Here is a 72,089-nt window from a genome sequence, read left to right on the forward strand (position 1 = left end):
CCACAAAACAGGTTTCTACAAATACAAGAAAAGAGGTCATACTTTGCTACTTTTCTGACCACAATGCTATGAAACTAGAAATCAACTATAATAAAACATCTGGAAAGACCACAAATACATAGAGGTTAAATAGCATTCTACTAAACGAATGAATGAGTCAACCAGAAAACAAATGGAAATAAAAACACAACAGCAGAAGAACGTTAAGATGCAACAAGAGCAGTCCTAAGAGGGAAATATATAGCAATTCAGGCCTCCTTCAGGGAGTAGGAAAAATCTCAAATAAGCCACCTAACCTTACACCCAAAGGAGATAGAAAGAACAACAAACAAAGCCTAAATACTCAGAAGGAAAAAATCGTTATTAGCACAGAAATAAATGATGTATAAACTAAAAAGTCAATAGAAGCTATCAATGAAATGAGGAGCTGATTCTTTGAAAAAAAAAAAGTTGATAACTCACTCACCAGACTTTTCAAAAAGAAAAGGGAAAGATCCAAATAAATAAAATTACAAAGGAGGAGAAATAACAACCAACACCACAAAAGTACAAACACTTAGAAGATATTATGAAAAAATATATGTCAACAAATTGAGTAACCTGGAAGTAAGAGATCAATTCCTAGAAACAAACTACCAAAACTGAAACAGGAAGAAATAGAAACAATTAACAGACCAATAACCAGCAAAGAAATTGAATCAATATTCAAAAAGTTCCCCCCAAAAGAAGTCCAGGACCAGATGGCTTCATCAGCAAATTCTACCAAAGATTTAAAGAATTATACCTATTCTTTTCATACTATTCCAAAAATTAGAAAAGGAAGGAATGGTTCTAAATGAATTCTAAGGGGAAACATTACCCTGATGCAAAAACCAGATAAAGGCTCCACTAAAAAAAGGGAACTACACAGATTAAAAAATTCTCAACTAAATAGTAGCAAACTGAATCCAAAAATCCATTAAATGATTCATTCACCATGATTAAGTGGGATTTATTCTTAGGTTGCAAGGGTGGTTCAATATTTGCAAATCAATCAATGTGGCATATCACATTAACAAAAGAATGATCATTTCAATAGATGAAGAAAAAAAAACATTTGACAAAGTACAACGTCCATTCATGATAAAAACCCTCAACAAAGTAGGGTTAGAAGGAAAACATCTCAACATATTAAAGGCCATCTATCAGAAACCCATTGCTAATATCATCCTAAATGGGGGAAAGCTTAGAGCATTTCCTCAGTGGTTGGGAATAAGACAGGGAGGTCCACTCTCACCTCCTCAATTCAACATAGTACTGGAGGTCCTAGCCACATCAATCAGACAACAATAAGAAAGACATCCAAATAAACAAAGAAAAAGTAAAACTTTTACTACTTGCAGATGTCACAATACTTTTTTTAATATAAATAACCCTGAAGACTACACAAAGACTACACACACACACACACACACAAACACACACACACACACACACACACTAAAATCCTGCTAGAACTGATACACAAATTCAGTAAAGTCTCAGGATACAAAAGCAATGTACCAAAATCTGTTGCATTTTGATATATTAATAATGATGGAGCAGAAATAAATGTTAAAGAATCAATCCCATTTACAACTGTGCCAAAAACACTAAGATACCTAGGAATAGACCTAACCAAAGAGGTGAAAGACCTGTACTCTGAAAGCTACAAAATACTGATGGAAGAAATTGAGTATGACACAAAGAAATGGAAAGACATCCCATGGTCATGGATTGGAAGAACAAATATTATTAATATGTCCATACTACACAAACCAGTATACAAATTTAATGAAATCCTGTTCAAAATGCCAACAACATTTTCGACAGGGATAAAACAAACAACTCTAAAATTTGTATGGAACCACAAAAACACCAAATAGCCAAAGCAATCTTGAGAAAGCAAAGCAAAGCTGGAGCATTACATTCCAGACTTTATGTTATATTACAAAGCTGTAGTAATCCAAACAATATGGTACCAGCTCAAAAATAGACACATACATCAGTAGAACAGAATAGAAAGCCCATAAATTAACCCACAACTATACCATTACTTAATTTTCGACAAAGCTTGAAAGAATATCTAATGGGAAAAAGACAGTGTCTTCCTTCAACAAATGGTGTTGGGAAAACTGGTGAGCAACATGTGAAAGAATGAAACTGGACCACTTTCTTACAACATATACAAAGGATTAAAGACCTAAATGTGAGGCAGGAAACCATTAAAGTCCTAGAAGAGAACATAGCCAGTAACCTCTTTGACATCAGCTTTAGCAACTTCTTTCTCAGTATGTTCCCTGAGGCAAGGGAAACAAAAGCAAAAATAAAATATTGGGTTTTCATCAGAACAAAACAAAATGGACAAACAAATAAACTTCTGCACAATGAAGGAAACTATAAAAAAAACAACTAAAAGGCAACCTATGTAATGGGAGAAGATATTTGCAAATGACATATCTGATAAAGGGTTACTATCCAAAATATATACAAATCTTGTAAACCTCAACACCCAAAAAACAAATAATCCAATCAAAAATGGGCAGAAAACATGAAAAGATAATTTTTCATAGAAGACATCCTGATGGACAACAGACACATGAAAAGATGCTCAACATCATAGATCATCAGGAAAATGGAAATCTAAACAACAATGAGATTTCACCTCACACCTGTCAGAATGCCTAAAATCAACAACACAAAAAATGACTGGTGTTGGCAAGGATGTGGAGAAAGGGGAATCTCTTGCACTGTTGGTAGGATTGTAAATTGGTGCAGCCAGTGTCAAAAACAGTATGGAGTTTCCTTAAATATTTAAAAATAGAACTACCCTGTGATCCAGCAATCACACTACTAGGTAATCACTCAAGAATACAAAAATATTAATTTGAACTAATTCATGCACCCCTATTTTTATAACAGCATTATCTACAGTAGCCAAATTATGGAAACATCCCAAGTGACCATTGACTGATGAAAGGATAAAGAAGATAGATTTACATATACAACAAATACTACTCAGCCATAAGAAAGAAGGAAATCTTACCTTTGCAAGGACATGGCTGGAGCTAGAGTATATTATGCTAAGTGAAATAAGTCAGTCAGAGAAAGGCAACTAAAATATGGTTTCACTCATACGTAAAATTTAAGAAACAAAAGAAACAAGCAAAGGGGAAAAAAAGAGAGAGAGAAGCAAACCAAGAAACAGACTCTTATATAGAGAAGAAACTGATGGTTATCAGGTGGGAAGTGAGTAGGGAGAATGGATTAAATAGGTAATGGGTTTAAGGAGTGCACTTTTTGTAATGAGCACCAGGTGATGTATGGAAGTGTTGAGTCACTATATTGTACACCTGAGTCTAATACTACACTGTATGCTAACTGGAATTTAAATAAAAACTTCTGAAACAAACAAAAAAGATAGCAAGATTTCACACCAAGGAAGCCTTAGTTCAAAACCCAGCTCTTCCTCTTTCATTTAGTAACTTGACAATTTTAAGTTACATGAACTTCTGTGAGATTCAGTTTCCCAGGGCATAAAATGAAGATATTGTTCTACTATTTTAGAGGATTGTTATCAGTGGTTTAATTAAATGAATTGACTTGAACATCAAGTTACCCCTTCCACAAGGTCATATCACTAAGTGATGTTGTTAGGATGTAAATCCATCTTGTGTGCCCACCCCATGATTCTAAAATGGCACTGGATTCCAGAATCTCAGGAATTAACAGGCAGGTCCAGTAGATTAAAAGTACTAGCTCCACTGAATTGTTGATTCACTTATCCTGCAGATATTTTTGGAGCATCTAAATCTATATGCTTTTCTGGGGTGTTTTTCTCTTTGCAACATCAGGAACATATAATTTTACAGGAAGAGTTTAGGAATGAGGAGAGACCCAGGAACTGATGAGGTTATTTCTTATTCATTCTGGACTAGTTTGTTCTTATCATTAACTTATCTAGGTCACAGCCTTCTGCCTCACTCCAAGCTTCCTGCTCAGTGCCTTGTTTCTGGGAGGTATGTATTCATACCTCTGTATACCTTAGGGCCAGCTTTAAGAACAACTCATTGCCTCATTTAATGTGGTTCGTTGATGAAAATTTTAATGCCTCTTGGTTAGTGAGAGCCTAGCAGATCTAAAGTATCTGAGCTGAGTACCACCCATTCCAATAAAATGCCTTAGCCAAACAGAGTCTGGCCTACAGGGACACCTGTACCCAGAATTATGAGGAGGCAGCCCAGGTGCTCAGCAACATCTGAGATGAAAACAGAGAGCATCACAAGCATAAATTCATGTCTAAAGTAGAAGTGCTCTTGGTATTAGGGGTTGGGGGAGATCTTTTATCTTTTTTATATGTCTCCCAATCTACTAGAAGTGGCTGTTATCAATTAGGAAGGGAGTGAGTATAGACATATGCAATTCAGTAATGAAATGGCATTTGAATTATTTCTCCCATATCCCATCCCTGAGCAGTTGCTCTATGCATCTGCCACTCTGTATTCTACATCTGTACTTCCCGTGTCCAGGCAACTTAGTCTTGGAAAAATCTCATTACATCAAATAGCATGCAAAGGGAAGATTCAGTGGTGGCAACTCCTTTAACTACAAAGGGTGAAAGAGCACATAACTCAAAGACTGACCAAGGGTGGGAGGGGATGGACTGCATGCATGTGTGAAAGCATGTGTGTGTGTGCATGTTGGAGGAGGGAAGGGACAGGAGGAAAGAACACTCAGCCCAGAATCCTAGGGTATCTGTTGAGTTCCCCACATTAGCAGATACTGGAATTAGCCTATCACCCATCACCCATCATAAGTGGTGAAAACTGTCTCTCTGCCCTGCATTGTTCCTTAAATAATGTAGTGACCAGAGCAAAGAGTATATCGGGGCTGACCAAGAAATAAAAGGGATCCACAAAACAGGGCCAACTGTAGTTGCAGAGAGTGCATTTTTTTTAGTTATTGTGTAAGAACCTGGGGACACAGAAGTAAAGGGCCAGTTTCAGCGCAGGGGATCCCTTAGATCAGGCAGAGGAGACAGACCAGCAAACTATTCCCAATCATGCCATCTGGTGATCTTCTGTTCATGAACAAGAGTGAGAAACAGGTCATTAAACACAGGGTAGGGAGGAGATCAGGAAGGTGCAGAGAGGAGAGGATGTTTAATCTGAGTCCCTGGGTTAGAGAGATGAAAAGAGCAGTCTGGACAAAGGGACAGGACTGTGGGAGTCCATGCTATGTTTTGGGGAAGGAAAGCTTTCAGTACAGTCAGAGGTCCTGAATGGTTCAAGATAAATCTAGACATATTTGTTGGACCCAAAACACAATGAGAATAGATACCTCATTTAAAAGTGTTCAGGCCATGAGGTTACCTGAAGTGGCCTCAGTTCTGGGAAGTAGGGGTTTGCTTACCAACATGAGTAGCTAGCTGAGTGTTTTCCAGAACACTGTGGGCTCAACCCCAAGGAGAACTACTCTCAGTTGTCCTGAGGGCCAGGGTGGGACACCATGCTCTAAAGCCCTAACCTGGCTCATAAGACAGCTTTCTTGATGGAGATTGCCCCTTTTCAGGGTAGTCTGTAACTGCAGGGTAATGGCAAGGGTTGTAGGCCTCTACCCTGGGAGGGGGTATTCAGTACAGCTTATGCACCCCAGTCCCTAAGGGAGTGAAGTTGCACCAGAGAACCCCGTGGTTTGGCCAGGTAGTGAAAAGACTTTTCTGCAAAGCTGATGAACATAATTTCAGGGTAAATTTCCTCTCATGATTATATTTTATTTCAGAGCCATTAGGATAATATTGCTATTCTTTCCATGTCAGTGCCATCTCTGCCTCATTTGCATTGTTCTGTGAGTGCCTCCACTTTTGTGTTGAGAAATTGCTGTCAGTAAAGGGCATTTTGAAAGGAATCAGCACAAAGCCATTTGCCAAAGTCAGACATGGAACTGCCTGGCTCTTTTCCATTCATCAGTGCCCTCCCTACAGGCAGGAGGCTCTTTTCAAAGCAGACCTGCCACATTGCTCATCCAGACTAAACCTCAGATTGATGTATTATGTACGTGTGGTCAATTTCAAATAAAAAAAAAACCCCACAATTATCTCAGTCAGGCAAAGAGATACAAAGAGACCAATGGCTAGTGGCGGGTGAGAGGGTGGTGTTGCTGTCCTGGCCTAGAAGAAAAGGCTCAGGTTTGGTGTCAGGTGTCAGAAGTTAAAAAAAAAATGAAATCTCACTTCTACTAACTAAAGATATGAAACTCTCTGATCCTCAATTTTCTCACCTATAGAGTACAGATGTTAATTTCTGTCATCTATGTGTTGCAGAAATGTTTTAAGGATCAATTGAAACAATGAAGAGAGAATAATTTCAAAGTCTAAAATGCTGATTATCCACGGGTGGAATTTGGGTTTGAATTCTGGGTCTACCACTGGTTAGCTGTATAATGTTGGTTGAGTTGTTTAACGTCTCTGTGCTTTGTTTTTCTAACTTTTAAAATGCAGGTAAATAGTACTAACACAAAAGATTTTATAAGAATAAATGCATAATATGTTTAATGACTGACTCATACTAAGTGATTTGTACTTATTTGCTATTACCATCATCACTCTATTGTTTTTCTCATCACAGTCCATAGAACAATTCCCAATAGTTTATAGTCCCAAAGTCATCATGTATATAGGCTCCTGCTGCTTTCCTTCCTAGTATTTTGGTGGTACTCTAAGATGCTAGAATTAGAAGAGGCAGTAGCTAGCACCTATTGTATGCCAAGCTCTGTATTAGGTCTTATATATATGGTTGTTAAGTTCAATAACATCCCTTTGAGGTCAAGTATTATCAACTCAATTTTATAGATTAAGAAACTGTAGCCAGAAATTTAAAATGACTTTCCCAGTTGCTAGTAGATAGCAGAGCTGGCTCTTTATCAGCCAGGATCCAGTCAAGTGAATAAAAAAAAAACCCATGAGTTATTTTACCAAAGATAATTTAAAATGAGAAATTGGCTAAACAGATGATGGCTGCCTTGAAAATGAAGAAGGAAGGGAAGAGAGAGTGAAAGAAGAAAGGAGAGAAGGAAGGAAGAAAAGAAGGATGGAAAGAAAGAAGAGAGGAAGGAAGGAATAACATATACAGAGAGAAATTGCCAGAAGCAGTTTCTATCTCTAGATATGGGAGTACAAAGAGAAGTTGGGGTAATGGAGCTTAGAAGCTTCCATCAGAATCATACCAGGTCTCAAAACTGCATTCATTGTCTGCAACACTTTTATGACACAAGTTCAATTGTTAAATTTCCCCAAAAGCTCCCTGGCCTCAATGTATACTGCAGGACATATTCTTAGATAGAGGGCACTGCACCTTCTCAAGGCGAGTTTATCTGAGCCCTTCCTCTGGTCCAGGACCCTCCAGATGATGTAAGCTCCTAAAGCTCAGTGTTATAGCTTAACAGATGTTAAAGTGATATTGGTTCATTTAAAGAAGTTTCAAAGGAAGAATAATGAGAATTATACATTAATAAATGATCCTGGACGGATCTGTAAGTTCTGCAAGGAGGCCTAAGGCAGCATGGAAGACAGGGTGCTGAAGACAGAACCTTCCAACACACTAAGCACTTAATGTTGTGACTCTTGTTGGAAGAGAGGGTCAAGACCTAGCAGAGACACCAACCAAGAATCCATCTGTTACTATCCTGAAAGGTTGAAATCTGGAAGTACCTACTGATAAAGGGAGAAGTCTTCAGGATTTAATGTGCTATTAGAGGACCCCTTTGGAAAGCAGAGGTTGGCAGACAGATGCAACCAGTAGGGTAAATTACTCGCAGCTTCTTTTTGCTGGTCCCTTCCAGAAGTAGGTGTAAGGATGGAAGGTCTATATTTACTCCCATCCCTGCACACCTCCTCTAGCCTACAGAAATGCTAAGGACCTATTTCACTGGGGTCTCTGGGCAAACAAAAAGACTAATTTTTCTTGTTTGTGAGTAGTGGAGGCCAGGGATAGGTTACTTCTTAAGTGCTTTTGCTTGGTTTCAGCCTTGAGCAAAGGTTTCAATCCTAGCACCTTCCGGAAGCCAGATACTTAAGTTGAGAGATGCTTCCTCTTATTCTTCCTGGCAAGGTGCAAGAAACAGTTAGTCACACTGCATATAATGGTCCTGATCTTGGCCATGAAAGATAGCCTTTGACAATTTAAACATCTGTCCAAATTACATTTCTGTGATCTAGACTCAGCTGTGTAGAGCTGAAGCATCTTTTCAAATATGGTTGCCTCACTATCTTTTGGAAGTAATCCTGTTTCCTTTCCTGAGTTTCTTTATATAGCCCTTGTCATACCTCATCCCCTGAGTTTATTGTTGAATGAAGGTTATGGATCCATAAGGTTTTCTTTATCAACAGTGGAACAGAAGAAAGCCATGCACCACTGGTTCCCAATGTGTGGATAGACAGGGAACCAGATGAGTCTGTCACTGGCTAGAGTGGGACCCTTTATTATGACATTCTTACCATTCCTTCTTCCTGCCCCATTTTTCTCCCACAGTGCAGTACCAAATGTACACCTATACACTCTCAGAAAACCCCAGAAGAAACAAGATCCTGTGAAAAATACCTGGAGATGAAAGGATAGGAGGGAAGGGATTCATGAGGACTTGTGTTAAAGACACTATGTTTGGATTTCTACAAGAGATTTACAAGTCCAAGGAAACTGTCATCAAGTTCAGTGTATCAAAGGGTAGTAATAAGGGTTGAACACAAAGAGTAGGTTTTTAAAGTCCGATGAAACTGTTACTACTAACAGGATATTTGCCACTTTAAAGAAGCAGTGTGCCCCAGCTTCCAAAGGGTCAACTTAGCTTGGCAGCACAGAAAATGTCACTATGGGGAAATATATATATATCAGAAATTTTATGTAAAAATAATCATTATAATTATCAACTAAATTTCATCAGTCTAGGCTTTAGACTGCAAGCAAAATGGGCACTGAATACTTACAATGAGAGCTATACAACAAAAAGAAGCCAGAGACAAATCCTTTGAGACAAGTACAGCCATAGATACCGGTAAGAGTATTAATAAATTTCTATAACCTTGCCAAGAAGCAATTAGTCATGTACATCAAGAACCATGAAAATATTTGTGTTTTGGTCCACAATTATCATATTCTTCAAAAATTATTAGAAATGTTCTTTATGATATATTTAAATGGGATTACATAGAAGCAGCCTTAAGGAAAAGCCTAAAGGGAAGTGGTAACAAACATTATGGCGAGGCCACAAACTATTTAAAATGATGATTTGCTAATAGCACACTGTACACACTGTATGTTGGCCAATTGACAATAAATTATATTAAAAATGAATAAATAAACACCATCCACAGAAAAAAAATAATAAATAAAATGATGATTTGTATACATGTTTAATGAGATGGAAAAATTCACTATATAGTGTTAAGTCAAAATAACAGGATATACCAAACTATAAAGCCAGAGTTCTCACAACTGCCAAAGTATATGCTACATAGGAAGTAAAGGCCTCATACATATGCAACTAGATATTAAGCATAGTTCTCTCTTGGTTGTGAGATTACTTGGGGTTTATTTCCTTTGTTATCCTTTTGGTAATTTTATAACATATGCATGCATTACTGAAAAGGAAATTTACCATAAAGCATTTCTTTGAAGCATGAATGATTTCAGGACTTAAAACGTGGCTTCATCTTGTTTGGACACTTGTGATATTCACATGATTAGCTTTGGTGGATGGAAGTCTGGGTTCTGTACTATGTCATTCTTAGCCTGAACATTTATTTTAGAAGCATGTGACCAATTTTGGATGTTTGCCAAGTCTTTAGGTAGAGAAAACTGTCTCTGACTCCTTAACCCCACCCCACATTTAGCCTCATTTCTGTTGTGTCCTCTTCCTCACACAAGTCTGCATTAGAGGAGTGGCTCTTTCCTTCTATAATTCTGTCTCATTTGCTTTATCTTCTTGACCAGGCATTCCTTTTTTGAAGGAAATAGAGGAAAAACTTAGTTCTAGTTTAAATTATGTAGATATCTTTTGGCAAATAATATTTTCTCTGAATTAGTCATATATATTCTTTCTGCCACCAGATTGCTCCTCCCCTATAAGTATGTGTATATAAACATACCTATATAAACCACTTGCTTGCCATAGGAATTGTAAATAATAAAATTTGTGAGCCATGTAAAATACCAAACTATATTACTGCAAATAAATTTATGCCAATAAATATACACATATATACCACTTAAATATTCAAATATATATTCATATATCCACAAACAAATACATTTACAAGTGTGGATATACATGTTCACTTACATACCCAATTCCTATGTCATACATTCATAACAACTTTGGGACTAAGAAGACGTTTGGAGGGAAAGTGTTCATTTACATAGCAAAAGTCAGTATAGTGTAGTGGCAAAGAGTTTAAGCTCTAAAATTAGACTATAAGGATTCAAATTTTAACTTTGCCATTTGTTACCTTGGAAATAACATTTAAACTCTTTGTACTTTTAACAAGAAACTCTTTATAATATTATACCATAAGCTTTTATGAGGTTGAATTGAATTAATATATATATACAAATCACTTAGAACAGTCTCTGGCACATGGTAAGTGTTTAATAAATGTTTTCCATATGCAGGAGTCATAAGAATTGAGTTTAACATGTGACCCAGGATGACATGCTTATTTATGGCTCTATTAATGAATGAATCAACTTGCTTCCAATTCATACACAAGGCCATACCCTAACTGAACTCTTTTTATGAAGCATTATGTCTATGAGGTAAAATAAAGATTGCAGATACCAGAAGATGGAAAAGTGATTTCTTCTTTCTCTAAAGACCAAATCATTTACAATTTGGAGGAGTAGAAAAGCCATGCTTACTAAAAGGTCATTAATGTTGGGACACAGAAACTCAACAAGAAGCCAAGATATTGTGGAAACAAATAATCCTATTAAGTAGACCAGAACACATCAGACATGCCATGTAAATTTTATACTAGAAACTCATCTTATTGTTACTTATTCTAAAGAAAAGATCTAAAACCTCAGCTTACCAGTACACCTTCATTGATAGGACATAAATCCATAGGCACAGTCATGAAGCTTAGGGAAGACTCTGTCATCTGAGCATACTCTCTTAAACATTTTGTTTACTTTTGTCTCTAAATATTATACTACTCATTCAACAAATTAGCATTTTAAATTGCCCCAAACAGATTTAGAGACTTCTGCACTTAAGGGATGCCTTGCTCTATTATTGAAGAAAAAGCTCTATTATTAATGAAAACTAACTATAACTTAAGAGCTCTTTATGAGTCTGTTAGCAATGGGCTCAAAGGGCAATTAACATGTGGAGTTACCTATGTCATTTATACGATTTGGATGAATTTTGATTAGGTTGGGAGTGACCTTGAAGGTTTAGTTCTATTTCTCATATTCATAAAAGGTAGACTAAGCTAGTTACCTTGTAAAGAGCATTAATGAAGCCTGGGGTATAATGGCAAAATCTACTTCTATTTTTTGCTAGGTACACATCCAATGGCCTTCTACTGAAGTTTAAACTTTTTCTGTCAGGCTAAAATTATAGAAGGGATAAATCTGTATTTGTTATTTAAAATTAGTATAATTATAAATATTTGCAGTGAGAATATATTACTGAGCATAAGTTGAGGGTATCCTTTCAAATTACTGCTTTCAAATAATTCCTTTCAAAGCATGTATCCTTGCAAATTATTGCTTCTTGACCTTTTGGCTAAGTGTATCCTTTCAAATTATTGTTTTCATTTTCTTTGGGTAAAGAGTACTGAAATGACTAAGAAAAAGAAAAATACCATATGATTTCAGTTATTTGTGGAATATATGAAATAAAACAAACTCAGTTACAGAGAACAAACTGGTGGTTGTCAGGTGGGAGGTGGGAGAAAGAATGGATGAAATAGATAAAAAGGGTTAAGAGGTACAAATTTCCAGCTATAAAGTAAGTCATGAAGATGAAAACTACAGCACAAGAAATATAGTCAATAATATAATAATGTTGTATGGTGACAAATGGTAACTATACTTATCCTAGTGAGCACTGAGTATAGAATTGTCAAATCACTATGTTGTATACTTGAAACTAACATGAAACTGTATGCCAATTATTATTCAATAATAAATTAAAAAAGAATATATCACTGGGGTTTTCATATAACACATTTCAAAACATACCAGCTACACTTTCAAAGTATACATGCTATTATATGGTAAATATATTAAAAAGATTAGAATCAGAGAGACATATCAAATTTTGCTCTGGATCCCACTTCTAGACACAATGGAATAAGATGGACTTGACTTCCCCTCCTTTAAAAAACTAAAACTGGAGATGCCTGGGCAGAACAGTTGGTTGAGGGTCTGACACTTGATTTTGGCTCAGGTCATGATCTCATGGTTCATGGGTTTGAGCCCTCCATTGGGCTCTGGTACTGACAGTGTGGAACCTACTTGGGATTCTCTCTCTCTCTCTGCTCCTCCCCTGCTCATGTGTGCTCTCTAAATAAATAAATAAATAAATAAATAAATAAATAAATAAAACCACTTAAAAATGAAATAAAATAATAAAAAACTAACACAGCAGATGCAATACATAAAAGGATGATTTAAGGCATTGATGGATAATCAGTTAAACAGTGATATCAGAGACAAGGAAAATCAATGAGTAAGCCCTATTATTAATTCAGAATTCAAAAGACAATTGCTATGAAGATGTGGGTCCAATTAACTCTAGATTACAAAGCAGTTCTGATCCCACCTAGCAAAACTTAAAGGCAAGTACTGAAAAGATTAAGTTTCCAAGTAACTTAATCATGAACCAGAAGAAAGATCAAGTATATTTAAGGAAATACAATTACCCAGTACACAATAATATAAAATTCACAAAATCCAGCATTCAGTGAAGAAATGCCAGGTACACAAGAAAAAGGAAAATGTGATCAGCAATAAGAAAGTTAGATTAACATAGACACAGAAATTAAATATATGTGTAATGACTATCTTAGTACATTAAAACAATTATAATAAATACACCCCATACATTTACAATGTAGAAGAAAGCAAAGTGATAAGGATATATATTGAAGACAGATTATAAAAACTTAACAGCAATACAAAGTGAACTGCATGGACATCCATTAGATGTGATAAACAATACATTAAATACTACAAAAGAAAAAAAATTGGTGAACTTGAAGACAAAGCAATTGAAACTGACCAAAACAAAATATAAAAAAGAAAGAATATTGAAGGAGTACCTGGGTGACTCAGTCGGTTAAGTATCCAACTTTGGCTCAGGTCATGATCTCACGGTTTGTGGGTTCGAGCCCCATGTCGGGCTCTGTGCTGACGGACAGCTCAGAGCCTGAAGCCTGCTTCAGATTCTGTGTCTCCCTCTCTTTCTGCTCCTTCCCTACCCACTCTATTTCTCTCTGTCTCAAAAATAAGTAAACATAAAAAAATTTAAAAAAAAGAATATTGAAATAAATAGATATGAGTTTTAGGATAACATCAAGCAGTCTGGCATATATGCATAGAGTCCAAAAGGAGAGGTGTGAGATGGAGGAGGAGGAAGAGCAAGAAACATGTAAAAAAATAATGCCAAAATGCTTTCCAAATTTTTGAAAATGTATTCACAGATCCAAGAAATTAAATGAATTTAAACACACTCGTGCACGCGCGCACACACACACAGAGAGAGAGAGAGAGAGAGAGAGAGAGAGAGAGAGAGAAACCTATATCCAGGAAGTAGGTAAACCAGGGATAAAGAAAAAATCTTAAAAGAAGGCAAGGAAGGGAAAAAAGACAAATAATATACAAAGAATAAAAACAGAAATATATAAGACATTGTCAGAAACAATGCAAGCCAGAAGACAGTGGGATGACATTTTCAAAGTACTAAAGGAAAAAAAAATCTGCCAATTGAGAATTCTACACTCTTGAAAAACATTTTTCAAAAATGAAGGTAAAGACATTTCCAGACTTACAAAAGCTGAAAGATTTCATTACCAGGAGAACTTCAGTGAAATAAATATTAAAAAGGAGTTCTGTCAGTGGGAAGATGATGGCAGTTGGAAACCTGGACCAACACAAGGGACTAAAGATTAAAGAAGATTGATATGGTTAAAACAAAGCATTTCTTATGTCTCTTCCTTAAAATGAAAGTATATACTCATAAGATTCCTATGCTGTTACCGAGCTAATATATTTATTATTAACTGAAGGTGGATTGTGATGTGTTAAAAATGTATACTTTGAAACCAAAAGGAACCAGTAAGTTAAAAAAAAAATACAGCTATCCAGGGGTTCAGTTGAATAGTTGAAGCATAGGAGATTTTAAGGACAGTGAAACTAATCTGTGTGATACTGTATGTAATGGTGGCTACATTATACATTTGTCAATAGAATGTATAACATGGTGAATCTTTACATAAACTATGGACTTATTGATAATAATGAATTAATGTTGGTGTATCACTTATAAAAAAAATAGACCACATTAGTGCAAAATGTTAATTATAAAGGAAACTGCTGAGGTGAGGGGTGATGAAAGGGTAAATGGAAATCCTTTGTATTTTCCACTTGATTTTTCTGCAAACCTAAAACAGCTCTAAAAAATAAAATCTATTAATTAAAAAATATTCTTGCACTTTCCACCATTTAAATGGGAGTGCTCAATAAAGAATAATTTCCCTCTTGTCATCCAGCCCAATGAGTTATTGATCATTAATTTGGAGCTATTGTCAGGGTTAATGATCCCTTAAGTTTTTCTTAGGAGATCTCTAGCCTAATATATTTTGGGCTCCTTATGGTTTTGATTGGATTCTGCTTTGATAAGGTCTATTCTAACCACACTCTTTTTTTATTCATCACTTAATTAGTGGATAAGAAGAGCAGGTGTTCCATGTTGAAATGCCCAAAGCTGCTCTATTCCACTTAGTTGTGCACTTCCCACAGATGTGCATCCTTATGGAGCCCTGCTGCACTCAGTTGTAATTGGGAAATTTAGAGACATAGTTGACATTCAGTCACAGCAATGACGTGCTCATCAGTTGATGTTGTTAGTAACAACCGCCCCATCTTTATTTCTAGCTCTACTGTAGTAACCATTTTGTAGTTGTTTTTTTGTTTGTTTGTTTGTTTGTTTTTAGTTTTACATAGGATTCTGCTAACCATTTGGGTAGGTGGGTGGATTATAAACATTAAATATACCAATTAAATATCATGATTAATTCATACAAAGCCCTAGGTTCAGTTCCTCGACATGTTGGTATTTGATGTACATGTACAAAAATGCAGAAGATCATATAAGTATCTTCTTGTTGCTTTCCTTAGAACTCTGTTTAATGGCGTCTTATAAGACAATGATCTGCATAGACCCCCCCCAGACCTTTTGTGAAGCAAGAATAATGAATTTTGTAAATAGTTACAACTTTAAATGGATTCATGTTAAAACAAGTTTACATAATGTTAAACACATTTAGAGAAAGAATCCCAGAGTTAAAAAAAAAATCTGAAAAGTGAATTAGGGGTTAGTCATCTGCTAATTATTAGAGACAATCTGACAGTCAGAATGTCTCTCTCCTTTCTACCCCCTGTTCATTCACGTCACCTGAATGGGTGGGCTTCTCCAGTTTGAAGAGATTCTCTGCCAGAGATCAGTACTGATTATGGCTACTTTCAGAACTGAAGGAAAATAAAAGGAATTAATCAGTACAGATCATCTTGAAAACTATTATCAGCCAAGCAGAAAAGGGAAGCAAAATTGGGAGAAAAGGAGCTCTCATTATGTTGCGATGACATTGATGAAAATAGTGGATGCAAGTAATAACTCAGTTACCAAGAAAAAACAGAAATAATCATATCCAAGGTTTAAAAATAATTATTTCTGGGATAATCTTGTTTCACTTTTTTCTCTAGTGAGGTTTATTTTGTTCATTTCTTTCTATTGAGGTGAAAGCTGTTCTCTTTGAACTTATTCAAGTTGCCATTTTCCCCTCAAACTCCTGGATATTGAATCCTATTGTCCACTGTCACTGCTAAAATTTTCCCCAGCCCAGAGTAAGCCCCAACTATAATGATTACCTTGGAAAATACAGGAAATGATCCTTGGCACTTAATGTGATATACTTTTGTTTTCTGTTTTAACTAGAAAATTGGACATGTATACCTTATTGAGAAAAATGTTTCTATATGGTCATCAACATTATTTTAAATTTCTTTGTTATGGGTTTACATGTACTCTGTGGAACTGGACTCAAAAATTAACTGCATAGGAATAAAAACAAGATTTGAACTGTGATAGAGATTCATCATCATAAGGAATAGTTAGGGCTAGCAATTTTCTGCCTGAGTGATGCCTCTGGTTACTTCAGATCCTTGGCAAAAGTAAAATAGATGACACTACCTAATTATATCCCACAAGCAAAAGGCTATTCAAGGTATCTCCATCACCATATGTCAGGGTGCCTGAAACACATTCATTAAGCAATATTTCCTTTTATGGTTTTAAAAATACTCTTATTCAAAGGCAAATATCTTTGAGAAATGGTCATTTTAAGGATTATCTTGCTAAATCTTAGACACATAGGAGGGCACCTGGGTGGCTCAGTGGGTGAGAGTCCAGCTCCAGCTCAGGTAATGACCTCATAGTCTGAATTCAAGCCCTACATTGGGGTCTGTGCTGACAGCTCAAATCCTGGTGTCTGCTTCAGATTCTGTGTCTCCTATCTCCTGCCTCTTCCCTCCTTACATTGACTCTCTCTATCTCTGAAAAATGAATAAACCTTAAATAATTAAAACATAGACACATAGGTAATGATGATGGGCTATAGAACACAACTGTGACAACCAACTGAGAGCAAATTACTTCAGGAATAAAGTCCAGGAAAAAAAGACATTGAGCAGGAGATCCATACTAATTAATAAGGGAGAAGACACTAGAGATGAGTGTGGGGTGTCCCAAAGGACAAATGTCACACTTTCACCATTTTGTTATAGACTTACTAAGTTATTTCATCCAACCCATGAAAATATTATTACATCTTTTGCAAAATATTCTCAGGAAAAAAGACTAAATTCATATAATAGAAGAGGAGGGGTAGGATCAGGAAAGACACAGAAAAGAAAGGAAGAGGTTTAGTAGAGGAGTTACTAGCATGAAGAGTGACAAATGTACATTAAATATATACTATGTGATCTTCTCTTATGCCTAGTAAAAAATGAGCAAAATATCTGAAGAGACATTTCACAAAACATGATATAGGAATAGATAATATGATTCTGAAAGAAAGTCAATATTGTTATTCATCAGGAAAATGTGAGTTAAAACTATAGTGAGATTGCATTGCATGCACTCACTAAAATAGCTAAACCTAAAGGATTGGCAATATCAAGTATTGGTATGAATTTGGCATTTGGATGAATTGGAGTTTGGTATGAATTTGGAGTATGAACTTGGGGAAATAGTTTAGCAGATTTTTATAAAGTTAAATATACAGTTACCATATTATCCAGCCATTCTACTCCTGGGTATTTATCCAAAATAAAACATATGCTAACTCAAAGACTTGAACATGGATGGTTTTAGAAGATGTATTAGTTTCCTATGGCTACTATAACAACTTATACCAACTTGGTGGTTTGAAACAATACAAATTTATTTTCTTATAATTCTTGAGATCAGAAATCTAAAATCAGTTACACTGGGATAAAGTCAAGGTGTCAGCAGGGCTAGTTCCTTGTCTTTTTAAGCTTCTAGTTGCCTTCTATATTCCTTGGTTTATTCTTTGTGGCCCCTTCAGCTTCAAAGTACATCAATACAATTTCTGCTTCCACATCACATTACCTTCCCTCCTCTGTCTTTGACCCCTACTGCCTTCTTCTTAGGAGGACCATTGTGACGGTCCATCTGAATAATCTAGGATAATTTCTCCACCTCAAGATCTTTAAATTAATTACATCTACAATATCCCTTTTGCCATATAAAGTAGCATTCGCAGATTCCAGGGATTAAGACAAGGACTTCCTGGGTAGAAGGGTGTCATTATTCAGGCTACCACAAAAGTTTTATTCATGCTGTCTCAAATATCCAGAATAATAAATGGATAAATAACATGTGTATTCATACAATTGAATATTATTCATCAATAAAAGTAATTAATATCTAATATAAAAAAATTAGAGTGAATCTCACTAACACTATAGTAGTTGGCAGAAACCAAAAAAGGAATTCATACACTGTGATTTCACTAATATGAAATTATAATAGGTAAAATTAATCTGTAGTGAGAGAAATAATTTAATTTATTATATGGAATAGAGGTATCAGGTTTTTATCCACAAACTCATACCAGAGAAATTTCTGGGGAAAAAGAATTTGATTTTTAACAAGGCAAAGCTGTATACATTTGTCAAAATAATCAAATACATATACACACACATACACCCACCCTCCCCACACACATAAATATATATGTATAATTTATACATATATAAATTGTATGTAAATTATACTTCAATTACATTAGTTAAAAAAATAAAAAATAATCAGCTTGTTCAATTCTTCCCCATGCCTTTTGTGGACTAGTGGACTGATTGGGGAAACAAAGTTTTCCAGCTGAGTGGGTAAAATTCAGTGAGTCAAAAAGGTCTATGTTTCTTAGAGGGCTACCTTATTCTAAATTCTTGTGCACATTCATAAAAAGTTCTAATTACCTGGGTCTGATCAAGGGCTACTTCTTTCCAAGACATATGAGGATGATTCAGTCAGGGAATCTGGTAGAATATTCTTTGGTAAACAAGCCGAGCCTAATCTCGTGCACCAGAATAAAGTGTCACAAAACTCTTCTTTATTTTGTTAAAAATTTGTTTATTCCTGTATTTATAGAAGATGAACCACAAAAGATGGTGAGAAGACTTTGAGCAATCTCTTAGAGGGTGAATGATCTGAGTCCTTGGAGCAGACTGAGAAGGGTCGTGAGCAAAAAAAAAAAAAAAAAAAAAAGGTTGTTTTATTCTGTTTGGTTTCTTTCACCATCCTGATGTTCAGAATGCTGTTCTTCCTTAGTTAGAAAATGGTGTTGAGACTAGACCACTTGAAGGAACTGCCTACTCACTACCTTAGTGATGATCACTGCCTTCTGGATTATTTGGTGTCCAGAAACTCACTGGCCTAGCCCCATTAATATACAATTTTGGGGAACAATAGCTTTTACTCCACTTCTAAGACAGTCATGTGTTCATGATGGTGGGATAACCTAGGATTTTAATTGCTTTTCCGGGATGGAGTGAGAAAGAGGCTTATGAATTCTAGTGATTGGAGAAGCTGAGAAATGTGATGCATGACCACATACCTTGAGAACAATTAATCAGCCTGGGAGAGTGGATTACTCTGCTTATACGCAAGATGATTTTGAACACAACATTTTGTCTTTCTAATTTTGCTTCTTTTTTTATGTTTATTTTTGAGAGTGACAGAGACAGAGAGCTAGCAGGGGAGGGGCAGAGAAAGAAGGAGACACAGATTCCGAAGTAAGTTCTAGGCTTTTCACTGTCAGCACAGAGCCTGACTTAGGGCTCAATTCCATGAACTGTCAGATTGTGACCTGAGCTGAAGTCAGATGCTTAGCCAACTAAGCCACTCAGGTGCCTTTCTAATTTTTCTTCTTACAGCCACTGTACACTCACCTAATCATAAACATTGCACCTAAAAATTATCAGAACCACCTTCAAGAGAACAACCGAGTTGTCCTCCCCAGTCCAGGAAAATATTTACTTATTCTGAGTACTTATTGGTAGGAGATCACTGTCTTGAGGGTTTCACATTCTCAGGGAAGAGAAGAGGATAGAGTGGATATATTGGGGGAAGATACACCTATAGAATTTTAATTTACAAATTAGGGTTGAAAAGAAAAGAGTAGTTGTTTCTCCATTTGCAGCATTTCTACTCCTTGTCCATGCACAAAGTTCCCCAGGGCACATCTATGTAGCCAGGATGGAAGGAAGGACCCCTGGTCATTTGTTACAGCTTGGCAGCCACCATCACTGCAGGTCAGCTTCCATGGATTTTGCATTCCTTCCCTTTCTTCTTTGCATCCTGTCCACATATCCTGCTTCTTGTCCTTAAGCTCCTTGAACTGGTGTACCTATGACTGCTTTAATACATAGGGATGATATTCAGAGTGTTAGCCAATTCCAAGTTTTTCTGGCTCTACCAAAAGAGGCACAACCAGTGATGGGTGTCTGGAAGGTAAACCAAGTCAATATGTGGATATTCAGCTGCCATCAATTATGTATCCCTTCCCCAAGCACTGTGGGATGTGTGGAAAAAGCAGCAATGAAGAGAGTTCTGTCACTATGTAAGAAAGACATGTGACAAATTATTTTGTATTATCAAAGATTTGATAAGTTCAGTAATAAAAATATTTAAAAATAATTCTCTGTGGGAGTACCACTATAGAATATGCAACCATGAAAAGACGACTAAGGGAATACAACAAACAACTCTAAACACATATATTGAAAATTACATGAAGCAGAACAGCTCCTTACCAAGCACAACCTTACTGAATATAAAATGGATAATTTGGGGGCACCTGGGTGACTCAGTTGGTTGAGTATCCAACTTTGGCTCAGGTCATGATCTCATGGCTCATGAGTTTGAGCCCCATGTCAGGCTCTGTGCTGACAGCTCAGAACCTGGAGCCTGTTTTGGATTCTCTGTCTCCCTCTCTCTCTGCCCCTCCCCCATTCACACTTATCTCTCTCTCTCTCAAAAGTAAATAAACATAAAAAACTCTAAAAAATGGATAATTTGAAAAAACTATAATTGTTTAGGAAATGTAACTCATAATTTAATACTCCTCAAAAAGAAATCTCCAGGCCCAAGTGAATTAACTTATAAATTCTACCAAATGTTTAAAGAAAAATGACATTTTACATAATCTCTTCCATATAACAGAAAAGGAGGAACTTTGTAACTCATTGTACAAAGCCAATGTACCAAAATCAGACAAAAGATAGTACAAAAATACTTTAACAAGGCAAAAGAATAAAAGGGTCACATAATCACATCAAGCATTTGTCAAATTTCAGCAGTAATTCAATTAATGAAAATTTTCAGAAAGCTAGAAATAGAGAGGAACTTCTGTAACTTAATAAAGTCATCTACAAAATACTCACAAGAGAATATTGTACTTAATGATGAAAGACTGTTCTTTCTCCCTATTTTCAGGAACAAGGCAAGGACATTTGTTTGCATCTCTGATATCCAACATGGTGCTGGAAGTTTTAGTCATTGCAATAAATTAAGGAAAGGAAATGGAGTTATATAGATCAGAAAACAAAAAATAAAACTTTGCTTTTATGAAAACAAAAGTTTAAAACATAATACCATTTGTAGTCACCAAAAAACATGAAACATTTGATGTAAATCTAACAGAACATGTACAGGAATTGTATGCTAAAAATGACAAAATGCTTTTGAAAGAAATTTAAAAAAATATTAACAAATTCCTTGGTTGGAAGACTTCACATAGGAAAGACGTCAATCCTCTCCAAATTGATATACACATTTAACACTATTTCTATCAGAATCTCAATGACTTTCGTGTTGATATAGACAAGATTAACCTAAAACTTACATGACAATGTAAAGAAACTAGAATAGCTAAAACATTTTGAAATATAAAATGAAACTGGGAGGAGTCATTCCATCTGATATTAAGGCCTACTTTATATCTATAGTAATCAAGACAATGTTACATTGACAGAGGGAAAAACTCTCAGATCAATGGAAGAGAATGAAGATCCACACAAATCTGTCCAATTATTTTTAATAAAGTTGGAAAAATAATTCAATAGAGGAAGAGTAGTCTTTTCAACAAATGAGGCTTAATCAATTGAATATCATTAGGCAAAATAAACCTAAATCTAAAGCTTACACATTAAGTGAAAATAAATCATATTTACTTGTAAAATGGAAATTTCTAAAAAAATAGAAGAAAACAAGGAAAATTTTCAGGGCCTAGAGTTTGGTAAAAAATATTCTTAGGTATGTCACCAAAATTATTATCTATGAAGAAAAAAATCAATATATTGGGCTTCTTCAACATTTAAAACATTTGCTTTGCAAAAAACATATAAAAAACTATAATCTATAGACTGGGATAAGCCACATATATAACAAAAGGTTAATATCTAGAATATACAGAGAACTCTCAAAATAAAGCAGAAAAAAATGGAACAAAAATATGAAGAGAAACTTTACTGAAGAAGAAGAAATACAGATGTAACAGCAGTACATTAAAAGATGTTCATTCATCATAACTAGCCGTCAGAGAAATACAAATTAAGACCATGACAAGATACCATTACATCTTATCAGAAGAGTTAAAATAAAAGATAGTGATAATACGAAATGCTGGTGAGGATGTGAAGAAAACAAATATCTCTTATACTTCTGGTGGGAATGTAAATTGATGCAGTCATTTTAGAAAACATTTTGAAATTTTCTTTTAAAAACATATATGTACAATATAATATATAAATTTACTCCAGGAAATTTAAAATATATGTCCATACACAAAAATCTGTACATAATATCTTTAACCATATTTATTTGTAATGACCCAAAACTCAAGACAACCAAAGTACCCTGCAACAAGTGAATGGTTTAACAAACAAAATGCATACAATGAAGTTTTACTGAGGAATAAAGAGGAACAAACTATGGATATACACAACCACTTGGATGACTCTCAATGGCACTATTGTGAGTGAAGGAAAGATAATCTCTAAAGGTTACACAGTGTATGATTCCATTTAGATAATAACACTCTTGAAATGACAAAATTATAGACCTAGAGAACAAATTAATTGTTGACAAGGATTAGAGATTGGTGGGGGCGGGTGGAGAAGGGCTGGGTGTGACTTTAAAGGGATATCACAAAAGAGGTCTTTTGGTGGTGATTACAGAGATCTACACAATGTGCTAAAGTGATAGTGAACTATACATACATTCCAACTCTAATTTCCTGGTTTAGATATTGTGTGTATTTGTATAAAATGTAACCTTTTGGGAAACTGAATATAAGAAACCTCTCTATACTATCTTTGCTATTTCCTGTGAATATAATTATCTTAGTTTTTAAAAAAATATTTAAAAAATCTTGTGTAAATCACATTATTTCATGAGTCCATTGGAGACTAACATTGGCACGAAGATTGATCCTAGTTTATAACATACCATGGTATACCTCAACACCTCAGTAAAGGGTCATAGAAGGGCATATCAAGCCAGTACAAGTAATAGATCCCCAGACATGAATGCCCTTAACATATACAATACAATATATTCTAGACACAAGATAAGTAAGTATAATACACATTGGCCATGGGCCTTGAAAGGAATGTAATACTGCACAACTGCTAAACACTACACAACAAGCAGGCTGGAGTTTGTGAAATTGGGAGCTGTCCAATGTGCTTATACTTAGCATGATTGAAAAGTATTATTTGTAGGATATTTCATAAGCCAATGCTGTATGGAAATGGAGACTTTTTTTTCAAATTGAAAATATGAATGAGCTCTAAGGTCTAAGAAAATCTTTTCATCCAAAGAAAATGATTTTCTTTGGTCTCTGGGAGCTAAGAAATAGAGAACACATGGAGAAGTAAAGATAGTTTTCCCTAAACTAGTTTCATGGTGTATTTATGGATTTCTAATAAACTCATTAAACTGTTGCATGAGTATACAGATAATGAATTTTTCAATCTCACATATGCTGTAATTGATTTTATTTACTTAACTGAAATTTTCTGGGACATGAAAATCATGCCCTGCTACCTGCTTCACCTCTTACATATCCCCCATCATTTCTACCTCCTCTTCCTTTGCTTTCTCCTCCTTTACATCTGTCTACTTCATTCTTTCCCTTGTGCACATCCTCTTTCTTCTCTCTCTTTCTCTCTCCCCCCCCCCCTTCTTTCTCTCTTGCTCTTCCTTGCCTCTTCCTCCTCTTTCTTCTCTTTCTCTATCTTCATTTTCTGGCTTGTCTATCTTCTTGTGCTCACACCTTCTTACCTTCTACTATCTGATCATGTGATAAAGATGGTCTTGCTGTTCATGTATCTCTCTCATATTATAGTATTTGAGGTCAATAAGAACTGGGAAACTTTGAAATGCTTCAAGGCTATGAGAAGATTAAGGGAAAAAATAAAATAAGAGGTAGCTTCTATCAAGTCCTTCTGAGATTCTCTAGCCTGACAAATTCATTAATTTAAATGATGATAAGTGATTGGTATCTCAAGTGGCAAAGAAAGAGTGATTTATATCATGTCTATTACCTGTCATCAGACAATATCTCAAGCAGCTTTGGGAATGCGGCAATGCTACTGGTGCCACTAGTAGTTTCCAGTTTTCTGCTCCAATGAGTATCCTCATTTAGGAAACCAAAAAGTGTTTAAGGGCTAACTTCTAATTTTTCTACTTTTCTTATGACTGCTGCTGCTTACACAGTGCCTATGAACCTTGCTCAGATGCATAGAACTGCCATAGATAACGCCCAATTTCCTTCACATCTTCAGCTTGTCAGTGAAGGGTCTGTGGACCTATGCCCTGATAAGCTCTTGGATTGTTCTGAAATTAGTACAACTTACTCTCACAAAGATCATGAAGGTAATTTCTCTCAGGCTGTCAGTTCAAGCCGCTGCAGCCTACTTGCTGAATCCGTCATTCTCCAGTCTTCAGACTTGAGAGATTCATGACCAGCATAAACTATGCCTTCTTTCCTACTCAATGCTCATCAGTACAAGTGCTCACAAACACACAGAGGCAATTTTAGATGTCCCTTCAGACCATGAAATTAAACTTGGATAGATCTTATAATTAACATTTTAATCTATGATGTTCCTAGACTGACAAAATTAGCCAAAGAGGAACCACAAGGGACTCTTGTATACATAATTGGTGCCTTGTACACATAAGACCATGCCAGGAGTTGCAATGTTTTCTTTTATTATTATGAAATTCTGAGCCATACAAATGGTACATTTTTGTTCTGTCATATGTAGGCAATGGCACATAGGTCCAGAGAGGCACAAAGATTTACCCAAAGGTAAGTTGAAATAGTGGCTCCATTAGGAGTGGTTCAAATATCCTACATTTTGGTCAAGGCTTCTTTCTACCACACCATGGTAGGTGGTTTTCTCTATAAAAGTGATGGTGCTTATTCGTTCACTTAAGAAATGAAAAATCAGTGAACAACATATAATTATAATTTGTAGGAAGTGATATGAAGAATAAAATCTGAGTGCTATAGGAGAGAACAAGTAGCCTTGGGTGGCTAGGAATGGTGAACTTAAGGACGTAACCTGTCTTCTAAAAAATGAGAATGAAAAGCAAGAGCAAGAGAGGAATAAAGGGCATATATGTCAGAGAAAATGGTATGTTTCAAGTCCCTGAGCTGAGAGAGCACTGTCTCTTAAAGAAACCAAGAGAAGGTCATTGTGGCTGGAGGACAGCTAGAATAGAAGAGAATGTTGATGAGGTGGCTGAGGCAGAAGGTGACCATACCATATAAGGACAATGTTTTGGGCCAGGGATCTGGGACTTTACAGGAAATGCTATAGGAAAACACTGACAAGTCTTAAAAAGAAAAATAAATGGCATCTCCCGGATGAGTAGTTATGTCAAGATCTTTTCATGTGTCTTTTTGGCCATTTATTATATCTTTTTTGGAAAAATGTTCATTTAGGTTCTCTGTCCATTTTTAATTGGATTATGTATTCTTTTGAAGTTGAATTGTATAAATTCTTTATATATTTTGAATATTAACATCTTACAAATGGTATAATGCTAAGTGAGATAAGTCAGAAAGAAAAAACAAATACCATATGATTAAACTCATGTCAAATTTAAGAAACAAATGAATAATGAAAAAAGAAAAACAAAAAACAGGTACTTTTTAAAAAGTTTTTTAAAAATTTATTTAAGTAATCTCATGACTCAACATGGGGCTCAAACTCATGACCCTGAGATTAAAAGTTGCATACTCCTTTGACTGAGTCAGCCAGGCACCCCAATAACAGATTCTTAAGCACAGAGAACAAATTGGTGGTTATCAGACAGGAAGTGGATGGGGGTATGGGTGAAAGAGATAAAGGAGTTTTAGAGTACACTTATCATAAGTTCTGAGTAATGTACAGAATTGTTGAATCATTGTATACATGACACTAATATAATGCTGTATGTTAATTATACTTAAATAAAATGAAATAAAATAAAATATATGTATTGTAAGTGAGAAAAAGTAAAATGGAATCTAATATATATTTGTAAAGGTCTCTCTGGACTTCATCAGAAATGAATTAGAGGGAAGCAAGAGTGGAATCAAGAAGAGTAATTAAGAGATTATTGTCATATGCAGGTGATCAATGAGTGTGATTCTAATAGTGGCTGTAAGGTGAAGTTATGGAAAGATTAGAGATATATTTTTGAGGTAGAAAGGGAAGGAATTACTTATGTATTAAAAGTGAGATGTAAGGAAAGGGGCGCCTGGGTGGCTCAGTCGGTTAAGCCTCCGGCTTCAGCTCAGGTCAGAATTCACGTTCATGGGTTTGAGCCCCGTGTCAGGCTCTGTGCTGACAGCTAGCTCAAAGCCTGGAGCCTGCTTCTGGTTCTGTGTTTCCTTCTCTCTCTGCCCCGCCCCCTCTCATGCTTTGTCTCTCTCTGTATCCAAAATAAATAAAACATTTAAAAAATTTAAAAAAAAAGTGAGATGTAAGGAAAAAGTAGTATCAAAATAACTGTTAAACTTATGGTTTAGCAATTTCTTTTTTATGGTTTAGCAATTTCTGGCTTGCAATCTTACATTTCTGTCCTGGTATTGTTTTCTGAGATAATAAAAACTGAAGTAAGAACAAAATGATGAGAGAAGTAGGACATAGATCAAGGTTTATATTTGCATAATCTATGTTTGGGATGTTATTTAAGGGAAGCTGTCTGAAATCTGTGGATCAGAAGAGAAGTTTTGATTGAAGGGGTAGATCTGGGCACTGCTGGCAAATGGATGGTCTAGAAGCCACAACAAGGGTAAGTTCACCTAGAGAGATATGTGGTGTGGGTCATGGCTACTGTGTCTGTCTGTCCTACTGGAAATGCTCTGCAGAGACCAAACTATTCCTTTGTCCAGCTGACTTCCCTTCTGCCCTCAAAAAAAAAAAAAAAAAAATTGGATTATTTCTCTCAGGTCTTGTTATCTAGTAGGAACCTGCTGGCCTCTCTTAACCTTTCAAGAGAATAGAGTCAGGAAACAGGGAGGGAGATAATTACTTAGCAATGCTAATGACCTACACCTGGCTGCAACAATCATTTTCTTAAAACAACAACAACAACAACAACAAAAACTCATATTTCAGAGCTGCCTGGTGCATGGTTGCATTAATTACATTTGCATACTGTGCTCTATTTCAGATGACTTGAATCTGATAACTCAGAGCAATCCATATTTATGATTTGAAAATTGCTGACTGAATAATTACACATTAAGCAACTTCTGTTTCCTTGTATATTATTGTTTCTAATTAGCAATGATGGAAAATAAAGTCATCATTATTTATGGATACAGTTTAGGCTTGGCATTTATATTGGGCTTGCTATCTTCTATCTTCATATCAGTTCAGTGCCACTGCTCAGCAGCTCCCTGTGGTCTCTAAGTTGGTCAGCCCTGGGGGCAAGAAAGTCTTATCTTCATACCTTTTCTAGCACTCTTCTGCTTTCTTCCTCCATGTTTCTTCAGACTTTCCCTCAAGTCTCTACTCCAGGGACTCCTCACTGAGCACTGTCTTTATACCCTTCGTGTAGTCTCATGTGCCATAAAAGGGAAAAAAAGTCTTAATTCTGAAATCAATTTCCTGAAATATTGCTACATGAAATTCATGCTTTCTAATGTTTGGACTCCTTTTTGTGTTTGTTATGTTTATTATAAACAAACATTACTGGAGATATTTTTCTAAATAGACCTAATTACTTTTCAAGGTTCTGCCCTTTAAATTCATACCCAGTATACAATGACCATTTACTAATGCTAAAATAAATGGACTTATTTAATTGCAACAAATAGGGAATCAACTCCATAGATATTGCACAAACATAATTGAGAAAATCTTATGCTAAAGCAATACATCACTTCCACTCTTCTTTTTATAATTGTCTTTGTTATAGGTAAGCAAACTCTGAGGTATATGGCTAAAATTTTATATGAAAAATTAAAAACCTTGTCTCAGTCAATATCCAATATATTTGTATCATACTGAATTTTCTGTAATATACCAAAATTTATGCGATGCAGCAAAAGCAGTTCTAAAAGGGAAGTTGTTAGTGATAATTGCCTACCTCAAGAAACAGGAAGACTCTTAAAAAGGACAACTTAACTTTACATATCAAGGAACTAGAAGAAGAAGAACAAATGAAACCCAAAGTTAGTAGAAGGAAGGAAATAGCAAACATTAGATATGAAATAAGTGAAATATACACTAAGATACTAATAGAAAATGTAAATAAACCTAAGAGTTGATTCTTTGAAAAGAAGCAAAATTCACAAACTTTTCATTGGATATACTAAGAAACTCAAATATGTAAAATCAAAAAATGAAAGAAGAGATATTACAATTGACACCACAGAAATACAAAGGTTCACAAGACCACTACGAACAACTATATACCGACAAATTTGATGATCTAGGAGAAATGGACAAATATCTGGAAACATACAAACTGACCAAGATTGAAACATGATGAAATATAAAATCTAAATAGACCAATACTAGAAAGGTAATTGAACCAGTAATCATAAACCTCCCAACAAAAAAACAATGTCCAGAAGCAGACAGCTTCACTGTTGAATCCTAACAAACGTTCAAAGAAGACTTAATACCAATCCTTTTTAAATTTTTCTAAAAAATAGGAGAGAAGTCTTCCCACTCATTTTATTGAGACAGTATTACTCTAATATCCAAACCAGATAAGGATGCTATAAGAAAAGAAAATTACATGCAATATCCCTGAAGAACATCGATGTAAAACTTCTCAATAAAATATTATCAAGTCAAATTCTATGAAACATTGAAAGATCATAAAATATGTTTTAAGTGAGATTCATTCCAGAAATGAAAGGATGGTTCAACATCCACAGATCAGTCAGTGGGATTCACCACATTAACAAAATGAAGGTTGAAAATCATGTTATCTCAATAGACACAGAAAAAGCATTTGATGATATTTAACATTAATTTATTATGAAAAATCCCCAAAAAGCAGGTATAGAGAAAAATACCTCAACATGTTATAGGCCATCTATGATAGGCCTACAGCTAACATCATACTCAATGATAAAAGTTGAAAATTTTTTCTTTGAGGTCAGGAACAAAAGAGCTATTCCCATTTCTATTCAATATAGTATGAGAAGTTTTAGAGAAATTAGACAAGAAAAAGAAGTAAAAGTCAACTAAATGGAAGGAAGAAAAAAAACTATTTGCAGATGATATGATATTGTCAAGTTGACTTTTGAACAATTTACAGGTTAGAGGCACTGACACCCTGTGCAGTCAAAAATCCATATATAACTTTTGACAAGCCCTCAACTGTAACTACAAATGACCTACTGTTCATGGGAAGACTTACTTATAAGAGTTAGTTAACACATACTTTATATGTTATATGTATTGACATACTGTATTTTTACAATAAAGTAAGGTAGAAAAAAGAAAACATTAAAAAATCATAAGGCAGAGAAAATACATTTTACACTGCTATACTCTATTTTAAAAAATCAATGTATAAATAGACGCACACAGTTCAAACCCTATGTTGTTCAACGGTCAGCAATTATATAGAAACCTTAAAGACTCCACCAAAATGTTGTTAGAACTAATAAACGAATTAAGTAAAGTTGTGGGATACAAAATCAATTCACAAAGATATGTTGCACTTCTCCACAGTAATAACAGATTATCACAAAAAGAAAGTAATAAAATGACCCCATTTATAATGACATCAAGGAGAATTAAAGACCTAGGAAGAAATTTAACCAGGAGGTGGAAGACTTGTATATTGAAAACTGCAAGGTATTAAGGAGAAAAAAATGAAGAAGACACAAATATGCTCATGGATTGTAAGAATTAATATTATTAAAATGTCTATATTACCCAAAGCAACCCATAGATTCAATGCAGTCTCTATCAAAATTCCAATTAACATTTTTCACAGAAAGAGAATAAGCAATCCTAAAATTTGTATGGAACCACAAAATAATCTGAATAGTCAAAAAAATTTCTTGAGAAAAAAAGAATAAACTTGGAAGAGTCACACTCACTGATTTTAAACTCTATTTAAAAATGCTAGAAATTAATACATTGACATATTGACAGATATATAGAAGTATTGGCATAAAGAAAGATATGTAGATTGATGGAGCATAATAGAGCTCAATATAAATTCATGCATATATAGTCAACTAATTTACAACAAAGAAACTGAGAATATACAGTAGGAAAAGGACAATGTCTTCCTTTTTTTGTTTTTTGTTTTCCTTTATAATTTATTGTCAAGTTGGTTTCCTAATACTCCTAGTGCTCATCCCAACAAGTGCCCTCCTTCATGGCCATTACCCACCTTCCCCTACTCCCACCCCCAATAGCCCTCAGTTTGTTCTCAGTATTCATCTCTCATGGTTTCTCTCCCCCTCTCTCTGGAACTATTTTTATCCCTTCTCCTCCCCCAAGGTCCTCTGTTAAGGTTCACTTGTTCCATTTATGAGTCAAAACATATGGTATCTTTCCTCTGCCTGCTATATTTCACTTAGCATGACACCCTCGAGTTCCATCCATGTTGCTACAAAGGGCCAGATTACATTCTTTCTCACTGCCATGTAGTATTCCATTGTATATAAAAACCACATCTTCCTGACCCATTTATCAGGTGATGGACATTTAGGCTCTTTCCATGATTTGGCTATTGTTGAAAGTGCTGCTATGAACATTGGGCTACATGTGTCCCTATGCATCAGCACTTCTGTATCCCTTGGGTAAATCCCTAGCAATACTATTGCTGGATCATAAGGGAGTTCTGTTAATTTTTTGAGGAATATCCACACTGTTTTCCAGAGCAGCTGTACCAGTTTACATTCCCACCAACAGTGTAGGAGGGTACCCATTTCTCCACATCCTCTCCAGCAACTACAGTCTCTTTATTTGTGCATTTTAGCCACTCTGACCGGCATGAGGTGGTATCTCAGTGTGGTTTTGATTTGTATTTCCCTGATGATGAATGATGCTGAGCATCATTCCATGTGTCTGTTGGCCATCTGGATGTCCAATTTGGAGAAGTGTCTATTCATGTCTTCTGCTCATTTCTTCACTGGATTATTTGTTTTTCAGGTGTGGAGTTTAGTGAGTTCCTTGTAGATTTTAGAAACTAGCCCTTTATCCGATGTGTCATTTGCAACTATCTTTTCACATTCCATCCACTGACTATTAGCTTTATTGATTGTTTCCTTTGCCATGCAAAAGCTTTTTATCTTGATGAGGTCCCAATAGTTCAATTTTGCTCTTGATTCCTTTGCCTTTGGGTATGTGTCGAGTAAGAAACTGCTGCAGTTGAGGTCAAGGAGGTTGTTTCCTGCTTTCTCCTTTAGGGTTTTGATGGTTTCCTGTCTCACATTCAGGTCCTTCATCCTTTTTGAGTTTATTTTTGTGTATGGTGTAAGAAAGTGGTCTAGCTTCAGTTTTTTGCATGGTGCTTTCCAGTTCTCCCAGCACCATCTGTTAAAAAGTCTGTCTTTTTTCCATTAGATACTGTTTCCTGCTTTGTCAAAGATTAGTTGGCCATACATTTGTGGGTCCAATTCTGTGTTCTCTATTCTACTCCCTTGGTCTTATGTGTCTGTTTTTGTGCCAATTCCATACTGTCTTGATGATGACAGCTTTGTAGTAGAGGCTAAAGTCTGTGATTGTGATGCCTCCTACTTTGGTTTTCTCCTTCAATTTAGGTTTGGCTATTTGCGGTCTATGCTGTTCCATACACAAATTTTAGGATTATTTGTTCTAGCTTTGAGAAGAATGCTGGTGCAATTTTGATTGGGATTGCATTGAATGTGTAGATTGCTTTGTGTAGCATTGACATCATAACAATGTTTATTCTTCCAATCCCATGAGCATGGAATGTTTTTCCATTTCTTTGTGTCTTCAATTTCTTTCATAGGCTTTATACAGTTTTCATCATACAGGTCTTTTACATCTTTGATTAGGTTTATTCCTAAGTACTTTATGCTTTTTTGTGCAATTGTGAATAAGATCAGTTTCTTGATTTTCTTTGTTTGCTTCATTATTGGTGTATAAAAATGTAACTAGAATAGACTGGTGCCCTGGGAAATTAACTAATGTTCCCCCCAAAAAAGTTTGATGACAAAGATTTTCAAACTTGGAAAATAAAATTAACAGGATCCAGGCTCTACTTCAAACAAGTTAAACAAAATATCTGGAAATGGGATCAGGCATTATTGGTTTGTTTTTGTTTCTGTGTTTTTGTTTACTTAAGCTCCCCAGTGGTTCTATGTGCAGCCAATATTTAGAACTACTGATCCAGTCTAAAAGATACCCAAAATCAGTGGCAATTCTGCTCTCATTCTGAGAGTATAATGAAGACTGATTTAAAACAAGAGGGAAAAAAAAATCTCAAATTACAAGTATACAAGAGGTAAACCTGTTTGGTGGCAAGATCCAAGATTCTGATGTTGACATGAGAAACAGAAGGCATTCAACCTTTGGCTCTAGTCCAAGTTCACCAACCTTGAAAAAAAAATTCCTTATGGATCCATACTACACTTCTGAATTTGAGCTTTCAAACAAAATTCTGTTAATAATAAAATGTTACCTTAGTTTCTTTTGCCACTGTTGGCATATCCATATGTTTCCTTTAAAGAACTCATGCAGAGGAATAGTGGATAAAACAGGAAGGGATTTATATATTCCTATATCCCTTAACCAAATTACCACGTATAGTATCAATAGAGAAAAAATAAATAGAAAAGATATATAAGGTGGAAGGGCTTCCTAGTGATTTACTGGATCTTATCCCATCTTCCCATGTATGTGCTTGTCCTGAGCCTGCCCATCTCTTGATGGAGACAGTGAAAGACAGGCTCAAGACCACCCCATTGGAAGCCACATGATAGGGGTGCCTGGGTGACTCAGTCAGTTAAGCGTCTGGCTTCAGCTCAGGTCATGATCTCACGGCTCGTGGGTTCAAGCCCTGCGTTGGGCTCTGTACTGACAGCTCAGAGCCTGGAGCCTGCTTCAGATTCTGTGTCTCCCTCTCTCTCTGACCCTCCCCTGCTCGCGCTCTCTCAAAAACTAAAAGAAGAAGAAGAAGAAGAAGAAGAAGAAGAAGAAGAAGAAGAAGAAGCAGCCGCCGCCTAAGATAATCTAATCAACAGACCAAAGACTTCAAGGCGTAGCTATTATGCATATATACAGGATTTACAAGGGAATTATAAATAAATAATATTCAAATAGGCTGTACCTTTCATATTGTATTCAAAGGATAGTAATTCTCCTCTAAAATGTGCCCAAACAATAAAAGGGCTATTAATGCCATGAAGATAAGAGGCAGCTGTAAATTGTACGAGGTGATAATCAAATGACCAAGCTAGAGACCAAGGAGCACAGCAAGGTAATGAAAGCTTTCCTCTTGGGAGTATGAGGAGCTGCAGCAGCAGAGACAAGGACAGAGGGGCTGACAGGCAGTGTCCTCCATTCCAATACCTGTGTCTGTCAAGTTCAGCATTTGGAAGGGCTGACAGTAATAACCATGTCCCTCTGGAAGTGGCTACAGGCTTCAAGGGGTAGAGATGCACAATGGGGTCTCCTGCAGAAAGTAAGTGTCCTTCACACTAGCCTTTGTCCTCTCTCAGCTCCCTTGGCATTTGGAACAGTCAGAGGAAAAGAAGGGGCGGGGAGTTGTTCAGCAATGCCTGGATCTGAGCTTCCTGAGGCATACGTAATATGAAGAAACAGGGATTTATGGGCAGTGAAGGGTCAGTTCCTTGTCTAGCCAGACAGCTATTATGACACAGAATATGGGTTCTCTCCTGTCAGTGATACACTTCCCAAAAGCAAACCCATTTACTTAAATAAAACCCAATAATAATATTATTTCAAAATCAAATTTTGAAAAGAAAATATATCACCAACACATGGTTATAGTATTTTTTCCAATGAAGATAACCTGTTGTTTTATCTTTTATACTAGGACAAAATACACAAGAGACCTAGATGTTGCATAAGCTGGAGCAAGGTCAGGTCCTCAGAAAGATATCCATAGTTGAAATTAGGGGATCTTGGTTGAATGTTTGAATTACTGGTATTCCTATTTATTTAAGTAGGGATCTGGGATCATATCAGTCTTGATTAGGATCACCCCCCCCCACACACACACACACCTTGTTCTCAGATTAAGTCAATTTATCACACTACCTTTGCATTATGCTTCCTTAATGAAAACTCAACAGCAGTCTCTGATGACAGATTGGATGTTCAACAGCAACACTAGCCAGATGAACCTTGGAGAGAGGGAACCAGAGTTCTTGGGTTTGGCAGAGCTTCCTGGACCTTTACACAAGCACCTGCTGAAAACAGAGGCCAAGTGACATCCACAAGATAATCCTGAACACTGGCTGTCAGATGGTTCATTTACAGTGGAGATTCCACTGACCAGGAAGCCTGCATGCTCTACCCATTCCCATAGGTCCAGGTACATTCCACTCCTGCAAACCTCATCTCCCATCTTCAATGAATTATTGTGTTACTTAAATATTCAAATATTTTTCTGTTAAAATAATCATTCATTTTGATGAATTGGCTGCAAGCATTTCATCATGCTGTCAGCTTATGAAAGATTTGAGTAGGAGCTAAAGGGAGACCCAGAGTGCACCAGTCCTACTTGCTCTGAGATATGGAGAGTGGCTCTCATCTGTTAAAGCTGCAGGTTTCACTTGATAGGAAAGACAACTGACTGGTGCCCTGGGAAATGAACTAATGTTCCCCCCAAAAAAGTTTGATGACAAAGAGACAGCTTTAGGCCAGATTTGTAATAATCTAGGCTGTGATGGCTCTACCCTCAATTGAAACTCAGAAATACCATCATGAGGAGAAGGTGATTTCAGGAGTACTGAGCCTAATTACAACTATTGTAATTAGCAGTGGGGAAGGGGAGAGATGGATTCTGAAAGTCAAGGATTCTGAAGAACCAAGCTTTCTGTGTTTATAACAGAAATGAAACAATTTTGGGGGCAATAAAACTTGTCAATACAGGGGACCCACGAAGCATAGGATGGATAAAAGACTCAGCCAGAACCTGCTCTTCCCTGACAAAGCAGGATGCATAACTTCCTCTTTAGAATCTGAGTAGTAGAACCTTCCATCCATGCCCCCATTTTCCTGATGTTTTAAGACCCAATCTGGCCAGGACTAACAACAGAGCCCAGATATCTTGGTACTCAGGAAGTATCCATAGCACTGAATTGAATTTGTTGAAAGGAAAAGATCCAGAGCTAATGTCCTTGTGCTGTAAGTTACTTATATGCAGATTAAAATATACTTTTCTAAGATGGAACGTGAAATAGAGACCAGGCCATGTGTCAGGCTTTACATCAGAAAGGATTAGACAGCTACCCAGTGTATGCACTGAGGCCAGTCCTCAAATTGCACCCCATCCCTGTCACATGCACACATACACAGGAGAAATCTAGTAAATTGCGTGACAATGGAATCCAATTTCATACCTGAAAGAAACCTTAGAAATTTCCAATCCAACCTCCTCCTTTGATGAATGAGTAAAAATTTAACCCAGAGAAGGTAAGTAACTACATGAAAACTCTCAATAGAGGAGAAAATGACCTTAAAAATTATTTAATCCAAGCTCCTCACTTTATATTTGAGTAGAGTGTTCAGTGCTGTTCTAGCTACAAAAATCTGAGAAGAATACAAAGAGAAAGAGCACAGTAAAATAATAGAAATTAAGACCAGGAAGGAAAAGGTACCAAAAGAAAGAAAAAGAGATGGTATGTTTGGGGTTGGAAAATGTATGATCCAGAGTGTGTATGATGGGAAATGGAACTTGTCTCTGTTCCTGGCAGCTGGAAAGGTGGGGTTGAGGGATTTCAGGGTTCTGGGTGGAAAGACCTTTCTGAGTTCAGGGGCAGGACCTCCTCAGACACAGTAAAGCAACCAGCCTGGAAACAGAGTTTCAACTGTTGATGAAAGTTACTTGTAGGGAACAAAATGTCAAAGTTACTTAAACACAAGTCAAATTTCAGATAGTGGCTTAGCTATCCACGTCTTGCTGCAAAGACCAGTTCACAGCAGCATGAGATGTTGGTACAGGGGAATGTTGGTGATGTCCTTGCACCCTCACTTTCACTAGAAAAGGGCTCTGCCAATCTGCACTTACCTCAGAAGGCCCCAGTCCCTTAAGGGGATGGGATTTCCAGGAATTAGCCATGATGCCCTAAATCAGAGACACTAGCTGGTGTTGCAGGAAACATCTCTACCCTTGGGTTTGGTTCTCTGCACTTGTATCTTTAAGAGTACAGGTTTGCTTAAAGTTATACCCAGGGCTGTTAGCAAGTTCTTATCTCAGCAAGAAGAAGTACCTTAGGAGGAAGATAAGTGAATTCTATTTGTGAGACAGATCACTCCATGGTTTGACTCACTGTTCATGTCCTTCTTAATTTCCTTTAGTCTTTTGCTAAGTTTTTACTTTAAATATCCTAGCAGATTCTCACTGGTCTGGGATTCAACAATGGAGGGCCACGTTCCTTAAGGCCAGAATGGGGCAACAGCTACAATTACTGGGAAATCTTTAAAATAAAGCAAGTAAAGAGAGGAGAGAGAGAAACTTCTCCTATGGTCTACCTTGAAAGATTTATGTTAGGTCTTAGTAAGGTATATGCTAGCATTTCCCAAAGCATATTGCATAGAACGAGAGTTCCTGTAAGCAGTCTTCCCATGGGATCTAACGACCTCTGTAGTCAAATGAACCAGAGAAATAAGGTAAAATAGTTTTTTTTTTCACTTCAGGGCTCCCCTAAATCCTTATCCTTGTGACAAATTTATTTGAACACAACATAAGTTTTATTTCCGGGACATTATAAGTTCACAAACAGGAGATGCTAGGAATGATTTTCTCTGGGATAGGGAGGACTATGGATGATTCATAATTTCTTCTATGTGCTTATCTGTATGACATTCATTTTACACAAGGAATATTTATTGCCTGTGTACTGAATGATTAAAAAATAACAAAAATTTAAACTTTTCTCTCTTAGATCAGACTTGACTAGGATATGAAAAGTGGGAAGGATGGATGTGCAGGGGAGGACCAGGATCACCAAGAGAATCCTGGGAAAGCGAGAGCATGCAGAGGCTGGAATCCAGCAGGGCCCAATGCCTGGCTTCAAGGGCTTGGGGCTCTGGACTCAATAAATCCAGCTGTATTAAAGTTGATTTGCCTCAACTCCTCATCCTGAATTATTCTGATATCCTTCAGGCTGTGAGCAGTGGTGGCTGAGGAAGAATGCAATGGCCGGGTCACTCATCTCTCATCTCAACAAGAGTCTTTTCTGGAGCTTAGGAGTCAGACTTCTCAGACCAGCCAGTGAGCTGATGACACTAATAACTTAAACCCCTCTTTATAATGAGCTATCTCCCTATTTTCCCCATTGTGTTCCCATTTGAGGTGGTATTTACTTCGTACAGCCTGGTCACTCTCAGCCAAATATTTTGTGATTTTTAAAGATTTCTTTTAAAATATGGTTACCACCTGAAATGGTACATATGTGTGGAAAAAAAAAACCTTTTTCTCTTAATCTCTTTGAAGCACATATGACTACTTGTACCAAAGTTTACAACATTGTACTGTGGGTTTATATGTATTTAAGTATAACACAGTAGATAGACAATTATACCAGAATGGGAAAGTGTCCCTCTCAAGATACTTTACAACACTTGGCCAGGGAGAACCACCTGAGGGTATTTTCCCTCAAAAAGCAGTGTTGAATAATTCTGGAAAGTAATCCAGAAATAAAGTGACCCAGAAATAAATGACATAGAATTGTGCTTAAAAAAACATGAAACAACTTGAGTTAAGAAATCATAGAGGCTCAGAATCCAGCAGGGCTAATTAAACCCATGCCATCTAAGGCATGGTGAGGTCCATGTGTGTTGCTGGCATGAGTGCAGGGTAAAGAAGTATAGATAAAATTGTTACCCTAGAGTAACAAGAAATAAAGAAATAAGGAATAACACTTAAAGTCAGCTCACAATTAGCTTTAATTATTTATCTAGGCAGAATGTACCTCTTAAATATTCATAATGTAAAAGATTCCATTTTAAAAACACAACAGTAATTTTTGTCAGATATTATTAAAATATCTCATTTGATAGTGCTCTTTCAGAAGATTTAGGCAATTTGTTCATGTTACCTGTGAAGATAAGCATGAACAAAATATAAAATATTTTGAAAATATATAAACCTGGTCCAACAGTTCCCCACTGTGCTATTTCAGGAAGAACAGCTGCTGCCACAAAAGTAACTGGCAGCATGCGAAGTTGTTACTGCCTTTGTTATTGCACAATGGCATTATTAATTATTATACACAATAACTAAGTGCTATGTGAGGTGTACAAGAAAGACTCCACGCCAAGTCACAGGTTTGCCATGATGAATAGTACAAGCAGGCAGGTTCAACTCAGAAGTGCAGGGTGTTTGACATCTCCAAGGGCAACCCTCAAAGGAGAGGAGATGCAGCCAGTGGGTAACTGTGCCTGTCTCCCATCTTTCTGATAAACAGTAATGGCAGTGCAGGGCCGGGGGAGGGCGGGGAGGGGGACATTCTCTAGGCTTCTCAGATGCCCCTGAAAAGATAATACCTATTGTCTATGGTAGTCATCATGATGACATCCCTTTTATCAGGTTTCTAAGACCAACTTTATTGAGTTATAACTTAAATACATTTATTTTACATGTAGAATTTGATGTACTTTGATGTCTGTAAGTAAGGACCTGTATAAGCCTCACCAAGTATGCAACCACACTAAATGTCTCCCTATGCCCTTTGCAGCCCACTTCTTTCCATCCCTGACCCTCAATCTGGGTAACCTTAGATTTGGTTTTTCTCATAACAGATTAGTTTTTCAAATTCTAGAATTTCACAAAAATAAATCATACAATTTGATTGAGTTACATATAATCATACATTATATTGAGTTAAGTAGCTCAATATGTTTTTGAAATTCACCTATGTTGTTTTGCACATTGATTTGTTCTTTTTTAATTGCCAGATAGTGTTTTATTGTACAAATATATCATATTTTAGTCCATTTACCTGGTAATGGATATTTGAGTTATTTCCAAGTTTGACTATTATGACTAAAACTGTTGTGAATATTTATAGATTTATGTGGTCACATGTTTTCTTTTCTTTTGATGCAATACTTAGATGTGGAGTCCTTTCCTGCCTTACTTTCTCTGTTGCCTCACTTCTGTCAGTTCCTAATCAATTTCAGAACCCAAGCCTTCTGTCAAGCTCTGATTTTGGAAACATCCAAAATAAAATGCCAATGCCTCACTATATGCTGCTTGCCCATCTTACTGATGAAGGGCAACCTCTTCATAAAATTTCTCCACCTTGTTTTTTATGCCAGAAACCAACTTCCTGTCACCTCAAGATGTTGGTGAACTGTTTCTCAGCTGTGGATCTCCTCAATCTGATTATAAACTTTTAGGGGACAAAAATATTCACCTTTGTTATGCTACATTCTCTCACAAGTAGAAAACTCTTGAGATCTTAATTATCTAACTATAACCTTGACTAAATTTGTTGACCTTTCCAAACTTCAGAATTTTCATTTACTAAAAAATACCAGGTAATTGTAGTAACTATACTTCAGGGTCACTCTAAAGATCAAATAAAATTGTGTACTCTGCATATCCAGATCCTGGTTTAAAAAAATGTAGTTTTCCTACTAAAGGAACTTAGGAACACTTGAAATTTCTGAATCTAGGTACAGGGCAGGAACTGCAGAAGATAAGGGCAAACTATTACTGTTCCATATTGGAGAAAGATGAATCATATTATGAGTTCTGTCAAAAAGTCACAGGTATATATTTAGCATTTTTCAAAGTAAAACAAGAACAAAAAGACATACTTGTTTGCTGAAGAAACTATTGCTGGCTTAAAGTGTAACAGCTTGAAGAAAACAAATAATATTTGGAATAAATTGAAACACACCAAATTATCAAATATATGTAAATCTATTGACTCAATGATTTTAAAAATGTTCAATAGAAGAGGTTATTATGACATCAACACATCAATATAGGATTTGAAAACTAAATGAAAATAACCAAGCTTTATTATGCCTTATCTCTACAAGTTTATATTTCATGGCATCCAGAGTTGATAAGGAAAATTATCCATTCCGAATACCAGTACACGAACACAGAAGGAAAGGTAGGATTAGAAAACCTACATTTTGAAATGTCAAATAAAATTGTGAATCTAGGCAATGAACTTTTATGGATGTGAAAAATATTAGTGGACAAAACTGATATGGGATTTTATAATGGAGGGTCAGACAGAACTCAAATAACCACACTGGTATTTTTTTTTCATTTTCTTATATTAAATTGGCCAGACTTTGGTTCACTGTATCTGAGGAGAGGAGATGTTTTTTGCTTCATAGTGTGGTGAGTTTCCAGCACCACTATGATGGTAGTCTTCCCTCAAAAGTGGAACCTGAGTCTAATCATCTAGCTCTAATTGTCCATTTGAAATAGCTTCAGGGGTTGGAGCAAACACTTGGAAGGCTGCACAAGAAAGCAAATCCAGAATGTATGGTTTTATATACAGAAAATGATTGAGTTTTTCCCAGAAAACAATGTCATGGAACAAAACCAAGAAGGGGCAGGGAACTCTTACAGAAGAGACATAAAAGGGGATTAACAATAAAATTCAATCTGTGGGCTTTGAATCCTGACTCTAATAACCTAACTGTAGAAAGATATTTATGAGATAATTAGGGAAATCTGAATATGGACCAGGTATTAGAATATTAGATATAGGCAGTAAACTCTTAAGTGTTATAATGAACTGAAACTTATGGGCAATACCCTTATTAGAGATACATGATGACATATTTACAGAAAAAAAATATGATGTTGGGGGATTTCATTTCAAATATTCCAGAAAAAGAGCAGCGGAGGTATCAATTGCACATGATTGTAAAATATATTCATAACTGTTAAAGTTAGGTGATAGATACAGAGAAATTCATTATTCTGTTTTCTCACTTTTTGTGTATTTTTGAAATATTACATAATACAAAATTTAAAATAAGGTAAATTTCTGGAATGACTGCAGCTAACAGAGCATGGGACACCATTTACATTATTAGATGGGAGAATTGGAAACTTCTGCCTTTGGCAATTCCCCTATAAAGAGCCAGAGAAGTAGGCTTATTCTAGAAGTTCATCAATACTCTTCCAGCATCCTGCTGCAGGAATCCACAAACATGTGTCTCTGGGCTGGGAGTGAGGGACTCTGAAGGGCAATCTTGCTCCTATGTAACTGCCCACATATGAGCATCTGTGAGAAACAGATATGCAACATGAGAGAAGGTGAGGGATAGACTCTGCCGGAGTGTCTCCAGAGATGAAAGTTGTGGAAGGGTTGAAGTAGAGTCTATCCAAAGGAAGGGCAGCTGTGGCCCTTCTGCTCTGAAATAGAACCTGCCTTTCCCGGAGCCCACATTCCTGGTGATGTGTTGGGCACTTGGAGTCTCTTGAGTGCCCTGCTAATGGTTTCTGTATCACTCTCAAACCCACAGCTGATCAAACCCACAGCCTCTGTGTGTGTATGAAAGTGGGAAGCAAGCAGACACTGTAAAGTCTTTACTGCTTTAATGCTTTATTACGGAAAATTCTACACATATACACAAATAGAGAACAATATAATAAATTCCAGTTTTCCATAAACTCAGCTTCAATGGTTATCAGTTCCTGACTCATTCTGTTTCAACTACATACTCACACTTTCATAGATTATTTTGAATCAAATCACATAATTTATTTAATAGCATTTTATTAGGTATCTCTAAAAGATATGAATGCTTCTTCTTACTTATTATTAAAATATTAAAATATGCACATACATATAATTAATTTTATGAACCATCTGAAAGTTACACACATTAAAACAATTCACACCTAAATACTTGCATGCCTATTACCTAAAACAAAGGCATTCTTCTACATAGTCTTACTTCAATGGCCCCATTTAAGACATTTGCCAGATATTTACATATTATTCATGTTCATTTCCCCCCCAGTTTTTCAAAAATTTCAGTGAGGATTCATTTTATGAATGCAATTACAATACCTTCACTAAACCTGGAAGTGTTAACAATAATTCCTTAAAATCATCAAGTATCTGGTCATTTTTTATATTTTCCCATCACCTTCTCTGTATTTTCAAACTCTCTCTTAATCTCTCTATCTCTCTCATAGAAGAAACCAGGATATTTGTTTGGTAAAGTTTCCCAAAGTATAGATTTTGTCGAGTGTATTCCTGTGGTCTGTTTTAAAATATATTTAAAATATATCTATATTTTGAATACATTGTTAGATATATCTAGAGGCTTGATAGAAACCATCTGTGATTTTTCAGTAATGCTACTTCACAGGCAATGCTGAGTATTTCAGTCAAGTTGGATGTAATGTTTGATTGTGCACCTGAGGCTTTAATGGTTTTACCTAGACCCATTTATTTATTATAAGTTGCAAAATAGTAATATTCTACATGCCATTTCTTTTTAATCTATCACCTGTGAAATATTTAGACAGTTTATGGAATTCTCATTATCTGTCAAGTTATACTCTGGTATAACTATCACTTATAGTTTAAAAAGCAAAGGTAGAATAAGTGCTTGATTCTTACCAATTTTCAGAATAATGGCTTTGTTCACAAATGTCCTCCCCCCACTGACCAAATAGTTTTCCTAATATGTTTGACATTTCATTATAAAATTATAGATTTAATTATCATTCATTTAAATACATTTTATTTAGTATTTAAATGTATTTATTTAGTATTCTTAAGCTTACTGAAACTCAAATTGTCCCATATTTAGTTGAGTGGAGACCAGCTAAGTATTTTTGACATTATGTTACCATTTGTGACTATTTTCTTTCCTTCTGGTAGAACAAAATGTTCCAGACTCACATTGTACATGTCCAGCCACAGACCTATAATCAGCTATCTTTCTATGGAAACTTGGTTCCTTTTAGTGATAAATTATACTTAATGACAACAATCTAGGTGCTACAGGTTGTCACTGCTATTGAATTCCCCATTGTTTCTAAGACTTTCAGTAGGTAGAGGTAGATAATATGTATTTATAAATTAACAGAGTTTTTAAATCCCATTGATCTTACATCTGTTTTTTTCTTTATTTGATGCTGAAAATCCTGGTTCTCAGTGATTATCACTTTAATTAGTCTTTTTTTTTTTAACCATACTGAGGACAGTTGCATAGCAGTCTAAATCAATGTTACTAGCAGTGGAAAAATATGCTTATTAACTATGAGTGAGAATTTGTTTGCAGCTCTTTTCTCCCTGTGTCATATCTCATTAGAGTTACACAGTAAAATTCTGGATCTGAAGGCCACAAGGAATAGTTCCTTTCTCATTTGTGCTGCTATTTCATGAAGTGCATGCACACTTACCTTCCCACCAGCATACCCAAGGTTGATTAAGGGAATTGCATAAAGAAGAGTGTCTGCACACTTTTCCCAATGAAAACTACAAAAGGAAAAGTGACTGTTTCTTGGGTAAGCAACAATGCTGAGCTAATGGGACCAAGAGTTGTTGGTTGGCTTCAAACTTTTGGCTCCAGATAGGTGGCAGGCTTATACTGGTCAGAGCTCTTAACTTTCAATGGCCATGTGTCTGAGCTCCACTGAATACAGTAGGTGCTCTCTATATAATTTTAGTTAATATAATTGGAGGGTTTTGTTCAGAAAAGTGACATGCAATATAGGAATTCTACTTTGGAAGAGGTTCATTGTAGATTCAGGAAGTAACTAATAGAGATATTTGCTTTTTTCCAGGGGATGAGGACCAGTTTAATATCTCTGGCCAAGTTGAACTACATTTGGTGATCCCTTCCTACACCTTTGAGCTGTAGTCTATGTATCATCTCTTCAGGACTTCTGGTAAAAGGTGTTTTGCCTTTTTAGTGCCTGACAGCTGAAGCTCCAAGGAAAAGAGCACAGGAAAACCTTTGACTACAGGGATTATCCAGAGAGCAGAGAGGGTGGCAGCAGAAATGGTCAAAGACCAATACAAAGGACCTGAGCATGGATGATCTGGGAAATTTCCTGGTGTAGTGAGGAGGAATGGAGAAAGGGGAGAGCATATGTTTGATGTTCTTACCTTCTTTCTCTAGGAAAGAAGACCTGCAAGCAGCCTTCTTGCAGCATGGAAAACTTTTGATGGCTAAGGTTAGACTCCATAACTTTTCAAATGTTGACAAGAAGGGAAAGAGCTGTTAAGAAGTAGGGGAACTGACTGAAGAACCAGAACAAGAATGTGGTAGGGTCAGGGGTGTGAGAAAGGTGAAACTTGCAAGAGGTCCTGAAAGACCTCCTTCCAAAGAGAATTCCTGCATCATAAGGGATTCCTCCAGGCTCAAGGTGAAGTCGGCTGTCTTTATTCCAGGAAAAGGTGTCCTTTTCTCGTGTTGGTCACAGATCCCTAGCACTGAGTTGAGGCTGGGCTAAGCTGCTTCTCATTTGTTGCTTCAGAAAGTACAAGAATGAAAGTGCAAGGATGAAAACTTTAAGCAAGCCCTTCCTCAAAAGCCTGTTTCAATCTTGAGAAATCCAAGCTGGCTAGCAATGATCCAATGTGTTAATTAACAAGCTGGCTGTCCCTGCCACAGGCCTGATGTGTGAGAGATGTGAATTTTCCTCTTCTTTAAATTCAAAGGTCAGAGCCTAAGGAAGCTGCCTTCCCTCTAAGCAAGACTAATACAGGCAGACAAGCAAGGTAAAGTGTGATGGCATGGATCAAAGTGTTCCCTCTTTCTCAAAGTCTGTCACAGCCACTCAGTTTTGTAGTTATCACCCCACAAATAGACTGAAAAATATAACAATAACACTAACCACTGATTTGAAGTCTAAAGACCAGGTCGAGGTCCTGGCTTCTCTTTTCTGTAGTCTGACCTGTTGTTCAAATTCTGGCTTTGCCATTCCTACAGCAGTGGTCTTGAGCAGTCTTGAGCAGTGAATTAATATCTCTAGCCCATTACCTACATTTCTAAAGGGGGTACAAATATTATACCTACCTCAGTAAGTCATTTCAGGGTTAAATGTCAATATCTACAAAGTGGTTACTCAACATCTTACAAACAATGAATGCACAAGGAATTGTTGCTCTTGTTACAATCACTGGATCCTAGATACCAGACTTGCAAAGATTAACAATCAGAACTGTCCCTCCCCCTCAGAACCTTCAGCTTATTGCTTTGTAAAAGGGAGGAGATGGTGCTCAGGCCAGGCCTTTAACAAATGTGATTCTTATTTACAGCCTGAATATAATAGACCATGATCAAGGTACAGGCCCTCAAATATCCACATGAGACCAGAGACAGAGACTGTCTGTAAGAATTGGATTCTGGGTTTCTCAAAACCTTCCTAGTAGGAAATGTGCCCTTCACTTGACTCAATAAGCTTCACAATGGAGTTCAAATCCCATTTCAACTATAAGGGATAGAATCCTTAAAGAAGGCATACTTTCTTTCTTCTAAACTAAGATGAATTTTGGAAATGGAAAATTCACTTTTAAACAATCAATAAAAAGATTATAAAGTTCCATTCTATTTAAAGAATTTACTGGGGTTGCTTATGAGAAATTAATGTTCAAGAGATTTTCTTAGATGTGCAAGAATATTAAGACAGTGTAAACATCAATTGGAAAATTACGGAGAGAGAATGTTGAATACATTTACATTTTATGAATGGAAAATGTTCATTGAAATTATCATAAGATTTGAAATACTAAGCAAAATAAACATTTAGTCAAACAGAAGTTGTGTGCAGAAGACAGTGGCAGGGAGGGAGAGGAAGAGAGAAGAGCTGTAGGTCTCTTTAGGACACATGGGTACCTTCTTATCTCACAGTGTTGGAAGTCAGATGCAGTGTGAGCCATCTGTGGGTCTGGATGAGATTGGGCTAAGTTGGCAATATGTGAGACAGTGAGCTAATAAAATACAAATAAATAACTCTCTCTTGCTCCCTGGGGCTTATTTTTAGCATATAGTTGTAGGAAGAAAGAGGAAATGTGTGTTTCTGAAGTTAACTCATTTGTTCAATAGCTATAATTGTTTAAAGTCTATATCAGTTGCCATTCTTCTCTCTCTCCTGCATCTTTCATGACTCCTCTTTTTGAAACCCTGCCCTCCAACCACCCAGAGGACCTTGCTTTCTCTCACCTCCATTCTGCCATCGACTGTCATTCTGACCCCTTCTGCTGATACATCAGAACCTTCAGCACCTTCTTGTTGTCTTCTCTCCACCCTAAATCCAGTCATCATTCTTTGGGCTCCACCTTTCACATGATGTATGAGCTCCCTGACCCTCATGACTTAACCTCCATCTCCAGATCATTTCTTCCACTCCACAGTACCCATCACTCTCAGTGTCATGAGACATTTGGTTGGACCATAACCACTTATCCTATGGTTTACTTACTCATGTATCCTGACTGTAGTAACTCTTCAACCTCATCAAAATTTCCAATCCATAGATCCCATAACTTTTCTTTTATCTAGACAAACCACTAGTGTTTTATTTTTTTCCAATATCTTTCTGTAATCTGTGAGCAGCATTACAACTGCCTCCTTATAATTAAGCTCAGGTTTCTCATTGTAGTCACTTTGCTATACTACAAATCCTGGAAAAGCCCCACCATCTACCATCTTCATGACCACGGTGCAACTGAGAGCTGTTACAGAGAAATAAAACCCATGAAACAACCTCAAATCAGGGTAAATTCCTAGTCCCCTACCTCAGAATGGCCTGGGAATCCTACTAGAGGTCACCATTAAAGTCATCCTGCCATGACTCTATAGCTAGACTGTTCATTCTCCATTTCAATCCAATCTCCCAGCATTAACTGCCATTATTGCCCCAAAACACTTGAGACAATACAATTAGGAATTTTGGTAGTGTACCAAAGTGGGGAAATCTATAAACTTTTAAACATTTTTACTCCTAATAAATAAAGCACAATTTCCATCATTAAATATGAGTAATATTTCTTGTGCTTCTTCTATATGCCATGCTGGATCTCAGCACTTGATTTATTTTATCTCATTAATTCACCACAATAGGCAAATGCTTTATTTTATTTCTTTATTTTTTTAACTCTAGAGGAAACTATGGCAGAGTATTTCAATAGTTTTTCAAACCAAAAACACCTGAAAAATTAATTAAAAGATATATTTAAAATTGGTTGCATATCTAATCTGCCCCAAATTCAGTAAATAAACAATTATTTTTAAAAAACGAATAGACAAAAAATAGTTTCCCCAAACCAAACATTAGCTGTGCTCTTGGCTGGAAGAACGAAGAAGTAATGTGGCATTGCCCCAGCTTCAGGATCCTTTATTCATGTTCGGGACCAGAGGAAGGGGATATATACATATTTTCTATTCATTACTTCCAGATAAATAAAGCAGGAAGCTGCTTCATTTTGTCACAAAAAGGATGGCAGAAAAAGATAAGGATATTGCAGTCCAAGCCCATCCCCACTGCAATGAACAATTCTCAAAGAATATGTGAAAGCCAGGGGCAGGGCTCCCAATGAACACATGAGCTCTCCTTGACCCTGGAGAGTGGATATGAAGAAAGTAAAAAGCATACATTTTATTGTATCATATTTATCCAGAGAAAAAAATTAATGTTTCTTATTCTGATGTTAATTCTAAGGATCTCAGTGAACTCTCAAAGCCTAAAATAATTCAGAGTTCTAGATTGGAAACTGTATCCCAGAGAGCGAGGGGTGAGAATTTTTAACGTTCATGATAAATACAAGCCTGATTTCAAACCTTAGGTCCACCTTTTACTCACTAAGCTTAGGGTCAATAGCTTCTCACAGAGCCCCAAATGGGAGAAATTTTTCCCTTCTTTTTGTGCCCTTTATCTGACCTTGATACTGATAAAGCATTTAGACTGAAGGAAGATAAGAAGATAGGAAACACTGAAAATTAGAAGCTGAGAAGATTGGCTAAGTGGAATCATGACCTGGAAGACTGGAAGGATCTCAGGAAGTCATTTAGTCCACCCTCATCACTTTATCAGCAAGGAGACTGGCATCCAGCAAGGTGGTATGCCTGTCCAAGGCTGCATGGCAATAGGGCTGGGCCAGTCCTGGGACACCTGACTGACTACCTTATGTTTATTCACTCTATCTCTCTACCCTCTCCTTTAGGCTTTCTTTAAGGACCCTATTGTGCACAACTTTCTTTTCCTCTTGTCCTATCCGGAAATTGACCTCCCTACATAAAAGGAAGATGCTAATAAAAGCAATTGGGTACATTTACTCCTGATTCTATTGTGATTGGTTGTTGTTTTTCTCTGGCAAATTAGCCATCTAGAAACAAAACTGGCTGTCTACAACTGTGTACAATGTCCAGCATTGGAACAAGAATCTTTCACCCACCTTGAATATAGTATTTCTTAAAGAACTATTTGGCAAGAATATGTCTTTCAATGTTCCTGAGAATAGATTTTCCAGGAAAGCAAGGGAATCTCTTTCCCTGAGATTCAGTCTTGAGAATGAGACTCTATTTTCACCCATACCAGGGACAGGTCAGGGGATTGGAGATAGAGTGATCAGTAACTGAGCCTAAATCCACTCTCTTGCCAGCAAAGCCTTCTTGAAGGGTGAGTTACAAGCATGGTTGGGCCTGCTGTAGGATCAAGCAGTAAGGGGTCTCCCCTCCCTGAAGCTCTGCACACCCTCTCCCTCCTTCCCCTTTGCTCTCATCCTGTAGCCTTTGCCAATTAATCACTTTGCCATGGCCCAGGAGAGATTGATCCCAAATGAGAACTTTATATTATAACTGAACTGGGTGCCCCTTAGGTCACATATGTTCTTTCTCCGTCCCTTTGGCAGAGGCTTCTAATCATTCTCTCCTTTGCCCTTTTTCCTAGACTCAGGCCACAAATCTCTGCATGCTCCATAAAATGTCAGTACATCGAAGAGTCCCTTCACAGGTGGGATTAATTGTCAGACGTATCTACCTGCTGTCTTCCACTTTGCATGGTGACTTCTGATAAACTACTTCTCCAGAGCTTCCTTATTCCCATCCTCAGAAAATAGGCTGTTGGATTGATCAGTGTCTTTGCTGGTTTGGCAAACTGAGAAGAAAGAGGTAAAAGAAGGACCCAAAGCTGAAACTGCATATGACCATAGAATTCTGGAGTCCCTATGTCTCTGCACTGACCTGGGCTATCCTTAGAGTCCCAGCCACTGTGTCATCAGCCCTGGCATTAACATACCCTGGTTCTACAGAGTGAGTTTGCTCTGTAGAGAAATCCTGCTCCAATTCCTTGTTTCACACCCAGTTAGTTATTTAGATTATTTCTCTGGGCAAAGGATAAAAGTTCTGAGCCCTGGGATGTTGTACTCACAGAAAGGACAGCAACTCATCCTGGGTAAGCTACCTTCTTATCATGACTCCTAGCATCTTTGGTCCTCAGGTTACTCTATGGGAATGATAGCCTTACCCTGCTTGCTCTCTAAGCTGGTTATGAGGAATAAGTGAAACATGCATAAGAAAAGATTTGGAAAATTCATTAATATGAATATGAAAACATTAATAAGAAAAAGTCTTTCCTGAGGCAACTTTTATTATTGTCATTTCCATTTTTCTTTGATTTGTCAGAGTAGGAATGGAATGAATCAGTACAAAGAAGATTAATGAAACTAGAATGAGAAGCCAAAGCAGCCAGCCAAAACCCCACAGCACTGCAGGACTCCTCAACTGTAATGTGTATCTAATTTTCCTGGAGATCTTGGTAAAAAGTTTGATTCAGCAGATCTAGGGCTGGGCCTAATTTTCTGAATTTTTAGCGAATTCATATATACTAATGATGCTGCTGATCCAGGATCACAATTATCAATATGGACATAGAAATCTGGTTTGGGGAATATCCTAAACTTATTTCCTATGCACAGGAAATTCCCAAGGAAAGAGGAGGGGGAAAAGGAGCTACTGTGTATTAAGTGCTCTGTCCAGACAAGATTCTAAATGCTTTTCCCTGCAATATTTCATTTAATGTCAAACAAACCCTGAGGTTGAACTATTATTATTTCCATTTCACAAATGTGGTCTTTGGAGCTTGAAAAAGGAAACCGACCAATTTGTGTCAATTGATAAAAAAAAAAAAAAAGAATCAGGAAATGTGTTCTGGCAGTATGGACTTAGAACCCAGGCTATTACCCATTTCATTAAATTTCTAAAAAGGAAACATTTTTAAATGATTTAAAACAAATAGAAAAGAACATTTTGTGATTTGCTTCAAAGGTGAAAAAATTGCTTTCTAAAGAAAATATTACTAGCTAATTTGACCTGCTATTTTTCAGTTATGAACAAAATAGATATCATTCATAAGCTTAGTAGCTTCAAAGATTTTCTAGCCATGCATTGCCTCACACATCCTCATCCACATACTGTCCCCATTCTCTATCTACTGCCATCCCTCCCACGTACTGCTGCTCTGGAACCCTACCACTTAAAAACCAAATCAACCAAACAAGCCACAGACTTCTTCTCTTCTCATACTTCTCACCAAGTGCTTAATTCAACTACTTTCCTTTCTGAAATCCCTCTGTCTTCTGTAAGCATGGACACTGCTTCCTCTATGTCTTTCTCCATAGGAAAATGTCTATTCTCTGTAGTAACCCGACCTCAGTGTCGCGTTACTTTACTGAGCCCCGCGCTGAGACACCAATTGTCGTAACCCAAAGGCCGGGGCCGCTCGTCCCCTGCGATCGGCGGTACCTGTTTCGTCCGCCCCGACCGGCAGGGCGGAGAATCGTCGGGGTCCTTCTCCTGAGGGAGGGAGAGAAAAAGGGGGCAAGAGAGGGAGACGCAAAGAGTAAAGACAGAACTCACGGTTCTCCGATCAGGCGAAAGAGAGCGTTTATTCAAAGAACTGTTCTTTATATAGTTTTCAGGGGGGAAAACAAGGCAAGCTGACCTAGGCAGGCTACAGAGTCGAATGCATATCAAAGAAGCGCCCCGACTTTGCCTCAGCAATCTTGGGGGATGGAGAACTAACACCGAATACGGTTTTGATCTTTTGTGTGCCTTGGCCACTCACGTCTAGCTCAGCAAGACAGTAGCCAAAGTTATTTTGACAATCTCCAGCCTCCAGATGCAAATCTTGTTTACTGGCTCACTCAACGGAGTGATAATCCTTGCCTGAGGCAGACAGAAAACTTGGTGGGCCCGACAATTCTCCAATACTCAAGTTTCCTACACATCAAGACTGCATTGAGGCACATCTTACTCTCCTAGAAATATTAGCCTTTGATCATTGTCTCTGCTACAGCCTGGCTGCTATAACTACCATACCACTCATCAACATAATAAGTATATTTATATTTGCCAAACATTTCTGCATTTTACTCAGAATATCTCAGGCCTTGAGACAGTTGACTATTCGTTTTAAGAGTCTGACTCCCTCTTTCTCTTGGCTTTCATAGCATTATTCTCTTCTAGATTTTCCCCAGAATATATTTTTATTGTGGTAAAATTTGTATAGTATTAAATTTACCATTTTAACTATCTGAAGTGTTCAATTCTGTGGAATTAGGTGTATCAACAACGTTGTATAGTCATACCCACTGTCTTCAGAACTACTTCATCATTCCAAACAGAAATTCCATACCCATTAAACAATAACACTATTCTTCCATTTCCCCATCCTCTTGAAATCTCTATTCTACTTGTTTTTCTATAAATTTTATTATTCTAAGTAACTCATACAAGTAAAATTACACAATATTTGAGTTTTTGTGTCTGGCCCATTTCACTTTATATGTTGCCAGGTTTCACCCATGTTGGAACATGTGTCAGAATTTCACTATTTTTAAGGCTAAATAACATCCTATTAGATGTACATACACTTTGTTTATCTATTTAAATGTCTATGGACATTGGATTGTTTCCACCTCTTGACCATTTAGAAAAATGTATCTGAAACTCTCCCTTCAAATCTCTTAGATATATACATAAGGTTAAAATTGCTGGATCATATGGTAATTCTATATTTTTTTTGGAGGAAATACCAACCTTTCCCACAACAGCTACACCATTCTAAATTCCAACTAGCAACATACAAGGGTTCCAGTTTCTCCACATCATTGTCAATGGCTTATTATTTCCCTTCTCCATCTCTTTCTTCTTGACCTTGTCTTTCACTCTCCCTTTTTTTCTTCCCCCTCCACCTTCTGCCCCTAGTAATAATAGCAACTATAATAGATGTAAAGTGACATCTCATCATGGTTTTGATTTATATTTTCCTAGTGAAGAGTGATACCAAGAATCTTCATATGTCAATTGTCCCTTTTAACATTTTTATGGAGAAATGTCTAAGTCTTTTGTCCATTTTATGAATTAGGGTATTTGTTTCTGTTGTTGAGTTGTAGGAATTCTTTATATGTTCTGGATACTAATTCCTTATCAGAGATATATTCTACAACTGCTTTCTTTTATTCTGTGGGTTGTCTTTTCACTCTGCTTATAGTGTCATTTGACACAGAATTTTTAACTTTGATGAAGTCCAATTTATGTATTTTATCTTTGGTTGCCTTCATTTTTAGTGTCTAACCCAAGATATCATTGCCAAATCCAATGTTATGATTTCTTCTAAGAGTTTTAGGTGTGATCTTTAGGTCTTTAATCCATTTTGAGTTAATTTATTTATATGGTGTAAGATAAAGTTCCAACTTCATTTTTGCACATGGATATCAAGTTTGTTTACTATGATTTATTAAAAAAAAAACATTCCCTTAAATGGCTTTGCCACCTAATTAAAATTAATTGGCCACATATGCAAGGGTTTATTTCTTGTTTCTCTTCTCTTCCATTGGTGTAGATGTTTGTGCTTATGCCAATACCACACTGTTTTTTTTTATGTTTTATTTTTTAATTTATTTTTGAGAGACAGAGAGAGACAGCATGAGCAGGGGAGGGTCAGAGAGAGAGGGAGACACAGAATCCGAAGCAGGCTCCAGGCTCTGAGCTAGCTGTCAGCACAGAGCCAAATGTGGGGCTCCAACTCACAAACCATGAGATCAAGACCTAAGCCTAAGCCAGAAGCTGGATGCTTAACTGACAGAGCCACCCAGGCGCCCCAATACCACACTGTTTTGATTGCTGCAGCTTTGCAGTAAGTTTTAAAATCAGAAAATGTGTGTCTTCCAACTTGTTCTTCTGATTCAAGATTTTTTGGCTATTCATGGTGCCTTGATACACCATATGAATTTTAGAATTTAAAAAATCTGCAAAGAAAAAAAAACCTTAGAGATTTAATAGGGATTACACTGTATCTGTAGATTACTTTGGGTAGTGTGGTCATCTTAACAATATTGTCATCTAATCCACAAACATGGAATCTTTATTTATGTGTCTTTAATTTCTTTTAGTGATGCATTATTGTTTTCAGTAACAAAATCTTTTCCTAACTTGGTTAAATTTATCCCTAAATATTTTTTTCTTATTCCTACTATTATAGGGGAATTTGTTTTCTTAACCTCCTTTCCAGATTATTTATTGCTAATATATAGAAATACAAGTTATTTTTGCATGTTGATTTGTATTCTGCAAATTTGTTGTACCCTTTTTAAGTTTTAGGAGGTGACTGTGTGTGTGTGTGTGTGTGTGTGTATGTGTGTGTGTGTAATCACTAGGGTTTTCTATGTATATGTTTATGTTATCTGCTAACAATGGTAATTTTACTTCTTTCTTTCCAATTTGGTTGCCCCAGCTTGGTTAGTCTAAATATGATGTTACCTAAGGGTACCTGATTGGCTCAGTTGGTTAAGCATCTGACTTAGGCTCAGGTCATAATCTCATGGTTCCTTATTTGAGCCCCACATCCAGCTCTGTGCTGACAGCTGAGAGCCTGGAGCCTGCTTCAAACTCTGTCTCCCTTGCTCTCTCTGCCCCTCCCCTGCTCATGCTCTGTCTGTCTCTGTCTTTGCCTCTCAAAAATAAATAAACAATAAAAAATTTAAATATGATGTTACTTCTGTGTTGAAAGGACCTTCCATCTAGATCTTCTGAGTGAGATGTGAATGAAGTGGATTAATATCAAAGTCCTTTTCAGAAGTTGTAACAGGAGCTCAAGAGAACTTCCTGGAGGTGGACAGGAACTGGGGCTGCTTCATTCTGTGACCCCATCAAGCACACAAGTCCAAACCTTTCACATTTGCCTGCTTCATCTTTTCCACATCATTCCCTTACTTCTAAGCTTTCTTCTTCATTATCTACATATTAGTGTCCTACTGATGCTGTAAAAATTGCCAAAAATTTAGTGATTTGAAGTAACTGAAAAGTATTGTTTTTATTTTAGGAGAAAAGAAGTATAAAATGCATCAGCAGAGCTGTGTTCCTTCTGAAGGATCTAAAAGAGGAATCCATGTCCTTGGCTTATCCAGTTTCTGGAGGCTTTTCACACTGGCTTCTTTTACCTACATTATGCATTTAAGGTTATTCCATGTCTTTTTATGAACTGATAGTTCATTTCTCCTTATTACTGAATAATTTTTCTATTTTCTGTATTACCACAGTTGGTTTATCCATTCAGGTACTGAGGGACATCTGGTTGCTTCCAAGTTTTGGCAGTTATGAATAAAGCTGTTTAAATGTTTGTGTCAGATATTTGTGTGGATGTAAGTTTTAACTCATTGGGGTGATACCAGAGTGTGATTGCTAGATCATATAGTAAGAATATGTTTAGTTTTGAATGAGACTGCCAAACTGTCTCCAAAAGTGGCTGTACCATTTTTAAATGTTTATTTATGTTTTTATTTTAAGAGAGAGAAAGAGTACTCACATGTGCACATGTCCATGAGTGGGGGCAGAGAATGGGAATCCCAAGCAGTCTGCATGCTGCCTGATACAAGGACCCATCTCATAGACCATGAGATCATGAATTGAGCTGAAATTGATAGTTGGAAATTTAACAGACTGAGCCAAGACACCCCTGTAACATTTTGTATTCCCACCGGTAATAAGTGAATGAATCCTCCTGTTGCTTCATATCCTCACTAGCATTTGTTGCTGTCTTTGTTTCAGATTTTAGCCAGTATTGTTTAAGTTTGAAATTCTCTGATGACATCTCATGGTCTGTGTTTTTTTCGTATGCTTATTTGACATCTGTGTATCTTCTTTGGTGAGTTCTGATCAGAATACTTCCTTATTTTTAATTGGGTTGCTTGTTTTCTTATTGTTGAATTTAAAAAGTTCTTTGTGGGGCACCTGGGTGGCTCAGTTGTCAAGCATCTGCCTTTGGTTCAGGTCATGATTTCATGGTTCATGGATTCAACCCCTGCATTGGGCTCTGTGATGACAGCTCAGGGCCTGGAGCCTGTTTCAGATTCTGTGTCTCCCTCTCTCTGTATCCTTACCCTACCCATATTCTGTCTCTCAAAAACTAATAAACATTGAAAAGAATTTAATTAAAAAAATAAAACTTCTTTGTGTATTTTGTTTACTAGTTTTTGTTTTGTTTTGATTTGTTTTGTTTTTTTACTATGTGTTTTGCAAAGCCGTTTTTCACAGCCTGTGATTAGTTTCATGTGTTTTTGATAATTAATATGTCTTGTTTGGGAAGTGTCTTTTCATTTTGCCCATTTTCGACTGAGTTTATTGTATTACTGACTTGTAGGAGTTCTTTAAAGATCCTGTCTACTACTCAATTATTAGATATATATTTTGTGAATATTTACTCTTTTTCTGTCATATGTCTAAACATTTTCCTAATAGTTTTGCTTGATGAGCAAAAACCTAAATTTAAAAGTCAAATTTATTATTTATTTTGTGTTGCTTTCTTTATCGTCTCTTAAAAATCTTTAATTACCATCCAGTCTCAACAATAATTTTCTGTTTCTCTAAAGGCTTTATAATTTAGCATTAATGTCTGGGTCAATGGTCTACTTTGATTTAATTTTGTATGTAGTGTATAGTACAGTAAGAGAACAGAAGTATATAATCATAAACTACTCAGAGTGACTGAGATTGTAGGCAAGGTGTATGTAGGGTCCAGTGAGGGCAAAAGGAGGCAAGATTATGGGATGATTTCATGAGGGGACTTCAGAGCTGAGTCCTCAAGGATGAAAAAGATGTGATGAGTAGATCAAAGGAAAAGGATACTTTTGGAAGAGAAAAAAAAAACAGGTGCAAAGCAAAATGTGTGGTCAAAAGCTCAGTGAACCACAAAGTGTGTGCTTGGTAGGGGCAGGGGAGGGAAGGCAGTGGTTGAGGGGTATCTGAAGAGATGGAATCTTAGGGCTTGCCATCCCTCTCTTACTAAGCTGCCATATTCTTAGCATATGAATTTTTTACCTATAGCCCCACCTTTCCATGAGAGATTTGACTATTTCAGCTCTCACCTTTAGCCAGAATGGCCCAGACTAGGTCAGTTTCCCCTTTATTTATGATTTCACTGTGGCGTCCTCCTTCTCCTCCTTCCCCTCCTGAGACTCCCAGCAAAGGAGAGCAATTTCTGCAGAGATTCTAGGGTCTGGCCAGAGAATTCTCTGCATGGCTCCTGAGACCAGGAAAACAGAAATTTTACCCTCTCGCTTCAGAATCATCATGAGCTGGCTGTGAAATAAATTAAATACATGTAGAGTAGTTAATGCAATGTCTTCACATATCAACTGATGCCTAAACAAAATTGTGTATTCTTTTATTTATGGTGAACACAATGAGGTGAAGCAAATTGTGCGTAACAAAAAGACAAAGTACTCTAAAGTCCCTTAATTTTCCAGGCTTTAAAAAAACATGCAGAAGGATGTTTGCTGCATGCTGCCAACAGATTTAGCATTCATTCTGAATGATTTGTATGAAATTTAAGGCTTTGCCATAAATTTTTCATAATTTATTTAATTCAATAGTTTTTTATTTGAATTAAATGCATTTATATGAAATGCAATGATACTAGCAGAGAACCAGCTCTGTAATACATGAGGAAGACTTCCTTAAGAGATTTCTAATGACATTTCAAGACACAGGACAGCAAAGGATAGAGAAAGAAAGTGGGAGACAGAGGAGCAGCAGGGAAGAGGAGGATATGGGAGAAGAGGAGAGGCTGACACTGGCTGCTCTGAAGGAAAAGAAGGTGAAGTCATTTTCAGAAAGATAGTGAGCTTTCCAAAACTGGGGCAAGATTGTTTTTCTGTTTGTTCTGTAGAGTACTTAATACTGTGTAAGGCACAGTTTTTAAGCTAATAAGTATTTGATGGATTCCAACACTTGAGGCAGAGGAAGAGGAAGGGAGAGCAGAGCTGGAGCCCAAGACAGGGAGGAGAGTGGGGCCACAGTGGAGGATGAAGTGGAGTGAGGAATAGAGAAGCACACAAATAAAGTGGAAAAGTAAACAAGAGACAGAAGAGGGTAGGGAAAGACCAAAAAAAAAAAAAAAAGAATAAAGAAAGCTAACAGAGACAAATAGGGAGAAAAAGGAGGGGGAAAAACAGGTCAGGGGGTTGATCACATTCCCACAGATTAGGGTATCCTCACAGGTCACCTCATGAGGACATGCTAACCTCAGAAGCCCCTGCAGCCTGGGACTCCCACCTGTTCCCTTAGCATAAAGTTACTGTGATTGTACAAGCTAGCCTGTACCTCATGAAGTTCTGCATGCACTTGGCGATCAGGCATGGTGAACCAGCCCCAGGAGGACCACAGACCAGATGGTGATGGGGACCCTATGCTGGTGCCTGAGAGCCAGGAAGAGTCACCTCTGCTCTGGGAAAGAAAAACAGCCAACTTTTAGGGATGGCATCTATCTCCAACTCTACTCTGCACAATGAACAATGCGCAAAATCAAGGACCGGCTAGCAGACGCAAGGAAGCAATTAAAGTGTCCATGCAGCAGGCACCTCCTGTCTCTTACAATTTAGTGTGTAGAGGAAGGGGAATAAGAAATTGTTAGACATCTGTCACATACCAGACTCTGTGTTAGTTGCTTTGTAGTGTTGTGTAATCTGTAGAACTATGTGAAACAAGTAATGTTCTCTCTATTTTATAGGTAAGTAAACTAAGGTTCAGAATGTCTTCATACCTTGCCCAAACCATAAATATTGAAGTGGGGATTAAGATAATTATGTAATGAATATAATATAAGGTAAAGCTCTACACATACTTCTTTGTGACCTAACGCACAGTACAGTGCCTGTGAAATTATAAGATTCTCAATAAATATGTATTGAATGAATAAGTAAGTGAAGTACCTAAACAACTCTAAGGTGAAGGGATATTACATTTGATTCTGGAGAACTAAGGAGGCATCATGGAATTGGTGACATATACAGTATTCTTTTAAGGATGCACAGATTGTGATGAGCAGGGATGCTGTGGGTCCACAGAGGGGGAAACAGTCTAGGTACAGGATGGACCCAAATTTATCTGCATGAAAAGTCCCTGCTGCCAACCCTCTAGTTTGGTTAGGTCATCCTAATTTGTTTTCCCAAACTACATGGCAGATGACATTTATCAGCCCTGTTGTGCACAATGTATTTTAGACAGATATGAACAGGATGAATACAGAGAGTGCACACTTATTTAATTGTGGATGACATAGCCTATTATGGGTCACTAATAGATTGGATCACAATGTAAGGACTCAAAAGTAATTTAAAAATATGGCCTAAAGCCAATAAAGCTGACATTTACAGAGATAAATGCAGAGTCATTTATTCACTAAACATTATGGAGGGCACTTGGGTCTTAGTACCCTTGCTTGTTCTTGGGAATGTAGAGAAGCTGATATTTGAACGGAGTTGTCAAGAAACAAAAAAAATTTCTGAGGGAGAAAATGGGATAAAGCACTTTAGGAAAAAAGGATGACATCAGCAAGTCATGGAGGCACAGAAAGTACACAATGTTTTGGGGAGGACTGAATGGTTTGTTTTTTTCATGTATAAATGTGTGTTGAATCCCACCCACATGCCAGGCAAGAGTTAGATGCCAGGAACACAGCAGACAGACAGACCTCACAGTTTTTAGGTGGACTTGTGCTAATTGCTATAAAGTAAGAGAGTAACAGTGATTAGGAGAGACTAACAGTATGGGGGTGCTTCCTGTTTTTAAGTATAATTTATTGTTAAGTTGGCTAACATATAGTATATACAGTGTGCTCTTGGGTTTGGGGGTAGATTCCTGTGATTCATCGCCTACATACAACACCCAGTGCTCATCTCATCAAGTGCTCTCCTTAATGCCCATCACCCATTTTCTCCTCTCCCCTCTTCCCCACACTCAACCCTCAGGTTTTCTTCTTTATATTTAAGAGTCTCTTATGTTTTTCCTCCCTCTCTGAAACTATTTTTCCCCTTCTTTCCTCCATGGCCTTCTCTTAAGTTTCTCAATTCAAAGCATGAGTGAAAACATACAATATCTGTCTTTCCATGACTAATTAATTTCTCTTAGCATAATACCCTCCATTTCTATTCATGTTGCTGCAGATGGAAGGATTTCATTATTTCTCATTGCCAGGTACAGTTGGTGGATATTTAGACTTTTTTCATAATTTGGCTATTGTTGAAAGTGCTGCTATAAACATTAGGGTACATGTGCCACTATGAATCAGCACTCCTGTGTCCTTTGGATAAATTCCTAATAGTGCTATTGCTGAGTTATAGGGTAGTTCTTTCCTTAATTTTTTCAGGAACTTCCACACTGTTTTCTAGAGCAGCTGCACCATTTTGCAGTCCCAACAACACTGCAAGAGGGTTCCCATTTATCCACATCTTTGCCAGCATCTGTTGTTTGCTGAGTTAACTTTAGCCACTCTGACCATTGAGAGGTGGTATCTCAATGTGGTTTTGATTTGTATTTCCCTGATGATGAGTATCCTTTCATGTGTCCGTTGGACATTTGAATGTCTTAGGAAGTGTCTATTCATGTCTTCTGTTTTCTTTGGAAACATGTCTATTCATGTCTTTGTTGATTAACAAAACTTGCAGTGCAGAAGCTCTTATCTTGATGAGGTCCCAATAGGTCATTTTCGTTTTGTTTTATTTCCTTTGCCTTTAGAGACGTGTTGAGCAAGAAATTGCTGAGGCTGAGGTCAAAGAAGTTTTTGCCTATTTTCTCTTCTAGGGTTTTGATGGTTTCCTGTCTCACATTTAGGTCTTTCATCCATTTAGAGTTTATTTTTGTGTGTGGTGTAAGATAGTGATCCAGGTTCATTCTTCTGCATGTTGCTGTCCAATTCTCCCAGCACCATCTGTTAAAGAGACTGTCTTTTTTCCATTGGATACTTGTTTCTGCCTTGTCAAATATTAGTTGGCCATACATTTGTGGGTCCAATTCTGGGTTCTCTATTCTATTCTGGGTTCTATATTCCATTGGTCTATGTGTATGTTTTTGTGCCAATACCATACTGTTGTGATGATTTCAGCTTTGTAGTGGAGACTAAAGTCTGGGATCATAATGCTTCCTGCTTTGGTTTTCTTTTTCAACATTACTTTGGCTATGTGGGGTCTTTTGTAGTTCAATACAAATTTTAAAATTGTTCTTTAAGAAGAATGCCGGTGCAATTTTGATTGGCATTGCATTGAACATGTAAATTGCTTTGGGTAGTATTGACATTTTAACAATATTAATTCTTCCAATTCATGAGCATGGAATGTTTTTCTTTTTTTAATGACTTCTCCAATTTCCTTCATAAGTTTCTTATAGTTTTCAGAGATCTTTTACATCTTTGGTTAGGTTTATTCCTATGTATTTTGAAGTTCTTGGTTCAGTTGTAAATGGGATTGATTTCTTGATTTATCTTTCTATTGCTTGATAACTGGTATATAAAATGCAACTGATTTCTGTATATTGATTTTGAACCCTGTGATTTTGCTGAATTCATGTATCAGTTCTAGCAGCTTTTTAGTGGAGTCTCTCAGGATTTCTGTGTGGAGTATCATGTCATCTGCGAAAAGTGAAAGTTTGACTTCTTCTATGACAATTTGGATGCTTTTATTTTATTTTGTTGTCTGATTGCTGATGGTAGGACTTCCAACACTATGGTAAACAACAGGGGTGAGAGTGGAATCCCTGTCATGCTCCTGGTCTGAGAGGGAAGGTTCTCAGTTTTCCCCCATTAAGAATGATATTAGCTGTGGGCTTTTCATAAATGGCCTTTATGATGTTTAAGTATGCTCCTTTTATCCAGACTTTCTTGAGGGTTTTTATTAAGAAATGATGCTGTATTTTGTCAAATGCTTTTTCTGCATCTATTGACAGGATCATATGGTTCTTATCATTTTTTCTATTAATGTGATGTGTTGCATTGATTGATTTGCAAATATTGAGCCAACCCTGTAGCCCAGGAATGAATCTCACTTGATCATGGTGAATAATTCCTTTGATATACTGATGAATTTGATTTGCTAGTATCTTGTTGAGAATTTTTGCATCCATGTTCATCAGGGATATTGGCCTGTAATTCTCCTGTTTTTGTGAGGTCTCTCTCTGGTTTGAGAATAAAGGTAATGCTGACTTCATGGAATGAGTCTGAAAGTTCTCTCTCTCTCTCTCTCTCTCTCTCTCTCTCTCAGGACAGCTTGAGAAGGATAGGTACTAATTCTGCTTTAAATGTCTGGTAGAATTCCTCAGGGAAGCCATCTGGTACAGGACTCTTATATGTTCAGAGATTTTTGATAACTGATTCAATTTCTCCACCAGTTATGAGTCTGTTCAAATTTTCTATTTCTTTCCATTTGAGTTTTGGTAGTGTGTGGGTGTCTAAGGATTTGTCCATTTTTTCCAGGTTGTCCAGTTTGTTGGCATATAATTTTTCATAATATTCTGTGATAATTGTTTGTATTTCTCAGTTTGGTTGTGATGTTTCCTTTTCAGTTGTAATTTTATCTCTTTGAATCCTTTATTTTTTCTTTATGAGCAGTCTAGCTGGAGGATTATTAATTTTGTTTATTTTTTCAAAAACTCAGCTCTTAGATTCATTGATATGTTTTACCTTTTTTTCTTGGATTCTATAGTATTTATTTATGCTCTGATTTTTATTATTTCTCTTCTTCTGCTGTCCATGGGGTTTCTTTGTTGTTCTGCTTCTAGTTCCTTTAGGAGTGCTGTTAGAAATTGTGTTTGGGATTTTTCTTGTTTCTTGAGATAGTCCTGAATTGCAATGTATTTTCCTCTTAGGATTGCCTTTGCTGCATCCCAAAGAGCTTGGACTGTCATGTTTTCATTTTCAGCTCCTTCCATATATTTTTTTTAAAACGTCTTCTCTAATTGTCTGGTTGACCCATTCATTATTTAGTAGAATGCCCTTAAACCTCATGCATTTGAAAGTTCTCTAAACTTTTTTTTTTGTGGTTGACTTCAAGTTTCATAGCTTTATGATTTGAATATAAGCATGGTATGATCTCAATTTTTTTTATATTTATTGAGGGCTGTTCTGTGACACAGTGTGTGATTTATCTTGGAGAATGTTTCATATGCACTCAAGAAGAATATGCATTCTGCTGCTTTTGGATGAAAAGTTCTGGGTATATTAGTCAAGTCCATCTGGTCTAGTATATCATTTAGGTCCATTGTTTCTTTAGTGATTTTCTGCCTGATGATCTGTCCAGTGCTCTATGTAGAGTATTAAAGTCCCCTGCAATGAACACATTCTTACCAATAAGATTGCTTATGTTTGTGATTAATTGATTTATATATTTGAGTGCTCTCAAAGTGGGTGCACAAACATTAATAATAATTATCTCTACTTGATGGATAGACCCTGGAATTATTGTATAATCCCTTTTTCATCTTTTGTTACTGCCTTTAGCTTAAAATCTAGCTTGTGTGATATAAGTATGGCTACTTCAGCTTTCTTTTGACTTCCAATAGCATCCCTTGCTTTCATTCTGAAGGTATTCTCAGCTCTAAAGTTGGTCTTTTGCAGACAGCATATAAACAGATCTTTTTGTTTAATCCATTCTGATACCCTATGTCTTTTGAATGGAGCATTTTGTCAATTTATATTCAGCATTATTATTAAAAGATATGATTTTAGTGTCATTGTGTTATCTATAGGTTTCACGCTTGTAATAATCTCTGCAGCATTCCACTCACAGAATCCTCCTTAGGATCTCTTGCAGGGCTGGGTTAGCCGTCATGAACTCCTTCTTCCATTTTTGTTTGTTTGGGAAAGCCTTTATCTCTCCTTCTATGCTGAATGGCAGCCTTGCTGGATAAAGGATTCTTGGCTGCATATTTTTCCTACTCAGCACATTGACTATTTCCTGCCACTCCTTTCTGACTTGTCAAGTTTCAGTGGACAATTCTGCTACTGCCTTTATGTGTCTACCCCTGGCAGACTAAAGCCTGTTTGTCACTAGATGCTTTCAGAATTCTCTCTTTACCTTTGTATTTTGCTAGTTTCAGTATGATATGCCATGAAGAAACCTATTCCTGTTACTTCTGAAGGCAGTTCTATATGCCTCATGGATTTGTGTGTCTGCTTCTGTCCCTAGAGTAGGGACGCTCTCAGCTATCATCTGTTCAAGTAAACCTTCTGCCCCTTTCTCTCTCTCTTCTGGAACGCCTGTGATACAGTTATTATGTGTCATTGAATCACTTAGTTCTCTACTTTAACTGTGGTCTAGTATTTTTTTATCTCCCTTTTTCTTGGTTTCATCATTTTCCATAATTTATCTTCTATTTTACTTATTCTCTCCTCTGTCTCTTCTATCTTCACTGTCGCTGCATCTAGTTTATTTTGCTCCTCAATTTACAACATTTATTAACTTGTCCTGACTATTTTTAGTTCCTTCTATGCTTTTTTGAAGCCGAGCGATTAATCTTATGACTATCATTCTAAATTCTTGATCAGACATATTGTTTATATCTGTTTTGAGCAATGCATTAACAGTCATATCTTCCTGGAATTTCTTTTGAGGCAAATTCTTCTGTTTTGCCATTTTGACTAGCTTTCTGTTCCTTGTGTGTTTTAATAACTTGTTATATGTCCTGCACCTGCGAACACTACTATATTGAAAAAGAGTCATACACTGCCCAGGGCCTGGCCCTTCAACAGTGGTTTTTGGAGTGTGCTATGTGCTCTCTGTTGTTGTGACTCTGGTTGCTTTATCTCCCTACTTGTAGAGGTGGTTTGTACCCTCAACCAGGTGTGCTTTGATTTGTTCATTGAAGTAACCCTGGAAAAAAAATAAAAAGGGGGTGGTGGTGGAAGAAGCCTCATCCCATACAAAGAGAGAAATGACATGGGTGAGGAAAACAAAAGAAAACTGACCAGGCAGAGAAGCTAAATGGCTTCATCCAGAGATAGAGGGGAACATAAAGGAGGAGATACAGAATAGGTGTAAAGAGAATAGGTTAAGTATGTCTGCTTAAACAAATTAACACCCATAAAAACTAGATAGAGAAGGGAAGAAGTAAAAGGATGAAAAAGAACAACAACAAATATATATACATATATATATTATATACACACGTATATAATATGTAATATATATAACAAGAATTGACCAAGAATTAAATCAGAAAACGGAAAACTGCTGAGTGCCTTGGAACTTGTGGCTGCATTCCTCCTGCAGAGGGCTATCTGGTTGGCCAGTGTCAATCTTGCTCTCGTAGATCACAGTTACCAGGTGGAGGGGCGTGGCTTGGTGTAGGTGGGTCCCACTTCCACTGTGGCCCTTAGTTTGTTCCCTTAAGCCCCACCTTATTGGTGATGGGGAGAAAAATGGCAACACTCCAGTCTCTCCACCCTTGACTGGGTGTTCCATTCCAAACAACTCAGTTTGGGGCTGTCCTCATAGTGCTGTGTGGGCACGAGTGGGCTAGGTGTTTTTTTTTTTTTCACTCCACAATCTCCCACGTCTTTGAGGCACTAGGTTGGTATTCAAAATCCCACTGTCTCAAAGGATCCCACTCTGCCCACCTCGGTTCCCAGAAAGTGTGACTCCAGTCCACGGACAGAGGGCCTCTGGCTCCTCACGGTGCCATGCTGGCGCAAACCAGGAGTTTTTCTAGCTCCACAGTCTTCTGCGCCTCCTAGGCTTTGGGCTGGGATTTAAAACCCCATTGTCTTAAAGGGTCCCACTCCGTGAGCCTGGTTCCAGAGTAGAACCACTCTGCCCAGCCGATAAAGTGCCTCTGACTGTCTGGGGCAAGCAGGATCCTTTGTTCTTGGAAAGGCTCTTTTCCATCTTTCCACAGCATTCAAGGGAGGAGACTGCATTCTCCAACAGCAGATTGTACCTCTGAGCTACTTACTGAGCCCAGAGCTGACTCCCCACCTCCCCAGGTGTGTGAACAGGGCAGCTGGCCCTGGTCCAGAGAAAGTCCCACAGTTAGAAATTGGATCTTTCTCCATTTTTTCTGATCCTGGTCTGTGATTCTTTTATTATCTAAATATAATCCTACACTCTACAGCTTCTCCTTCTCTTCTTTTTGTCTCTGTGCAGAAGGGGATCCTTCCTTCCGTGTCTACGCTGCCTATTTTATTTCTCCTAGTTCACAATCACACACCTATGACCTGCTGGGTTGTTTCTGTGGCCCCTGGGAGTCTCTGTCACTCTACAGCCCAGACTCTTGGAATTCCAAGTCCTCTGGCCTCAACACTGCTGTGTTTGAGGGACCAGGGAACTTCAGGTCCTCCTACTTCTCTGCCATGTTGACTGTCCAAAGTTCTGGGGGTGCTTTCTTTTGACAAAGATAGAGGGAGCAAGGAGGGTGACCAGTATTCCAGGGTGTCCAGGATGTTTCTGTGTCAGCACTGAAAATCCAGCATCCAGAGCCCTGAGGCATACACGATGATTATTCATGCTAGCAGGGAAGGTTTCTTAGAGGAGGTAGCAGCTAAGCTGAGACTCATAGAGGACAGTGGGTCAGCTTTTCAAAGACCTGGGGACAGTTTTATGGATGCGTGGATAGACCTTCCAGAGCATTTTCCATAACAATCCTTATAGAGTTTTGCTCTCTTTTAAGCCTCCAGCTTTAGCCTATAGGTGTCAGGACATCTAGCTGACTTCAAGGGGCTGTTGTAGGACCTGAGATGTGTTCAGTAGACATTGCCTTCATGAGGCCTGCAGCTTCTAAAATGCAGTGTGTACAAAAGCTCATTCACTTACCCAGGTGTTACCCTCAGGTTCCTAATCACAATGACACACTATGTTCTAATCTCTGGCTCTGGCATTTTGCTGTCTTTCCCTAGTGAAAACTAGTGGTGGGGTCTGTGGGTGGCTCTCCCTACAGACCTGCACTCCTGCTCCTCCACCTTGATGGCAGAGCTGCTTCCCTGTCTATTTCTCCATGTTTCGCTCCCACATATTCTCTATAATGCACATAACCAGGTCCTGAAAGCCCAGCCTAGAGCCTGACAAAGTCCTATAACTTTTGGTTGTTATCATTGTCACCATTAAAAGGAAAACCAGGCCATAACATGTCCTGGCTTCAGCTCCTTCTAAAGTTCTCTGCTGCCTTCACTAAGCACACAGTCTGTTCCCTGACTATCTTTCTAGCTCCTTTTATACCACTCTGTGCCACACCTTCCCTTTCTGCCAGAGTTCCTTGTGGTGTCACCTTACCCTCAACATCTTACACCTTCATTATCTTGATCCTTTTAGAGGAAACTCCCCTTCCTGGCCAACTTCTCATCTACCAAGACTCAGCCAAGTGGTCTCCTCTTCAGTGAGGTCATACTTGAACCTCCCACTCTGTGCTACTCCACTGAGACAGCCCTGGAGTTTCCAGAGGTACTGTTCCCTATCGTACCAGCAGAGGGCACTGTCCAAGTCTAATTGACATTTGCAACCCCAGCACTAGGCACAGCTCAAAGCCTGTGGTAGATGCTTAGGAAATGTGTGCCAAATTAATGAGGACTTTCTTCCCAGGTGGAGAGGCTCTTTTCCTTCCCATTGTTTTCCTTTAGCAAATTTTTCTTCCACATTCATAGTTCAAGTTCCTTTTCACAAAGCTTTCCTAACACAGCTCCCAAACCCAGGAGAAATTTCTAACCACGCCTTTCCTTGGCCTCCCAGCTCCTGATTCTTTCTGCTGCTGCAGCACTTACCCCCTTGCTTATTTGCAAATTGTTTGCATTATTGTCTTCAGGCTGCTGCTCTGTGAGCTCCTTAAGGGGAGGGAGGATCTTGTTCATCTTGGCCTGCTCAGCACTTTGCATAATGCCTGGCTAGGAGCAAGCACTCTGCAAATTTGTTGAAGGATTGATTGAATGAATGGAGAGAATTATGTGCAGGGAACCAAAGTGCCACCCACTTGAAGTGTCAATTAGAAGAGCAATCCTCCCTTTGCTCTGAATGAAAGCAACTCACCCAAGTGTCTGTTTGCACAGCTTTGGGAACTGGATGTAGATAGTCTAAAATATTAAGGAAATTCACCAAAGATACCAACTCTTATATTTTCTGTCACTAAAAAAAGTACAACTAGTACATGATAACTATAAAAATGAATTTCCAGATAACATAGAACTAACAGAGAATATTGAAAAAGGGACATAAACCACATTTTAGTGCACTCATTTCCTGGCTGGAAGTAAGGCTTTCAAAGCCTGATCATAATTATATTATAGATTTTCTATAAACAGTATTGCATGCACTAGAATAAATGGCTATATATGTCACTGTAGGGGTTTGCTCAAGATTCACAGAAGTGACTGAGGACCCCATCTTTAAGGTCTGATCCCTTGATTCCTCTCACTGCTGCTTGGGGCTCACAATGATTAATGTGACTAAGCCAAATGGTAACTGGATGAACACATTAGAGCTAAATCAGGGTTTGGCTTCCGTATTTCCAGAGACGAGGATATATCAGGAAAGGTGACCCCCACCACTGCAATTTCCTTTCTTTAGGTCAATTCCCAAATCCCTTGTTATACCCAAGTTTCCAATATCGTCCTCAAGAACCAGAGATTGCCAGGGAGACCGAGTCACACATGCAAAAGCAAAGGACTTTATTACGGGTTTAGGCTCGCCAGACGTAAACTCGGGCTCACAGACTTTACCAACGCAGTGGATCCATGCAGAGAGCCCTGAACAAAGCGGGGGCAGGGCCTTTGTGGGTTTGGGAAGGGAGAGTTAAAGGAAATTGTGACACAGGTACAGGGGTCAAATTATTATCATCTATCAATATTGGCAGTAACTTAAACCATACATTGAAACTTTTGGTGGGAGCCAATCACAACATTTAGAGTATTGACCAATTACAGAGTGGACCCAGAACCCTCATGTAGGGTGTAGCTTCTATCTCTAGGCCTACCCTTAGAAATGTTAGTGTGTTAGCTGGCCTTTCCTGATTGGGTGTTACAAGGGTGGTCCCTCCTGCCTTGGGCAATGTGTGCCCTTCTATTGTCTAATGATTCTGAGAAACCGACACCTAGGCCTCCAAGGTCAGAGTCAGTTTGATTCAGACCTGTGTCCTTACACCCTAATGTGTGGCTATAACAGAATAGTTCTAAGGGTTCTCCAGCTTCTTCCTGCACAGTGTCATGGTTCTAGGCCAGTGCACTCTGGGACCCTGCTCTATACCCGGGAAAGAACTTCATATATAGGAACAGTCTCTGATGAGCCCTCCTCTGGCTTATTACTGTCCAAGCTACACCCCTGTGGGAAGAACAGACACCCCAAGCAGATGAAGAAAATAGTAGGCTCCAGGGAGGGAGGAGAGGTGTGGTATGAAGATCAGCCCCCTCCTGGGGTGGGGGTGTATGTGGCGTCACTTGTTTCTATTCCACGTGTCAGCTGCTGGGCTCCAGCTCCAGGACCTCAGTATCCTCACTACAAACACCAAGGAATCGCCCTGGTGCTTGTTAATGTCTCCCCACAGCAGAGTTCCTGTGCTCAGGACAACTATGAGGAGAGACAGAGCCATAACAAAGGGAACACATGGGCCAGGCAACATGAGTGGGGAGGACTGAGACATTACTGAGTTCCCAGCACTAGACTAAGCAATTTAATGTGATTTATACCTCAGAAAAAACTTAACAGAAGACCATGGGGAAGGAAAAGAGGGAAAAATAGTTGAGGAGAGTGAGGGAGACAAACCATGAGAGACTCTTGAATACTGAGAACAAACTGAGGGCGGATGGGGGAGGGGGAGAAGGAAAGGTGGGTGAGGGGCATGGAAGAGGGCACTTGTGGGAATGAGCACTCAGTGTTATATGGAAACCAACCTGACAATAAAATATAAAGTAAAAAAATAATAAAAGAACAGTCTAAAGAAGTATGTATATGGTCCTCATTTTATATATGAGGAAACTGTGGAGTTTGGACACGCTATGTAGCTTACTTAGAGTTATACAGCTCTAAGTAATAGCCTGAGTGGGATTTGGATTCCAGGTCTCTCTGACTGATACCTATGCTAATACCTTCCATTCACACATTATAGGCAGGAAACAGGGGCTTCTGAGAGCACCTGGCCTTATTGGGGCTCTTCTATTCAATACCTGGGAAGGCATGATACCTGCAGAGGGTACACACTGGGACTTCCAGCCCTTCTGACAAGTTGGTGGCATATACTACATCCAGGCTGTTTTTTAATTCCTTGCTATAGAACTTCCTAGACACCTTAAGCTAACACTCTGGTATACAGGGAGCTTGTGCAACCTCCTCTGGCTGTCCAGGGGAGAAGTTCTTTCAGATCCTTGATGTGTCTTAAACCAAGTGAATTCTGGCTCTTCCAGCCTCTCAGGTTTCCCACTGAGCCATTCGATTATTCGACCAGTGTTTATTGATCATCTACTAGGTCCTAGGACAAAGGTTTCCAGGAGTGATATCTAAGTGACATAAATACATTAATTCAGACCTGGAGAGAGCAGGAACCCTTTAATTAGCACATTTCTCTGTTATAGCACAGGTTTTCTTATCAGGTCAGCTTGATCGTACATCTGGCAGAAACTGAGGACTTTAAATGACCTGTCTAGAAAAAGCTCCAATTAAAGCGTTAGACAAATTCAGCTTTGACAGCTTCCAACTTGATTGTTCCTGGTATGAGTATTAAGTGAGGCATTGCTGCTGAAAGGCCATATCAAGGGCCTGCTAGGCCATGTGTGTACCCAATAGTGGAGAATAGGAACTGGCCACTCAGAATGAGGCTGGTCTAGAGGTTGGTCTAAAAGACTGGTTGGTCTCAAGAGAAGAAAGTGACTCTAATGCTTTTCAATCTCACTACCCAGATGTAGGAACTATATTTCTTAGTTCTCTAGTTTTTCTTTATATTAGCTCAAACTGCTTAAACATTTCAATGGTTTAATATAATGCAGTTTATTAATCATGCACTGTGTTGGTTTCCTATTGCTGATATAACAAAATGCCACAAACTTAGGTTAAAAAGCAAATTTATTATCACAGTTATGGAGGACAGAGTCTGACATAGGTCTCACTGGGCTTATACCTAGGTGCCCACAGGGCTGCATTCCTCTAGAGAACATGGGGAGAATCCACATCCTAGCCTTGTCCAGCTTCTAGATGCCGCTGTGTTTGCTGTCTCTGGGCCCTTTCCTCCTCTTTCAAATCCAGTCACTGCCTCATTCCACCGCTGCTTCAGTGCTTATATCTCCCCCTCTGACTCCGACCCTCCTGCTTCCCTCTTCCCTTTGGAAGGATCCTTACAATTACAGTGGGCCATTAGATAATCAAAAATATTCTCCCGATCTCAAGATCTTTATCTTAATCACATCAGTAAAGTCCCTTTTTCCAGAAGGAAACACAGGTGCTGGGAATTATTTTTCTGCCAACAACACTCTCAAAATATCCAATTGGGTGTTTCTGGATAGTGAGTATCTTCTTTGTGGTCCTTTCTGGATCCAAGCTCCTTCCTTCCTATGACACCTTTGAATTTCAGACACTTCAGCTGGCAAAAGAGGGAAAAGGAAAAAAAAAAGCATGTCTGTAAATGCATACTTTTTTATGTTTTAAGTTCAGGAATCAGGGAGTAACAATAGAAGTGGCCCTATCACTATTACCACTAGTGACCCACTAGTAAAATTTTTACTTCCCATCCTCACAACCTCATTTTTTGTTAGCCTAGAGGTCTTAATTCCAAAGGGAGAAGTGCTTCCACCAGAAGACACAGCAATGAATCCACTGAATTGGAAGTTAAGACTGCCGTCTAGCCACTTGGGGCTCCTCACACCTCCGAATCAACAGGAAAAAAAGAGTAATGTTGGTTGGAGTGACTGATCCTGACTATCAAGGGGAATTTGGACTGGTATTCCACAATGGGAATAAGGAGGAGTATATCTGGAATAGGATAGATCCCTTAAGGCATGTCTTAGTATGGATGGAAAACTACAACAACTCAATTCAGGTAGGACTGCTAATGGCCCAGACCCTTCAGCAGTGTAGGTGTGGGTCACTCCATCAGGTAAAGAACCGCAACCAGCTTAAGTGCTTACTGAAGACAAAAGGAAGATAGAATGGGTAGTGGAAGAAGGTAGTTACAAATGCCAGCTACAACCAGGTGACCAGTTACAGAAACAATGACTGTACTTATTGTATTTCTTCCTTAATTTATAATAAATATGTTTCTGTGTGTATTAACAGACAAGTGGGCATGACTCCATCACTACCCCTAAGGAATTTACAGTCTAATTGGAGAGAC

This window comes from Suricata suricatta, chromosome 11 (assembly GCF_006229205.1).
Source record: "Suricata suricatta isolate VVHF042 chromosome 11, meerkat_22Aug2017_6uvM2_HiC, whole genome shotgun sequence".
Classification (NCBI taxonomy): domain Eukaryota; kingdom Metazoa; phylum Chordata; class Mammalia; order Carnivora; family Herpestidae; genus Suricata; species Suricata suricatta.